This window comes from Streptopelia decaocto, assembly GCF_964273445.1.
Source record: "Streptopelia decaocto genome assembly, chromosome: 9".
NCBI lineage: Eukaryota > Metazoa > Chordata > Aves > Columbiformes > Columbidae > Streptopelia > Streptopelia decaocto.
The window spans coordinates 784,491-853,933 of NC_138664.1; the positions used below are offsets into that span (position 1 = coordinate 784,491).

The window sequence follows — 69,443 nt, forward strand, 5'->3', positions numbered from 1 at the left end:
GTTTGCGGGGCAGAGCACGTCAGCCAGACACGCGGCTCTGGCCCGTGTGATGCCCGCAGGCTCGTCCCCGCTGACGCCACGCGGGCAGCGTCAGCCGCTGTTATACAACACCCGGAGCTGCCGCCAGGTGACACCTGTGGCACCTGTTGCACAGCTGGAGGAGAAGGGGAGTCCACAGTGCAAACAAAACCTGGTGTTTCCTGGTCAGCACCCAAAATCTGCCAAGGTAAACAAGGCAGGTGCAGCCAGGGGTGCGAGGTGAGCGGGGGTCCCTGTCAGCCCCCCGGTGCCCGAGCGGCCGCGGGGCCGGTGCCCGCCTGCTCGGCCCTGCCCTGCGCCGCCCAACGCGCTGCGGCTCCTGCCACAGCGAGTGCCCATCGCCAGGAGGGTATGGCCTTCAGATCGTTAACCGCAGGGAGGTGGATCCAAAGGCTGATAACAAAGCAGGGATGAGTATTTGGTGCTGCAGTACCAGAGCCGTGTGAAGTGTGAGTAAAGCGACTTCACGTGGTTTGTGGCGCGTGCTGGGGTGTGCAGGAGGCACCCGCCACGCGCCGGAGCAGCGTCCTGAGCCACACGGAGCCCCAGCACGGCCTCCTCCTCCCAGATCCACACGCGGCCCTTTTCACAAGCAATGTACTTAAAGAAGCGGGGAGGGGGAGATTGTAAGGCTTGGTGTGGTGCTGCTTTCATGTGCCAAGCAAAAATCTGAAAGAATTAAGTATGCAGAACAAGTGACTTGGTGAAGCGAAGCTGAGGAATGGCTTTGAACGTGCCACGTATCTGTTGCTGGAGCTGGACTGCTGATAGCTGATGACAGTTGGCTACTGGCTCTGGACAGTGGAAAAAGTCATCTCAGTAACAGCAAACGGGGACAAAACCCTCCCTTAAAAGCAGAGCAAGGCAATGGACTCGCAGCGTGAGGAGTTGTGACTCAGGCCCTGTTTCCGAAACGTGATCCATGTGTGCAAATCCCACACAGAGCAGATGCCAAAACTGCAGCACTTCTCTGACATTTCAGTTGAGAAGGAGAACAAATGTGTTCTGTGCTCATCTTTTCTTTTTTTAAGCAAAAACAATTAACTTTGCAACAAGGGCTTTGATTGCTATCTCTGTGACATCAGCTTTACATTGATGTAATTCTATAGGCTGGTGGGATCACTGCTGGTTTGCACTGGTGTAAGCGGGAGAACAATCAGGCTCTGTGTGTTCCAGGCAGGGGAGCTGCTCGTGTTTTGTGCAAAGAAAGAAACTCAGTTAAACAACTTAAAGGGAAAATAAATTAACCAAGAAGTTCAGAAAGAGCCAAAAGCAACATAAGCACAGATACAGCTACAATGTTCTAACTGTATTGCTCCTTTTAAAAAAGTACCTAGCCTAATTAAGTAAAGATTGACTTTGCTATAAATATGTACAGGGATCTTTTTCATTTTCAAGCTCTAATTGACATCCAAAAGTGAGCAATTTGATAACTTACAGCAATGTTGTTTATTTTTTCAGTCTACATCCTGTACCTGACTGCGTTTGTTTGAGATCCCGGAACAAATGTCGACTTCCCTTCCCCTTCAAATAATGTTACACAACATCAGAATAAATCTGATAGGGATTAGAATTATAACTGATCTAGTGCGAAAGCAGCAAAGCAAGCACTCCCCAATAGAGCCCGAGTTGAAATCCCAGCTCCCTCTGTTTGGAGGGGAGTTGACCTTCATGTACGTGCCAAGGATTTGACCATTGATGACATTTGCCAGACATGGTTAGTGGGGTTTCTACACAGCGAAGTATAATCAGGCCTTTCAGCTTTTAATTTTTAATGCTGATTTTTTTTGCTGCAGTTGCTCTTGTGCTCTCACTTTGAGAGGATGTCAGACTCCTGAAAAGAGAAATTGTGTTGGTTTAGGTACAGTAGAGCTTACAAACACTATGCTTGGGGTGCGAGACATGGGCTTGGTCTTTATCAGGAAAGGTTTGGTATATGAAGAGAGTGGAGCCGGGTCCATGGCTGATACAAGCGGCCCTGACACGAGCGAGGTGAGCGGTAGCATTCTTCCCTATGGACTATCCGATTAGAGGACAGCAGCTAATGAATGGAATGTCAGGGAGCACATTTTAGCTAAAGAAGAACAAAAAATGGGAACCAGTGAAACCCACATCTGGGTAATTTTCACATTTCTGTAATGAAGATATCAGTCCTGATTGACTCTGTGCAATCCTTTCTGCTCAGTGCTGTTCCATTTGGTATTCACTGTTAACCTGTAGCTTATGCCACTAAATAGCCCTGAATGTATTAGAAGGTTTCTGGCTAATAACTATGCAACTAAAATATTTAGAATAAGACCAGGGCAGTTTTGCAATAGCTCTGGTGTTTACCTAATAAGCCCCAACTCACTGACTACTTTAGTAAATGATATGTGACTCCTCTTGTAAACCATGCATGTGGTTACATTAAATACTGCCCTTATTTAACAACGTGATACTTTCCTGCCCTACTCTCTTGTAAGTCTAGGAAGAGTTGTGGTATTAATTTAGCCTGGGTGGAATTATAGGCCGGGCTTGCTGCTCCAGCAAGGTTATCACTCCTCTACATAAACGAACTATCCTTTTCATTTATGGTGCCTATGGAAAATTGTCTGTCGTTTCAATACCTGCAGAAGTGTGGCTGTAGTAATTCTTGGATGTATTGCAAGCGTGTTCACTGTGTCAGTTTTCTCCGAGGTGCACCAGCCGTGCTTGCGGGGTGTGATGTACGAGCCCTTTGGAGGGACGCGGGCGCTGCTCCGCCTGTGGCACCGCGCACCTCTGGAACGGGACCAGCGCAGCAGCGGCGAGCGCTGCCCGGCACCGGTGAGCCCAAAGCCCTGCCTGGCAGAGGCTGAATGGTACGGTGTCCTGGTTTGGGCTGGGATGGAGTTAGTTTTCTCCCTGGTAGCTGGTACAGTGCTGTGCTCTGTATTCAGAATGAGAATAATGCTGATAACACACTGATGTTTTAGTTGTTGCTAAGTACTCAAGGACTTTTCAGCCTCTCAGGCTGTGCCGGGTGCACAAGAAGCTGGGAGGCGGCACGGCCAGGAGAGCTGATCCAAAGGGATATTCCATACCATAGGACACCATGCTCAGTATATATTCTGGGGGAAGCCGGCCAGGGGAACTGCTGCTCGGGAACAGGCTGAGCATTGATCCATGGCTAGTGAGCAACTGCATTGCACATCACTTCCTTTATATACCCTATTACTGTTATTACAATTGTTGTTATTATTGATTCCCTTTCTGTGCTATTAAACTGTTTTTATCTTAACCCACCAGGTTTCCCCTTTTTTTTCCTGGTTCTCCCTCCCGTCCCACTGGGGCGGCTGGAGCAGGCGAACGTGTGTGGTGTTTAGACACCCGCCGGGCCAAACCACAGCAGATGGCAGGTCTGCAGCCAGGCAGGCAGAAAGCTCGGCAAAAGGGGGTTGTGGCACAAGCTGCAGCTGCGGAGCCGGTGGCAGTGGAGGCAGGTGAGGGCAAAGGCTGCCAGCGCGGGTTCCGCTGCGGGAGGAGAGCGCGCTGAACCGCGGGACACCCAAAGGACACCGGGCTGGCAGAGCCATCAGAAGCTGAACTTGGTGAACTCCTACCAGGTGGAGTTACACCAGTCATTAATTTGGTGCAATTACTCATGCAGAACTGTGCTGGAAATTATTGCGAGATAGATCAAGGCATTAGCAACAGGAAAGTAGCACTGCCAAACTCCAAACACCTTCTTCCGAGTGTTATGCGCTCACTTTCCATGGAAATAATATAAATGGGGTGCTTGGATTCTTGCCCGATCACTGCGATGAGTAACTGGGCTATAGCTTCTGGATATACCTGCTCAGAAGTAAACCGAGAGTGCTGAGAGGCGAGAGATGACCTAGATTGGAAACAGGTCTCGTGCTGCTTTTTCCCCGAACATGCCACTGTTGGGACATCCTGCTGTTTCTCTTGGCAAACATGTATAGCCAGCTTCTGGTCAGAGAATGTCAGGCCTTGCTTTTGCTACAAACGCTTCAATTTTAATACAGAAACCTATATATTTCTGATTAATGGTTCCATCAAGCTCACTGCTGGGTAAACATTGGGTGGTGTTCGCATTCATCAGTGAACTGGCACCAACCCCCTCACAAAATACTGAAAAAAAACCCTGAACAACCTTTTTACAGTCTAGAATGAATGTTACAGCCACAGAAAAGTTCTTTGTAAAACAGAATAATGTCCCTCTCTTTCAGAAATTAACAATCTGTTCACAAGTAGATGGTTCACTTGTCAGTGCATTACCGCCTGATTAGTCAAGAGCTGTTGCAATAAAACTTAACTGTTGTGATCTTACTCTGTAGGTATCTGCTTAGATTACACCGCCCCACCACCCTTCTGTATGTGTCAGAACAGCGGCCTTACCTGTCTTCATGCTTCTATATTTCCATTACCACCAGCCGCAGCTTCAGCTGAGACAGTATTATTCTCTTTCAGAGCTGGTGTTTTTTTAATGTTTGCCTTGATGCTACTAAAATACTTAAATCCAGCTGTTAAATAAAGACAAATGAGGCTAAAACATAGTCCGAAGTATTGGAGGCAGTGACACAAAGGCAGGCAGACAGAGGAGACAATGTTCTCAGGCTATCCTTGCTATTGTGGTTATAGGTATCTTGAGAAAGAATGACAACGAATTCTCTTCCATTCAACTAGCCCCACTGATCTGTATGTGATGATTAACCAAAAATCAACCCCCAAATGGCCATAACTCCCAAACCTAAACTTTTAGAGCATATTGACATTTTAATTATATTGGTTTATAATTCTCTCCATTTCAGTAACAGCTGGCTCTTCTGTTCTTGTGAACTAATAAATCCCTGCAAGCACATAACTTGTTTCTATTTTAATGCTCTTTCCAAAGTGATTACTACTGGTGACAATTTAATTACAGTTGATTTTTCATAATTTTTTTTAGCACATTTCAAATCTGCTTCATTGCAAACTGTATCTTTTAGTCTGTCTCTGATGTCTCTGTCCTTTGGCTGTAACATTCTCCCAAGTGTGGTGGCTTTATACCACAGAGGTGGCAGCTGTGTCACAAGCAGTTGTGCCACATCACTTAACAGACAGTAATTGCCTCCAGGAATCTCGATCCGCTGCATCAGACATCACTTCTTTGATGATTAAAGCTGAAAAGACTCTTGTGGATATAACCTGAAATACACTCTGTTGCAGGACCATGCCAAAAGCATAGTGCTGAAGTCCTGCAAGAAAACACAGCCATACATTGTCTTGATTTACTTTAAAGGAAACAAAGAAAACAACTTATATTCTAGATGAACAAGTCTTATGTGACAGCGTTGGTTATTTTTAAGTCCGATGGCCAGTTTCAGTCAAAGTGCACGTGGGTAGTGCTCATCAGAGGGGTCTGACACACTCAGAAGAGAAAGAGGTGGAGTGTCCTGTGAAGATTTCTGCTCAGAAAGGGGCTGCCCCGGAAGCTCAGCTCTTCAACACCAGAGACCGCACGTGCAGGAGCCGCTGCGGCGGCGTGGGTGCTGCAGCCTCGGCTCTCACGGGTCTCCACACCAAAGTTAACCAGCCATAAGACACAAACTGGTAAGAAAGCTGGTTTTGTCCCTGCTTGTGCTCCCAGCAGTACATGTTGATCTGGACTTGGCCGTGGGAGGGCAGTTAAAGTTTTGTTCGCATTTCTAAGCTAATCCCACTGATGCTAAATGCAGCCATGCACCTTTCAGACGTTTTAACCTGATGTTCAGCTTCTGAGATCAGAAATGCGTTGTCACTGCAACTGTCATTGTTCTCAAAAGGTTTCTGGGTGTGTGTCAGCGAATTCCCGTGGTCGAAGCCCCTTATGCCATGTTTTCTCTGTGTATTCATGCAGCGCTCATTGGTTGGTGACTGGGAGGAAAGTTATGAGTTCAAGGGCATTTTTAGCCAAATAAGCGCACAAATTTGTTTGGAATGATTATCCTTATTTTGTTTTTAATATTATACATGAAATATCATTGAATTAGATCTATTCATTCTCAATTTTGTGTTCTGCTTTTTTTCATGTCTGTGTTCATGTTCTGCTTTTTTTCATGTCATGTGTTCTGCTTTTTTTATGTCTATCTGGTCAAAAGGGAAACTGTCCTTCTTTGTCTGAAGCGCAGCCAGAAGTGAAACACGTATCTTAGACATACCTGTTGCTCCCTGGGTGCAGATATGGTCTCGAGAGGGGAAGCTGAGCCTGGAATCCCCTGTGCAGTCACAAAGAACAGGGCTCTGCACACCAGGCCTGCCTTACCCTTGTCATATCCCTTAGAATTTTTTTTAAATGATTAGTGGTTTTGGGGCTGGCACCTGCATTTTCCATTAGCTTGAAATCCTGAGAAGAACCATGAAGTAATGGGAAAGGGTGCACTTACTATCTAGCTCATTAATTAAGAAAACACTATGGAGAAGGTGCTTTGTAAGAGCATTTTCTTGGAAGCTGGGCCTATTTGTGTCTGGTGAGCTGTTTAAAAATTGCTGAAGTGAGATTAAGACTCTAAAAACTATTAAAAAATACTATGTGAAGCATAATAGTTAAATAGATACAGTTGTAGTTAAACAGTAGAAAGGCAGATTTTACTTTTGACTGTAAAACCAATATTAGAACAAGCTACAAACCAATTTACAATGTTTTACAGCAACAATTAGTGGCCTAAAAGATGTGACTTCTCATTAGGATGACTATCAGTGGTAGGAGGATCTGACAGGTGGCTGAATCATGCCCAGCGTAGTCATGCTGATCTTCACATGTACATGCATCTACCCCATTTATTGCTCAGTCAAATTCCTCCTTTTATAATTCGGGATTGCCACATTTGCAATTATATTGCATCCGGTGGAGAGCTCTGAGATCTGTAATTACCAAATACATCTACAGCAGTCACACAGCAACAGAAGTGACGCTCCTGTACTCATGAATGTAATATCAAAGCACTGCATGTGATACCCTCCTACTTGCCTGTGTAGCTCATGGCTGAAATGAGAGGTGTTTACTGGACAGCTTATTCTGTGAAGAACCCTCCCATTGTAATGACGCACAACTGATAAATGAGAGGGGGAAACAGACTCAGCTCATATGAGCCAAACAGCATAGAATTGAGTTGTTCTGGAATTTTATGTTCTTTGCAATATCTTCCGTGGCTGCTTGTCTACCTGTATATGCATCTGCTGGGATCCTGGCACGCCAGGAAGCGGGGGGAGTTGACTGACCCATGAGCATTGTTTCTCTATAGAAAGGGCAGAAGATGTTCATATTTATAAATCGCCTTGTTGTCAGGAGTGAGTGCCCCCTATACAGCTCAGTCTGTAAGATGGAAGTGTTAGTAAACAATAATCACAGTGGCAGGGAATTGCCAGTGTAATGACTGTGTATATCCCAACTGCAGGACCACATCAAAGCAAGAGGGGCCTGTATCATGCCCTCTGTCTTTCCTGAGCCCAGCTCAGAGCAGCAGGGCTGTCTGTGGGGCCTCCCCTGGCCATGGCACGGTCTCCAGGGGGGCTCTGGTGCTCCACTGAAGTGGGGAGGCCCATTCCCTCTGCTGTCACGGGGCCACGGTGCCGCAGGCCCTTGGCACAGCTGTGGGTGCGGGGTGGCAGGGGGAGCCCTGCCACGCAGCAGCTGTTCCCGCTCTCCGCGGTGGCGTTGGCAGCGTGTCCGCAGTGGCCGGAGCAGCGTGTCCGCGGTGGCGGAGGCAGCGTGTCCGTGCTGGCCGGAGCAGCCTGTCCGCACTGGCCGGAGCAGCGTGTCTGCGGTGGCGGAGGCAGCGTGTCTGCGCTGGCCGGAGCAGCGTGTCTGCGGTGGCGTTGGCAGTGTGTCCGTGCTGGCCGGAGCAGCGTGTCCGCGCTGGCCGGAGCAGCTTGTCTGCGGCGGTGTCGGCAGCGTATCCGCGGTGGCGTGGGCAGCGTGTCTGCGGCGGTGTCGGCAGCGTATCCGCGGTGGCGTGGGCAGCGTGTCCGCGGTGGCCGGAGCAGCGTGTCCGCAGTGGCCGGAGCAGCGTGTCCGCGGTGGCCGGAGCAGCGTGTCCGCGCTGGCCGGAGCAGCGTGTCCACGGTGGCCGGAGCAGCGTGTCCGCGCTGGCCGGAGCAGCGTGTCCGCGGTGGCGTGGGCAGCGTGTCCGTGGTGGCGTGGGCAGCGTGTCCACGGTGGCCGGAGCAGCGTGTCCGCGCTGGCCGGAGCAGCGTGTCCGCGCTGGCCGGGGCAGCGCCGGGGCAGGCGGCAGCTGCGGGGAGGTTGGCACTGACCGGCCTGCTCTGCCAGGAGCCACACAGGCCTCGAAACGAGGGATGGCGCAGGCCCGGCCCGTTCGGGGAAACTTGAATTTCTGCCGGATTAAGTTGGTTGTGTAAGCACAGCCCAGCTGACTCCACTGTCCGCACCGGTTGCAGTGAGGTGCGCTGCCAGGCAGGGCAGTCGATGGGCCGTGAGGGGACACAAACGAGGCCTTGTCGCCTCTTTCGCGGCTCCTCTGGCGGGGCGGCCTGAGCGGCGGGGGCACCACCGCCCGCGGCCCCGCAGTTCGCGCTTTGAGTCACCGCGCGGCGGGCGCCTATATATATCAGTACACAGCGCCCGGCGGCGATGGGCACTCGCTCGTGTGGAAATACGGGGGTCCGGCGGGAGATCATCCGTGCGGCCGCCCCGGCCGGAGCGGGACAGCCGGCGAGCGGCTGACGGCGGTGCGGGAAGGCCCTTCGCGGGAGCGGGCTGGGGGCTGCGCCAGCCCCCGCAGGAGCCGGGTGAGTGAGGCGCCGCGCTCCTCCACGGAGCGAGACCCCCGTGCTTGCGGGGGGGAAGGCAGGAGGGGAGGAAGCCGCTTGGGTAAGCCGCCGAACGGCAGCGGGGCGCTGTGCCGGGCCGCCCGCCGAACGGCAGCGGGGCGCTGTGCCGGGCCGCCCGCCGCCAGCAGGCCCCGCCGGGCCCGCGGTCTGTTGCCACGACAACCGAGTTGCTCGGCGGGCGGGCAGCCAGGCAGGAAGTGCGGGCAGGGGATTGGCCGCCGTGGGGCACGTGAGGCGGGCGCGGGGCGGGGCGGTTGGGGCCGGCCCGGGGCGGGCTGAGCGGGGCGCTGCGGGGCCGGCAGTCGCTGTCGCGCTCCCCGCTGCCGGCGAGGCGGCCGAGCGTGGCGGGTCCCCGCGGCCGAGCTGCCCCGCCGTGCCCGCCGGGCTGTGATGTGTGTGCCCCGCTCGGCGGGAGGCGGGGAGTGCCCGGCGGAGGGGAGGGGAGTTAGTGAGCGGCGAGGAGGAGGAGGCAGGGCGGGAGGCAGGGCCATGGGGAGCCGCGCTCCGCGGCGGCGGGCGGCGCGGGCTGTGTGACCGGGGCGAAGCGCCAGCGGCACGGCCCGGCAGCCCGGGCGGCAGCGCGGGGCGGGGGATGGAGGTGCCGGGCAGCCCCCCGCCGGCAGCCGCCGGGCGGTGACGGGGCGGGCGCCCGGCGGGCCGCTCGCTGCCCTGCTCGGGCCGGCGGGGGAGGGGACTCGGGCCGGGTGCCGTCGCCCGGGGCCGCGGTGACTCAGAGCCGGCGCGGCCGGGGGTGAGCCGAGGTCTGTTGTTGTGGGATTTTTTTCCCCGGCAGGTTATAAATAGCCCCGCGCGGCGCCGTGTCACGGAAGGACACGCTGGCCGGGCGCGGGAGAGGCCGCGGCGCTGCGCCTGCTGCCGGCGGGCACAGCTGGGCGGCGGGCCGGGACAGCCCCCGGCGCGGCCGGGCCCGGCGCTCGGTGCGGCTCACGGCACATAATTGATCGCGCTTGCGGGAGGCGGCGGCGGCCGGTCCGCGCGGGGGGAGCGGCGGAGCGCCTCGGCTCCTTCAGACCTCTCTGGGGAAACGGACAAAATGAAGCCGGAACGAGGTAAAGGGTTTACCAAAATATTTATTTATTGCTTTGCTTTGTGTCTAGGAGTAGAAATAGCCCCATATTTCGTTTCAGTGTTATCGCTCTATTTCCTTATTCCGCGCCCCCCCCCCCCTCTCATTTTTGGGGGTGGGAGATTCCAGGTGCCCGGGTTCCCCTCGGGAAGTGCTAACGATCCCGGGAAGGCACCTCCGGAGGTGATTAACAGCCCCGTGTCCTGCCTGCCCTTCGGCGCTCCATTGTCTGGGCTGGGTGGAAGGGACACGGGAGCGAGCTGCTGTTGCTCGGGAATGCTGCAGTTCGCGTCGAGCACAGGCGCCTCGTTAGCGCAGAACCGCAGTGCCGGCGAGAGGCGCCCGGAGGCGAATCGGCACCGACAGTGCACAAAAATGTCACAATGTGCCTGAAAAACACCCTGGAAATAACCATTGCTTCCGTCTGTGTTGTATAACCGAGCAATGGTTTTTGTTCCAGTTACAAAGGAGATGTATCGTAACAAGCGTGCCGAAATAGTGGTTTTTCACGGTCATTTGGTTACTGTCTTGTCTGGATTATTGAAATCTGCTTTTACAGAAAAATAAAGTCGTCTGTGTGTGTGTATGTTTATAACCCGTCAGCCCTTTGGCAGTGTAGCAACAGCTGCTGGTGCCCCTAGAGTCCAAAATATGTCATGACTTCTGTTTTGATCCAGACGAGCAGTGGTTGTTGATTCCTCTTAGTTAAGGCAAGATTAGTTTTTTAAACAAATCTCATGATTTGTTTAAAATTATGATTATGATCTTATTATATCTTATGAGTTGTTTACAATTCTGAGCGTTAACTAAAAAAAAATTCCTTGTTTAGATATTTGGGTTTCTTAAACTTTTGATGAGTGTGTTGTTTACTTGGTTGCTTTCAGTTTTAAAAACATTCTGTGTTATAATCACTTTGAGAAACACTTCAGTATATCTTAGATATTCGCGTGTCAAATACTAACACTTACATGACATACACATCTTAATTAGGTTTGTTAATGACATGTTTGCTAATAGTGACATCGCATAAATGACCACTCTTAGGTGGATGTTTTTGTGCGGATGTGCTGTAAGGATTATATGGTGTGACGATTGCTCAGATAGCACAGAAATTATTGTAAACATGCATAAATTAATGGGGTTTAAGTACTTGGGACTTGAAATGGGATTTTCTCTTTGCTTTCTTCCTTGTTTCCTAATCGCTGAAACCTTCACCTGATCCATTGCAGCGAGATGGGTTGGTTTTGAGAATCTCTTTGCGTGTTAATGCCAGACCTCAAAGTTTGAAAACTATGTCCTGTCATGGTGAAAGAAAACTCAAAATAGCCAATGTTTGTAGCTTCAAAATGCTCTGCTGTAGTAGTTCAAAACCTCCATAAGGCCTTTGTCTATTATTTTCTTTAATTTTTAGGCAGAAAAAGTTAGAACATAGGAAACATCTTCAGCTGCTGTATGATAACATAGGAAACATCTTCAGTCGCTGTATGATAAGTGATCAGATGCCTTTTTTAACCAACGTGGTGTAGAGGGAACCAAATTTATAAAGAAAGCAAGTAATTAGGTTGTTGATGTTGTGGTCTAATTATTTTTTTCCTAAGCTGACAGTTAAATACATTTGAGATTATTATCTGTTGTAAAATGTGTATCACAAAGTGGCTGAAACCCTTTAGAAGTAATGTGATGAAATTCTTTTAAGATAACTAACACTGGGGAGTATCTCCAGCCATTTCAGTGAATACCTCTGGCTTAGCTGTGTGCTCATGTAACAGAGCGATACCGTGCACAAAAGGGGCTGTGGAAGTGCTGCCTAAATGCCACATGCAGCCCAGGGCCTCTTAGGACGCAGGAATCATGCGAATGTTTACTGTGCTGCGTTCTGCACAGCAGCTGCAGCGCAGGGTCCGAGCGGCCGAGTGTGCAGGCGCCTGCTGCCCCGCGTCGCAGATCCACGGCAAGGCCGGGAGAACAGACCCCTCAGCGACCAGGCTTCACCCCCAAAATCCCGAGAAGGCTGCAGATCCACACTCCACATGAAACATAAGGACTTAAAAAGGCTTGAAATGTTTTGGGCTTTTTTTCATTATTACAAATAATTATATAGCAATGCATTTGGAGCAGAGGGATACAGTTCTTGTAGTTAGAATTAAGCTTAAAACTGTATCTAATAGGATGGTGATGCCTAGGCATGTTGGGAGACGATACGGGTTAGCCTTTGTCACGTGAGCAATAACATTCTTCTTGTCACCAGCAAAAATGGGTGGTCCAGGAGGAGAAAGGGGAGATCTAAATGTGCAAGCGCTTTTTATCAGTGGGAAATGTTGTAGAATATTTTGATTTAAGGAGGTGAGAGGGATGAGCAGAAATGAAGAAAAAAAAGGGAAATTTGGCCCTAGGTTACTCACCTTTCTTCGTAATAAGGCAAGTTGGAAAATTATGGATATAAACATGCAATATATGAGAGCAGTATGGAGGAGGTGAATGTGGAGTGTAGCTTAGCAAATCCATGGAGCAGGAGAAGAGGGGTTTGAAAGGGCAGGTAGAAATGTGGACGTACTCCTTTGCCATGCGAAGGCACAGAGCACCCGCAGGACACGGCTCGTGTGCATCAGGCGGGTGCCAGTGTGGACAGGCAGTGCTTGCTCTATCTATCTATCTATCTATCTATCTATCTATCTATCTATCTATCTATCTATCTATCTATATTACAGTGTTTTTGGAGTGATGTTTGAGGTTGTTTGTTTCATCTCTCTGCAGTAAGAACATCCCAGCTGACCCAGCTTTGGTCCCTGCCGCCGTCCCGCTCGTCTCTGCAGCACAGCTGCCTGCTCAGCGGCTTCGTGTTGCGTGTTTGGGCCGCTGTCTCCTTTCTCAAGCACAGAGCTTTGCTCTTGCTTCTATTGAACTTCGTTCTGGTGACTTCTGATCGCTTTGCTGGTTTATTGAGTTTGGAAGACAGAGCTAGACTCCGTAGCAGAACCCTTCCAGTTCAGCTGTGTTCATAAACTGTATAAACACACTGTTTCACCATCGCAGTTAATGAAAACATTGCATAATGTCAGGGTGATAGCTTACTGCCAAACTTGGAAGGCTTGTTGTGTCCTCTTAGAGTACACTTGGTGCACAACTGGAACAAATCTTGTGGTTTAGATGAACCTACAGCATACTCATATTTTACTGTGGGAATATTACAAGACTTCAAAAGTCTTACTATAGTCTAAATAGCTCAGAGTTACTGCCCCTTCCTCCTCCCTTGCTGATCAGTTAAAGGAGGAAGACAGGCTTGTTTGTCTCTATGTGCATGCTGGCTGTTTTTATCACTTTATTCTACTCTTTTCTTACTTTTTTATTACCTTGCTTTGTTTATTCCTCCGCTGTGTGTTCTCTGTGTGGAGACTATTCTGTTTTCACTTACAAATTAAACAAAAAGCCTCTTTTTGAAGCATCAGTTCTGTCTTTGAGATTATCCTAATTTAAAGAAATGGCTTTCTGTCTGCAGGAGAGGAGCAATCGGTCTGAAGGCTGCTCTTCTCTTCTCCCTCCTCCTTAGGCTGCTCTTCTCTTCTCCCTCCTCCTTAGGCTGCTCTTCTCTTCTCCCTCCTCCTCTGCAAGTCAAACTCAGATCCGTGCTGCTGGGTCTGTTTGTAGTAACCGGGTTAAGAGACTTTGTTCCACCTTATTTGGTGGTTTGGTATGGAAAGAGCCAACTCGCGGTTCAGCACAGGTCTGTTCGCTGTCTCCTATTGGAAACACACCTGGAGGATTCTGGATGTATCTGAGGAAAGCTGGAGGAGAGATTAATGAAGATGAACAGCTGATTGAGTGCTTTTCTTCTTCAGATTCTTATGAGGAAGGCTGAGGAGGCATGGGGTTGGGGTGAAGGGAGCTCAACCGGTGTGTTTAGGAGTTTTGGAGTTAGTTGTTAAATTGGGAGATCTGGACAAGGCCCTTGTTTTTAAAAACAGTGCTTAGCGTTATGCCCAATATTAACTCAGTGAAAGATTTTCTGGAAAACTTTTTAGCAAAGATGCTGTGCTACAGAGTATGCAGCTCAGGAGGTGAAACATCCTTCTGAAAAAGGATCCACGGTACTTCAGTGTCCTGTATCGCACCGTGATACAGACACACGGGTTTTATAGTGTCTTCTCAGCGCGGTGTCACGCGGCACTTAAACTGCTCTGTGGTGGAGTGATGGACCCGGTAAACAAAGCAATAACCTGGCAATGCGGCGCTTCCTGCCGAGCGGCGCCGTCACCCAGAGGCGCCGGGGCCGTGCTGCGGGCTGGGCCGCGCAGGTAAGCGCAGGTTGGGGACGGTGCGCTGGAGGGGACGCTGCTCCGCGCTGGAGGGGACGCTGCTCCGCGCTGGAGGGGACGCTGCTCCGCGCTGGCACACGCGCCGCGCGGGGCACGTGCCGGGGGCGCGGGGGGCCGGGGGGCAGGAGGGACGGGGGTGCCTCCCTTCCCGTGCGGACGGCTTCCAGAGCACACCCGCTACCACTGCTGGGATAATAAACCAGCCACACTGACAGCTGCTCAGGATATTGTGCTCCAGCTCCGTTTATAAGGCACAAAGCCATCCAGCCCTCATCTTTGGTGAGAGCCAGTTTGTCCTGGAAACACGTAATATAGAGACGCGGTGCATGAGGATGAGTGGACAGGAATATAAGTCTCCTCAGCTTTTTTTAATTGAGGGTAGGGCCTAGGTACTTTCAATACAACTCTGTCCTTGCACCCAAGAAATGGGAATATATGCTCTTTTATTAAATTTGTACTACAAAAAATTAACTTAGAAGAATTCTTAGCTTTAAGGTGGTTTTTTTTGTTTGTTTGGGTTTTTTTTTGTTTGTTTTTTTTTTTTTTTTTTTGTTTTTTTTTGTTTTTTTTTTTTTTTCCTGAAAATAAGGATATTCATTTGTGGAATTGGGAAATTTCAAGTTTTGGTTTGGAATACCTGCTTATGTTAAGGTTTTCCCAGCTGCAGGTAGTGCTGGCAGCAGGGCAAGTCCTCCCGCTGCAGAAGCAGCTCCTGAGCAGGGAGGGTGTTGGCATTACCGTTCAACAGCCCGAGTTCTTCACTGCGTGCCTGTTCCTGGAACAAACCACACTAGTGACAGCTTGGCCATTTTCTGCTGTTCGGTTGGGGTTGTCCACACCAGCTGCCTTCAGAGGGGCTCTTGTTGAAACCGATGCTGCTGGAGTGGCCTTTAGGGGGATATTTTGGGGCTTGTGGCTACGGCAATCCGTAGGCACGGGCTATATGACCCTGCCGATGGTGGTGTTCGCTTGCTGAAGCGAGCAGCTTTGGCGTGCCGCTCCGATCCCCGGGCTGATGTTAGGTTGGGCTTAGTTGTTAAGGGCAGTGTTGAAGCTATTATTGGATCTGCGGCCTGCCAGTTTCTAAATGTTTTTAAAAATAAGCTAGCATTTATAAATACAGATTCTCATGAGAGATACGAGTTTGTTGCCAAATGAAATTCTGCTTATTAAAATTAGAAATCTTCTGTGAAAACAGAGTCACTGATGGGAACAAGCTAGCTATATGACATTTGTTAAAAGAATTTGCTCTAATTCACTCTTTATAAAATGCTTTTGTTATGTGGACAAAGGTCCACTAATAGCAACTGTTAAATGGTGCTGAAATAGCCATAGCAAGTTTAGGGTAACGGGCTGGCAGTTATTAGCTGTTCTTTCAGTCAATAAGGTCCTGCTGTTTCATTGCAATTACGGCTCTGATATAACTCTTTTCTCCATTCTGATGCGATGCTCGGTAAACTATGGTTTTTAGATTTTTGGAAGGTGTCTCACATCACTGTTTTTCAAAGTGGTGGTAAATTGTTCAGTCTTCAGGTCACTTGTATGGAATGTTTAGGCAGAAGGCAGTTTTCCAGTGTGAGTTATTTCAGAAGGGCAGGTACAGCTGCATCGTTCCCTTCCCGTCCCAGAGCAGCGGGGGGGGGGCAGGTGCGCTCGGGCGGCTGGACTTTGGAACACCCCATTGCTCCCTCTGCTTGTCCCGCGCGGGGTGGGGTGAATACAGCTCTGAGCACCCCGCCGAACCATGGCAAGCTGTTCTGCATCTGCACGCATAACTGTACGAAGATTGGAGGAGGCATTTTTATAAAGGCTGCTTGGAAACGGTTGTAAGAGGCATGAAAATTCTCTAGCTGTTCTTAACAATTCAGTGCTGTTATTCTGACCAAATAAAGTGTTTACTTAACTTGCTTGTATTAGTATATTTCCTCCTTGTTAAATGGGTGTGACTGGTTCTTTTCGCTAGTGATTGTTGCATTGCCTTTTAATGTTAGGTTTGGCACCAAAACTATTTGAAGGTGCTATCTGGTATATTATTACATTATGTTGTCTCAAAATGCAAAGGTGTCATGGGATAGTCTGAGGATGTTCTCGGGGATGATGTGGAGAAGAGCTGTGTGTGAATCAGTGGAGGCAGATGAACTCCATGTGGAACGCTTCCGCGGGTGTTCCGAATGGACAAACCTTTATTAAGAGTAAAGGTGAACAAAATAGTCTTACTGAGGCGTCTTGTGAACAGTTTTTCTTTCGGAGCAGTAAGAGGAGCTCTGCAGCTCCTCCCATACACGTTTCTTTTGCTTTGACTTTATCCAGTCTGTCCGGTAACCAGGCACTTACGCTCTTCTCTTAGCAGTGATCGATGCGTTTCCCAAAGCTGTGCTAAGTGTGACTTCTTGGATTCTAGGGGAAACAGGTTGGGTTTTCATCTGAGGTATAATGAAAAGAGAATGTATCTGAAATGAGGAGTCTCTGGTTGCACATACGCCATGTCATCTGTTCCACGTTGTGTATCCTGTGAAGTTAGGGATTTTTTTCCTGTTAAGACCCCTGGGAACAGGTTGGTAAGTCAGTCCATTAGTGAGACTGCAGGCAGGTGGGCGCTATGCTGGTTGAACCTCTCGACGGCGCTGTGCATGCGGGGGTTACTTTTGGCCCCCGATGGGCCTTCAGGATTTCTAGGGCAGGTTTCACACTTCTCTGCACTGCAATAAAGCTGCTTTCTCAGGGTGCTGTGCAAGTATCATCTTGTCGTTGGGTATAATGGGAGGGAAGGGCAGAGTTGGATGGCGAGGCTCGGCCCGTGTCCTCGGCACAGGCCGCACCGCGGGGGGTGCCCATGGTTCCTGAGGGGGGCAGGGAGGGTGCTGTGCCCAGCACAGGCTCCGGAGCGCTGGGCCGCCCTGTCCCCGGCAGGATTGTTCTCCTGGGTTCCCCAACAGCATCCGTGGAGCAAAGCGCGGCGCCCTCAGCTTGGTGTGCAGGCTGAGGGGCAGCGGGGCGGCTGCAGTAACACCTGAGCAGATGCCTGATGAGCGGTTGCTGAAGAGTTAACTTCCATGTTTGCCAATTCATGATACGTTGTGGTGATGCCTTGTGCGTTTTTTTGTGAAGTCACAAATATCAGTGCGTTTTCTTTGCGTGGTAGCTCTGAATATTTACAACACAGCCCCAGTAAGACATCCTAGTTACTTGTTCTTGTTTGCTATAGCTTTTTCCATCAGGCTTTTAATTGTAATGAAGTAGTTGGATTGGGGGCAGGGAGGAAGAGAACAGATGCATCAGGAAGAGAAGAGCTTTTGTAAATACTCCAGTGACGTGGAGTAAAGCAGTAGGAGTTTCCTACCGGTAGGAACTGAACAGGGACAAAATCGCCAAGATGAGTATGGACCGGGACATGGGTTAATGGAAACACTCAGGCTGCTGAAAGGTAAAGCATTTTTTTCTCTGCTGTATATCTCCTTAAATGTGACTCTTTAAGCATATTTCCTATGCAAGGTTTCCCACTTCAGGTGCCTTTCAGGCTTTGGTTTGCTTTATTTTAAAGGGGAAGTAGCTTCTTCCTTTTGAAGCACGTGCTATTTGGCCAAAGAAATTTTGTTTACCATGGAGAAACCATGAGAAACAACATATCTGGAGGACTAGAACTGGAGGAGCGGGCTGGGTGACGATTGCTGTGGTGACCACACTAGCGGCAGTGCTGCTGGGCAGGAGCGTCAGTGTCACCGCTGACACGCGCCAGTGCAGGCGGGTCTGAGAGCCCGTTCAGAGGTGTGCGCGCTGTTCAACGGCGAATGGGGAGAACAGGAGCGTCAGTGTCACCGCTGACACGCGCCAGTGCAGGCGGGTCTGAGAGCCCGTTCAGAGCTGCGCACGCTGTTCAACGGCGAATGGGGAGAACCAGGGAGCTGGGTTCTGGAGCTGGAGCAGGAGGAATAGTTGATAATAATGGGAAAAACTGAAGGTAAAGGTCAGGAGATCAGTGTAAATCTGCTAGAATACACATCTGCCTCATCTTACATCGAGCAATTAAGTTCACTAAAATTGGTGTAACTGGCTCTAATTGTATTGTGTGTGGATGTTTCCTGCTGATGGTGTCACTAATTTAACAGGTTTCTGTGAGAAAGTATTTTTGGATCTGCTAGAGAGAAAAGGCTAAGTGATGCTGCTTAGTATGTATTTGCATGTTCTTTCATCCCATCTTCATTTGGGGAATATGTAATAGCCTTCAGTTTCATAAATGTTTTAAGACACTTTACAAGGTGGTTGTTTTCATTCTGGGTTAAGCTTCTGGTATGAAATGTAAAGCAGCATTATGTTCTGCACCGATTGTGTTTTCAAGTTGTAGTGGAACTATTGGCATCTGATGCTTTCACCTTTTTTAGGTATGGTACAGACTGCACTCGGGTGTTGTGTAATGTGGGGGTGATGCCAATTACTGGCGAGTGTCGCTGAATTGATGTGTAGTTGACTTGATACTGAGATGAACCACGCTTGGCTGGGATTTCCTGCTTTGTGAAACGTGTAGGACCTTGTTCCTCAGGCTTGTGTTGGATAAAATCCATTCTTAGCAAGGCTTCAGTTTTTTAAAAAATGTAATGTGTTATCCTGTTTGTGGCAGAAGGTGCATTAAAATACAGTCTGGTTATCTGGCTTATTATTAGTCATTTTGCGCAGTATTAAAACTGCAAGGGTTTAGTAGTATTTTAAGTGCAGCCACTTTATTATGGTGGAATATGCGTTTTAGGATTAAGTTCTATGTCTATCTCTATCTGCTGCTGTATTATATTCTGTCACACTAGCAATGTCCTGTTATCGTGTATGTTGTGTCTCTGCTGGAATTTGTGGAAGCATACAAGATCAAACTGAGAAATGAAGCGTGCTGCAAGGTGGGTGTCCTTTGGAATTTATCATTTCTAAATGTAGTGTTTTATTAGGCCAAGTGCGTCGATTTCTGGGGTGTTCTCCCCCAAACACGCACAGAGCTCAGCTGTGTATCTATGGGTAAGCTTAAGAGCTGGAGCGTCAACATGCTGTCCTACTTCTCCTGTTTGAAGGATATCAGGTGTGAAAAGGATCTTGGTGCTGCACCCCAGCAGCCCAGTGTGGGACTGTGGGAGTGTTGTGGTGGGTCTGCCCTAAACACCGTCAGTTGGCCTGTAAGGACAACCGGTGCCTCCGGAACACTGTCTGTGCCAGCCCACGGGAACTGACTCGGGGTTGTTGCTTCTCCCTCGTGTTACCAAAACTTTTAAACACACTGTGTTTACCAGTGTGATAAATGCTCCTCTTAGCCCTCCCATTCTGCCCATAGATATTGAAGAGCTGTTTCATAGAAAGTCATCTGCGTACTCTTTCCAAGGCTGGATGGTTCTCGATGAAGAAAACTTGAAACTGCTTTTTCAGACATCTATGTAAACTATGGTGTTTTTGCAGAAGTAAATGTTCCATGAAAGAAAAATACTTGGAAAGCAAACTGAGATAAAATATACAGGAAGCTTGCACGTCAGTGACTGATGAAATGCTGTGTTTTGCGTATAGCTTTCAGTGAGGCGCTGTATCTGCACTCTTTAAACGGGCCAGCTGCTAGAGGTGTCCAGCGTTCCTCGGGTGGCATGTCTGCTCAGAACCTGGTGCAGGCTGTGTCCTCCCGGCCAGGCTGACCGGCGCTGCTGTGCGGGTGAGCGGGGAAGGCGCTTGTTCCGTGCGGTACCGTGTTCTCCACGCTCTGGAATGAGTTACTGAGCGCTACTGCCTTTTCAATGTGGTCGTGAAGTCTGGTTTGATCTGGACTTCTCATAGTTTTGTGGCATCTAATTACAGAACAAGACTTTTATTCTTGTTCTGTGACGTGGTTAGGCAGGGAGCAGGATTATTTTGTGTGTGTGCTGATTATGTTAACATGGCGAATGTCATTTTAGTTCTTGTTGATAGCTAAGGACTGGATGAAGTTGTTTAACGCAGACAACCTGTTGTTTAGACTGCACCTAGAATAATATGTGCAGTTTTGAGACTGCTCTCTGGAAACAGTATCATAAATTAGCCCTCTAGAAAACTGCAGAGCGGGTCAGAAAGAACACCTTGTGCAGCCCAGCGTGTTCCGAGCGGCCGCGGTGCTGCCGGCCTTTTCCGCCCCGCACCCTGCTGCTCGGGGCCGATTCTCCGCACCGCTGCGGGGTGTGGACATTACATGTGCGGTGCCAGCGCGCACACTCGCAGATGTTCTGGAGTTATTTGCTGGTACGGGGAGCGAGATGCCCGTGTGCAGCCGGGTCCTCCTCCGGGCCCCCCCGGGTCCTCCTCCGGGCCCCCCCGGGTCCTCCTCCCGTCCCCCCCGGGTCCTCTTGGCCTCCTGCAGGCTCCGGGGGCCCGGTGCGCGGGGGCCCGGTGCGCGGGGGCCGCTCGGCGTTCGGCCCCGTGTCCCGCGGGGGCCCGGCCGGCGGGAGGTCGCGCTCCCCGCGCTCCCACGCGTGGCAGCAGCTCCGCGGCAGCACGTTCCCGCGCAGGGGCACGCGTGGCACGGCGCTGCTGTCCGGCAGCAGCAGCAGCGGGCTCCGGTGCCGCTGGCAGCGCTTCCTGCGGCGGGTTCCCCCGCCCCCCGCCGCTCACCTGCCCCGGCGGGGCGGGGGAGGCCGGGCGGGGGCCGGCGCTCGCCCGGCGGGGCCAATCGGCGCCCGGCCCTGTTGCTATGCGCGCCCCTACTCTGCCTCCTTTGTGGCCGGTGCCGCGGGCACCCACCCGCGGCGGCGCGGCGGCGGGTTCGCTGCGGGAGCACGGAGAAGGTGTGTACCGGGAACCGGGCCCCGCCGCTCTCGGCCCGGCTGTCCTTCCGTGAGGCGGCGGAGGCTGCGAGGCCACGGCGCTCGGGCAGGGCGGGGGGAGGCTCGGGGCTCGCACCGGGCCGCTCGGGTTGCCGGCCTCCAAACGAGTCGGAGCTGTGTAGCCTAAGAGTGATCTGCAGGATTTGTTGGTGTTTTGCTACGAGAGGTAACCGAAAACCGGTCTGTGCTAGAGTTTGGCTCTCCGCTTGAGCCGAAGAAGTGTGTTGTGCTGAGTCTGTAAATAGTTCCTTTAAAACAAAAAACCCAACCAAAACCCAAACAGTTTCGCCATATGTTCTGAAGTTCTTCCTTTCCTTCTGTACACTGAGCCTATGAACGGCTGGGGTTTGAGGTCTTCCCCCCCCCCTTTCCAACCTCCCTTTAAGGAAAGTAATGTACAGCCTAAAAAATAACGCTGTTAATTGATTACATTGTTAGGGCAAGAGTATTAAATGGCCTGGAGGAGGATGGGGATATTTTTAAACCTTAAAACCGAGACACGTAGTTAAATGTCAAATCTGCTAACAGTTGTAGTTAGTGTAGCCATATGTAACTGCTTCACTCTTCATTGTTATGGAGGAAGAAACACCTCCTCCCTCCCAAAAACACTCTGGAGCTTGACTGGGTTTGGACGTGCCTTGTTATGTAGGTCAAGTTTCTCTTCTGTTTTGTTCCTCCTCACCATCAGGAGGAAGCAATTACAGTATTTTGATTTCTGCTGGAAACAATGCGTGCAAGCGTTATCAGCCCTTCGCCACTAGTTGTTTGTCTTGGGGCAAATAAGCTGATGCAGATATGGCAACTTTGGGGGCAACTACAAGTATTTCTTTTCCATTAGCAGTTTGCTAGTTGCTTTCACTCTGAGCCTCCAGCTTGTGTGTGTTCTGAGGGCACCGCAGCTCTGCCAGCACTGGGTGTTGCCTCCTGCTGCAGGGGAACAGTCCCACCAGTGTACCCCGTGCCGTGCGTGGGAACGGTGGGTTTGAATCGCTGCAGCGCTGCCTGATAACGTAGTAAGGAATTCTGAGAGGACAAAGTGGAATCTCATAATCGCATCCATTAAATTTTAGATGTGTTAATGTCTGCCGTTCTGCTATGCCGAAAATTACCATATGTGAGGAGAGAGGGAGGCAAACTAGATTCTTGGCTGAAATTCTGTTAAGCCTTTAAATTTTGACCCAATGTAACATTTTATTCTTTTCAGTACCAGAGTGCTATTAAAGCTTTACATGACTTAAAATGTGGAAACTTGTAAATAGCCGGATTGTGCTGTGCGACACAGTTCAATTCTAAAACTATCAAAAACGCTCTTTTGTTTTATGCGCTCACAATTCTGTAGTAGGCTCTGGTGTCCGTTGTAGCATGAGCCATGTTTCACGCAGCGTGAGAGTCGTAATGTCCTCATTTATCCTCCCAAATAAAGTTTAAAAACAGTTTTATGGGCTTGGCCATTCTCCCAGAAATGTTTTAAATGAGAAGCATATATTGTCTCTTTTGTAACTTTTTTACTTTTGCAGGTTACTGTTTAACCGCTTAAGGGCAGGCCTGGTAGGTGAAGGTTAATAGCAGTGGGAAGTTACCGGCGGAGCTTCACGCTGCCTCCCCACCGTGAGTGTGAGCTCAGTTGTCAGAGCTGCTGGCTCTTCTGATGGGAAGCGCAGTCCCTGCCCTGCTCCGCCAGCCCGTTCCTTCCCCTCGCCCACCCAAACAACACGACACAGATCTGCTGGCGCTGGAGGGGGCCTCGCTAGCTGGGAGGAGGATCTGGGGTGGTCAAACGTGTTCTGACAAAGTTCCTCACGATAAATTACCCTCCGCTTAAACGGCAGTGGACAGGTTGTAACATCAAAGTTTTGGGAGATGAAGTTGGAGAACTCAGAAGATGAAAACAGAAGCTGCGGTAGAAGAGGTCAGATGTAATGAAAATAGCTTGCTCTGGGCTTTTTGTTTAGTCTTTTTCTTCATTTCAGATGAAACAATGGGATTCTTACTCTACATTCCTCACCCGAGGGCACTTCCTCACGAGTCCTGTGTGTTTTCCGTGTGTTTCAGCCCCTGCTCGTTCTGGTTCAGCAGCAGCTTGTGGGTGTCGTTTCTAACTGACGTGATGTTGGAATAAAGTTATAAGCCTATCAGCTCTTACTTAACCTGCGTACAATATACCTAATCTTTAATGTGTTATCCATTCAAATAAAACCCTTGAATTCTTGACTGTTTCTATCTCTTCTCCTTGTGAATAATCTTTACAAGCTTTATTACTAACAGTGCATTTGCACTCTTTGGTTTGTTTCTCATTTTCTTGTTTTTTTCAGTTATCCTGGGCAATTTTTAAAGGCAGCTCAGTGGCTTGAGTAGGGGCCTCGTGTGTAGGTAGAAAATGTGCTTCACAGTTCTTCCCCAGAGTGACTGTATTTATCTTGGGCTGGAGCGTGCCCTCGGTGCGGGTTGGCGGAGCGTGCCCTCGGTGCTGGCGGAGCGTGCCCTCGGTGCGGGTGGAGCGTGCCCTCGGTGCGGGTTGGTGGAGCGTGCCCTCGGTGCTGGTGGAGCGTGCCCTCGGTGTTGGCGGAGCGTGCCCTCGGTGCGGGTTGGCGGAGCGTGCCCTCGGTGCTGGCGGAGCGTGCCCTCGGTGCGGGTTGGCGGAGCGTGCCCTCGGTGCGGGTTGGCGGAGCGTGCCCTCGGTGTGGGTTGGCGGAGCGTGCCCTCGGTGCTGGTGGAGCGTGCCCTCGGTGCGGGTTGGCGGAGCGTGCCCTCGGTGCGGGTTGGCGGAGCGTGCCCTCGGTGCGGGTTGGCGGAGCGTGCCCTCGGTGCGGGTTGGCGGAGCGTGCCCTCGGTGCGGGTTGGCGGAGCGTGCCCTCGGTGCGGGTTGGCGGAGCGTGCCCTCGGTGCGGGTTGGTGGAGCGTGCCCTCGGTGTGGGTTGGCGGAGCGTGCCCTCGGTGCTGGCGGAGCGTGCCCTTGGTGCGGGTTGGTGGAGCGTGCCCTCGGTGCTGGTGGAGCGTGCCCTCGGTGCGGGTTGGCGGAGCGTGCCCTGGGTGCGGGTTGGCGGAGCGTGCCCTCGGTGCGGGTTGGCGGAGCGTGCCCTTGGTGTTCTGTAGCATCCTGGAGCTGATCCGGGTCTCTGGATGTGGTTTGATAGTCAGACAGCTGCCCTGGGCCTCATTCACCGAGTGTTCACATGTGAGGTTGAGTATCTGTCATGGAGGCTTTTCCTGAATGTGCTGAAAGACACTTCTAGACTGTTTAATTGCATCATCCTCATTGGAACCGTGTGGGTTCTTATTTTGATACAGTATCGGGTGGATCTCTAAACCATTGTATGATATGAGACCTATCGTATGAAGAAGCGTTTTAGCCAGCGCTGTCTCTGCACAGGGTCTTGCTGCAGGGATCTCCAGTGCCTGTAACTGCTGCTGCCCTGCGGGTCATCGGCGTGAAACACCGTCCTGGAAAAGCCTCTCTTGTTATTAGGATGAGTGAACTAGCCTTCTGATGCTCTGCAACTCTTTTTCCATATTCTCACATAAATACTTTTCAAATTTTTCTGCCATTTGTAAGTTTGGGGCAATCTGCGCTTCACTGTCCATGCCTGAGGACAGAATGCTCTGAGCGTGTGTGATGCAGTGTGTGTTACATGACTGAAACAAGCACTTGCTAAAGGCCTCTTAGTTGCTCCTAATAGTACTGATTTTTCCTTTCTTGGTGAAGTGGTTGTAGGAACAGTAGCAGAGTCATGTTGTTCCTTTTGCCATTGTATAGCCTCCCGCTTTCTTGTGAGAGCCTGCCCAGTGAGGAGCAGCAAGACTGGGCTGCCCTCCTGGGCTGGCTTTGGGAAGATCCAGGGTTCTGCTTTAGGTCGGAGAGATTTGAGTTAAGATAGTGGAGTCAAGATAAGGTAAAATAACTCAAATTTGAATGTATTTCAGATCCCCTTAGAGGATAAAAGGCAGCGTTTCCTTGCTAGTAACGCATAGTTGAGTGTATGGTAGTCACACTCTGAAATGTGTTTTGCAGCATTGAGAAGATGGGGTGTAGAATCTGGAGGGATGCTGTGGGACTTGGGAACGTAACGTGGAGGGTGTAGCCTGTCTTGCAGCTCAGCCACGTAACCTACTGTCTGAAGTTCTTCTCAGATCTATGTCTCTAGCAATGAAGGGGCTGCTTCCAGATGACGGTGTCTGTTATCTTTGGGAAAGGAGAATAACGACCAAGTTTGAGTTATGGTGGTCGTCCTACCTGAAAGATAACTGAGCCCTCAGGTGAATTTCCACGTTGATCAGGAGCTTTACAACAGGGGCGAAGGTGGGGAGTTGGATTCTGCAAACTGAGCACCAGCGCTAACAAGCAAGACTGTTGTTAAATAGTTAATAACAGATGGCTGAACTTCTGATGCAAATGATCAGACAGAACAAGAGAAGTTCTCTGCATCCTGACCCAGAGCCTCCTCGCTGCTGCCATGGCAACCAACCCTTTTTCTCTCCAGTTTTAGCAAAGTTTATGGAACTGAAGATGACTTGTTGGTTTTACAACTTTAAAATACATTTTATAAGGCAAAGCGGACCAGCTGGAGAAGGAAAAAAGTAAACTAAGAGAATGTGGATATGAATTCCTAGAGGCCTTGAGTGGTTTAGTTCCTATAAGATCTCTCCAAAAGATGTCTGAAGGATTGCATACTTTAAGATGTCTGGCAGCTAAAGCGTTGGTTTAAATAAGTTCATGATCAGAGCAGATCTATCAGCCCTGCTTTGTCTGTGCTCTTTTGCTGCAGTGCTTGCTTTGGCTGCTGTGAGCAGGGGGCTCGAAGTGCTACCTTTTGTATTTTTATAGCAAAGTTACTCTGCAGCACCTGTACCTACCATAGTTAAATTCAAAATAGGAGGTTCATTACCTCTTCTAGGGCAGGACACCTGAAGGAGTGTTGGTGTAGACACCAAAACTGCTGGAGGGCAGTAGTTCTGAGGCAGGTTTTAGTCCGTTCCCCTGGGAAAGCTGTGGACAAGACCTCTGTTTATTGCACCTCACTCTCAAGGCATGAACAACCCGCTGTAAATGTTTTATCAACGCTGTTAAGAACATGTAGTTTCTTCATCTCTTGCTGGTTTTATGACGTGCATCTATGCCTGTGGGTCTTGCAATACAACAGTGGCTTTGCAGGATGTCCTTTCGGTAGGTGTGTACAAAGCTACAAACTGTATTTCCAGAGTGTATCGTATTGCTGGGTTTGATTGTCTAGGTGGATCAAGGAATTCTTCAGCCGCCAGGTGTATAACTCAGTCGTTATATTGCTTTTAAAGAGAAGGGAAGCAAATTCCTAGAGTTCTTAGCTGAAGATTATTATTCTTTACCTGCAATGCTAATTAAGAGGCGCCTTCAGGTATCAGGTTTTGCTGGGTATTATGCAAGCATGGAACAAGAGACCATCCTCGCCTCGGCCCTTGTGCGAGCGTCGAACGCAGAAGCGATGACTTGTACCCAACAGCGGCTGTAGGGAACCGGGCCCTGCCGAGCACACAGAACAGCTGCTGGGGGACAGGCTGACAGCCCGTGTCACAGGAACAGCTGCTGGGGGACAGGCTGACAGCCCGTGTCACAGGAACAGCTGCTGGGGGACAGGCTGACAGCCCGTGTCACAGGAACAGCTGCTGGGGTACAGGCTGACAGCCCGTGTCACAGGAACAGCTGCTGGGGTACAGGCTGACAGCCCGTGTCACAGGAACAGCTGCTGGGGGACAGGCTGACAGCCCGTGTCACAGGAACAGCTGCTGGGGGACAGGCTGACAGCCCGTGTCACAGGAACAGCTGCTGGGGGACAGGCTGACAGCCCGTGTCACAGGAACAGCTGCTGGGGGACAGGCTGACAGCCCGTGTCACAGGAACAGCTGCTGGGGGACAGGCTGACAGCCCGTGTCACAGGAACAGCTGCTGCGGTACAGGCTGACAGCCCGTGTCACAGGAACAGCTGCTGGGGTACAGGCTGACAGCCCGTGTCACAGGAACAGCTGCTGGGGTACAGGCTGACAGCCTGTGTCACAGGAACAGCTGCTGGGGTACAGGCTGACAGCCCGTGTCACAGGAACAGCTGCTGGGGGACAGGCTGACAGCCCGTGTCACAGGAACAGCTGCTGGGGTACAGGCTGACAGCCCGTGTCACAGGAACAGCTGCTGGGGGACAGGCTGACAGCCCGTGTCACAGGAACAGCTGCTGGGGTACAGGCTGACAGCCCGTGTCACAGGAACAGCTGCTGGGGGACAGGCTGACAGCCCGTGTCACAGGAACAGCTGCTGGGGTACAGGCTGACAGCCCGTGTCACAGGAACAGCTGCTGGGGGACAGGCTGACAGCCCGTGTCACAGGAACAGCTGCTGGGGGACAGGCTGACAGCCCGTGTCACAGGAACAGCTGCTGGGGGACAGGCTGACAGCCCGTGTCACAGGAACAGCTGCTGGGGGACAGGCTGACAGCCCGTGTCACAGGAACAGCTGCTGCGGTACAGGCTGACAGCCCGTGTCACAGGAACAGCTGCTGGGGGACAGGCTGACAGCCCGTGTCACAGGAACAGCTGCTGGGGGACAGGCTGACAGCCCGTGTCACAGGAACAGCTGCTGGGGTACAGGCTGACAGCCCGTGTCACAGGAACAGCTGCTGGGGGACAGGCTGACAGCCCGTGTCACAGGAACAGCTGCTGGGGGACAGGCTGACAGCCCGTGTCACAGGAACAGCTGCTGGGGGACAGGCTGACAGCCCGTGTCACAGGAACAGCTGCTGGGGTACAGGCTGACAGCCCGTGTCACAGGAACAGCTGCTGGGGTACAGGCTGACAGCCCGTGTCACAGGAACAGCTGCTGGGGGACAGGCTGACAGCCCGTGTCACAGGAACAGCTGCTGGGGTACAGGCTGACAGCCTGTGTCACAGGAACAGCTGCTGGGGGACAGGCTGACAGCCCGTGTCACAGGAACAGCTGCTGGGGGACAGGCTGACAGCCCGTGTCACAGGAACAGCTGCTGCGGTACAGGCTGACAGCCCGTGTCACAGGAACAGCTGCTGGGGGACAGGCTGACAGCCCGTGTCACAGGAACAGCTGCTGGGGGACAGGCTGACAGCCCGTGTCACCCCGCAGAGGAGCTGGGCAGCAGAGTCATTTGAGTCAAGTGTGTTCTTCCCACCCATAGGACAACACCGGGGGAGGAAGTACAGGTGATTAATCAGAGGCTAACTGGACGTTTACTGCAATAGTGAGTGGAAGACAACAGGAATGGCGGTAAGCCATGAAGATCTTGAAAGTTTTGTTTGTTTTTTTAAAGTTATTTGTTTGTTATGAAAGGTGATGTTTTGAGAGGCAGAAAAGACAACAGGAAGATATGGTTTCCTGTCAGCCACTGACCAGCCAGGCCTTCCCAGGAGACTGGATGCTCCTGAGATGGTCTGTGTCATCGTCATGATCATTTTCAGTGATGAGTTCCGTGAGGAATCCTGTGGGCACTGCTGGCACGTGCCTGAGCAGGTGAATGGGGCTGTGCCGGTTTGGGGCACCGTGGGGCTGTGCCAGTTTGGGCACAATGGGGCGGTGCCAGCGGGGTCCCCCGTGGGGCTGTGCCAGTTTGGGGCTCCGTGGGGCTGTGCCAGTTTGGGGCACCGTGGGGCTGTGCCAGTTTGGGGCACCGTGGGGCTGTGCCGGGGGGGCTCCGTGGGGCTGTGCCAGTTTGGGGCTCCGTGGGGCTGTGCCGGGGGGGCTCCGTGGGGCTGTGCCAGTTTGGGGCTCCGTGGGGCTGTGCCGGGGGGGCTCCGTGGGGCTGTGCCAGTTTGGGGCTCCGTGGGGCTGTGCCCGGCACAGGGTCCCCGCTGGCGCCACCTGTTCCCAGTGTCATCACGGCTCCGTCTGGGGAGGATTCACCCCTGAGGGGAATCTCGGGGTTTCAGACAGTGTTTGACATAAAGCAGCTGGTGCTGAAAGCAATCCTCTCAATGCTGTTTCCTGGGGATCCCACCCAGCAACAGCCGTGTTGGGAACCCAATTGGTGTGTTTTCCGGGGAGGAGGGAGGGCAGGTTGCTCTTTGTCTGGATCACCGTGCCAGATCCTGGTCCTCTCAAGATCAGCCATTAATTCAGATGGTAAGAATAAAATGTTCTGTGCTAAAAATCTCTTGGATGTGTTTATTATTGGTTCCTGGAGATAAGTGTTGCACAACCCAGCTGTTTATAGTCATAGCCAATGCAGTCATGTATTGCTAAATGTAAACCTAAAATATCTTTGGCTATAGTCTTCTACACTCAAGTTTTTGTTCTCTTAAGAAAAGATCCCCTTCCTCCAACAAAATTATGCATTGTTGTCACTTGATAGTAATGAGACATGTTTTCTTACTGATTTCTAACAGAAAATCTCTGTATAATCTTTTGGGAACTGAGAGGGCTGACAAAACAAGTGCCTGTCAGGCACTTCTGTTTTTCTTTGTGTTTTGATGCTCAGCTTGAGCATTCACAATAATCTGTTGAATCCATTGAAGTCGACAAGTGGGCGAATCCTTATTTCCCTGAGCTGTGCTGGTAGCTGATGGTTGTGACTTTTTGGCATGTCTGAGCTGAAGGCAGCTTGGACCGATTTGCCCTAAAAGAAAGTGATTTTGGCATCTTCTGACTTAAGTTGCATTGAATATTTACTTTGGGTATTAATATCTTTTCTGCTGGTCTCAGATCCAACATGTCGTGGGTTGGTCTTTTTTCCCCGCTGTGTACTTTTGATTAGATATGTTTGGTATATTTGGAGGTTATCAGGGAGGAGCTGAGGCGGGTTTGTTAGTTATCGGCCTTTGCTGGTGTGGGTTGTTTCTGCACAGCCTGCAGCAGGGGCTGTGCAGGCCCTTGAGCTTTGGCTGGCTGTAAACTGCTCTCGGTACACTGCTCACGTACACTATTTTTAGTGGTTTGTTTTTCCTAATAATTTATTGCTCTGTCTCTTGACTCACAGGTCACCTGATGTCAGAGCAGAGCGCGCAGGCAGAGGCCGGATCCTCCGCTGTTCTGTGACCTGCTGGGGTGTCTCGAGGAGCAGCTGCTGTTGCTTTGGAGTGGTCGCGGAGGGACGAGCCCCGTCCCTTGGGTTCTCTGGAAAGCCTGTTCTAAGAACAGGCAGTGGGGTGTTGGAACCAGCAGTGGGGTGTTGGAACCAGCAGTGGGGTGTTGGAACCAGCAGTGGGGTGTTGGAACCAGCAGTGGGGTGTCACACCACACGTGCAGCCGTGGGCCTGGCGCGGGTGGTGCCGCGCAGGGTGTCCGCGGGCCGGCCCTGCCCGCGGCTCCTGCAGCACCGCGCAGCCAGCGCGAGATCGCTTTGTTTATGAATCCACCACTGTTATTCTTGCTCTAGTAGTGTTCATTGTGGCATTGGGACGAGTGGCTGGCATCTAGGATTGCCATAAGCTTGTATTGTTGCCCGAGGTGCCCAGCGCTGGTGTTCTGGTGGCCTTCGAAGCTGCGCTGCAAGCCTGGCAGGGCGGTTCAGCGGAGGGCAGAGGGAAAGCAGACACGTTTGTAAGCAAACAAGTATGTCATTTGAAATTTCAGTGTTCAAGTGGGCCCCGTTTTTAAGAAGGGACTTTCCAAGGTGTGTGTATGTGTGGAGGGAAAAGCTAACAAGGTCTGAGTGCTCTGGAGTTTCATTAGTTTGATTGGTTTTTAAAAATCTCGAAGTAAATCTGAACTGTAACAAGATAAATGTCACTCAGCCAGATCCTGGCGATTCTTCAAATCGCCTAAAAACAAAGACGAACAAAACCAGCATCCATCAAGCTGTTAGTTCCTCGCACAGATGAAATAGGTCTAGACATGTCAAATGACTATTCTGATGGTTTGGATTGAACTAGGAGTTCATTACTTCCCAGGCGGTTGCAGACTCCTAATTCCTGGCCCATGAGGTCTTTCCAGCCTCGTGCAAAACTGCACAGACTGTCATCTTCTCTAGAATTTAAAAATGAAGCACATTAACTTTCACCTGTCTAATGAACTGCAATGGGTATCGGCAGCGCTGGCATCCCCGGGGGGTTTAGTTCATACCGTTATAGTTTTTATAGTTTCCCCTACAGCAGAACATGTGAACGGGAGCGCTGCGCCCCTCAGGAGGGCTGTTGGAGCGGCGCGGGCTCGTTGCTGTGCTGCTGTGTTGCTGGTGGCTCCTTTGGCAGCCTTGCCCGGTTTGTAACGCTGGTTTTCACACGGCGTGGAAGGCCAGGAGCTTTGGTACTCCCAGAGCCTCCCTGGCTGTGACAGCAGCGTTGTGTTGCAGGCTGAGCGCTCAGCGAAGGGTGCCCATCCTGTGCCATCCATAGCTCAACGTGGAGCTTTTGTTCGGGGGTTTCTCTGCCTCCGGTGGCTGATTCCACCCAAAAATGAGCCAGTGCTTTCACATGGCATTTTTCAAATCCACTCTGGCTTGTTTTCAAGGGGTCTGAAGCAAATGGCACGTGATGTAAGTGTTTTTCTTGGGGAAGAAGAGCACCGGTTTGGGCCTGGTGAGGACAGCCCAAGCGGGCGCTGCGCCCGCAGCCGGGATCCCGCAGCTCCCCCGTGCTCCCCGCAGCTCCCCCGCAGCTCCCCCGTGCTCCCCGTGCTCCCCCGCAGCTCCCCCGTGCTCCCCCGCAGCTCCCCCGTGCTCCCCGTGCTCCCCGCAGCTCCCCCGTGCTCCCCCGCAGCTCCCCCGTGCTCCCCCGCAGCTCCCCCGCAGCTCCCCCGTGCTCCCCCGCAGCTCCCCCGTGCTCCCCCGCAGCTCCCCCGTGCTCCCCGCAGCTCCCCCGTGCTCCCCCGCAGCTCCCCCGTGCTCCCCGCAGCTCCCCGCAGCTCCCCCGTGCTCCCCGCAGCTCCCTCGTGCTCCCTGCAGCTCCCCCGTGCTCCCCCGTGCTCCCCGCAGCTCCCCCGTGCTCCCCCGCAGCTCCCCCGTGCTCCCCGCAGCTCCCCCGTGCTCCCCGCAGCTCCCCCGTGCTCCCCGCAGCTCCCCCGTGCTCCCCGCAGCTCCCCCGTGCTCCCCGCAGCTCCCTCGTGCTCCCCGCAGCTCCCCCGTGCTCCCCCGCAGCTCCCCGTGCTCCCCGCAGCTCCCCCGTGCTCCCCGCAGCTCCCCCGCAGCTCCCCCGCAGCTCCCCCGTGCTCCCCGCAGCTCCCCCGTGCTCCCCGCAGCTCCCCCGTGCTCCCCCGTGCTCCCCGCAGCTCCCCGTGCTCCCCGCAGCTCCCCCGTGCTCCCCGCAGCTCCCCCGCAGCTCCCCCGCAGCTCCCCCGTGCTCCCCGCAGCTCCCCCGTGCTCCCCGCAGCTCCCCCGTGCTCCCCCGTGCTCCCCCGTGCTCCCCCGCAGCTCCCCCGTGCTCCCCCGTGCTCCCCCGTGCTCCCCCGTGCTCCCCTGCAGACCCCTGTGCTCCCCCTTAGATCTTCACATCACTCACTCAAAGTCTTTCTGAGAACTGAAGGCTGCTTTGCATTCCTCCTCACAAAAGAAGCGTTACTTTATCGCTATTAACTGGAAAATAAGGACAGGAACACTTGAAAATATGTTGTCATAATAAATATTTAAGGTGATGAGAAAAATAATGAAATACCCGAAAGATTAATTTTCTAGTGTTGGTGAAAACCCTTGTTTTTTGGCAGGTGTAACCCTATATGACTGTGAATGCTGTTCCCAAACGTGCCTGTGTATGTTGTGGAGGCACCAGCGGAGGGACAGCAGAGCAGCGCAGGCCCCGACCGTGCTGCATTGGGGGCAGAGGGGGCTCTGCCAGCTCCCACGAGCACTCACATACCTACTGCAGGATTCTTAAACAGGCCAGTGGTGTTTTCCAGCAACATCTCAGAGGGATTTATTATAAATATTGTTGCTTTCTGCCTTTAAACCAGTCTCGGTATAAAATATTGCAGAAGTCTGCGAATAGTTGAATCTCTGTCAAGCTGGATTGTTAAACAAATTGAAGAGGAAGCTTTTCTCTGTCGTCCTGAGTTGTCTTGTGTTCAAGGCCTCAACATTTCTGGCGTGCGTTTTTATTTATGTATGATGAAATGCTATTGCAGCTGGAATTTAATGCAGAGCTGCTGTCAACCTGTTTAATGGGAGGGAGGGATGTCTCCGCTTCCAGCTGGAGCTCCAGCGGTCCCTGGCTGCAGTGCCATGGACGATGTGCGTTCAGAAGGATACCAGGCTTAGCCAAGTACTCGTGCTTTTGCATTGTTCATTTATGTTGGGCTCCCTTTGAAAAGGGAGAACAGCAATGGTGTGGTGTGGTGTGGTGTTTACAGCTGGCATACAGTGCACTAAGTAGATTAAAGCCTTCAGCCCCTGTTCCCAGCTGTGTGGTTGCTGCTGAGCAGGGTCTGGAATTAGTGAGGAAAACAGTGGCGCTGGTCATCGGCAGCTCCATGTCAGCGCAGTTCTTGGCTGGGGAGGCCTTGGGGGAGGATCAGTCATCAGCACCAGGGAAGGGAGCGTGGAAAGGAGATGGGATATACATCTAGAAATCTTGCGTTGGAAAACCTGTGGTTTGATATCTAATTGTTTTTTCTAGAAAACACCTCAGGAAGAAATTTTCACGCATTCCGTGAGCTGAAGTGCCTCTGTTCTCTGTCCCAGGGTGACGCGCGGCTCCATCAGCCCCCAGACGAGCACGCTGGACGCGGCTCCACGCTGCGCTGGCGCTGAGCGGGAAGCCGGCCTAGGTCTGCTCGCCTTGCCCTCGCGTCCTCCGAGCGGGGTGGGGTTGAAAATAGGACCATTTCAATGCTTTATTGTCAATATAATTCTGCAACACTTATATCAGCATATTTACAAGGGTGGTAAATTACAGTATTGATGGTGAGAATGAAGGCCACATATAAACCCTTTATCCCCTTCTGATTACAGCGGAGTGCCTGTTCTTAGTGCCACATGCTTATTCTAAAAGACATGTTTTTTCCTGATCGTTTTGTTTTATGAACTAACACAAATACCTGAAAAAATAGTTTTTATTGCAGAATTAGAAATCCTGTTGCTATTGTTTAAGGTTCTTTTTGTTCAGGTAGGTTGGCAGAGTCGTGCAGTTTGGTCTAACATAATCTATGTAGGCAGAGCATCAGCTAGTTAAGGGAAAAATGTAAGAGCTCACATCATTTTTTATTAAATATTCCCTTTCTTTGTCCAGTTAACAGAAAATAAAACCGGCCTCCCTGATCCAAATGTGAATGTTGGATCTAGAATTTGGCTTAATGCTGAAAAATCAAACCGAGCAGGTTAAACCGCTGTTGCTGAGGTAAAAATAGAAAGCTGCAGTTGGAAGAGCAGTGACTCAGGGAGCAGGACGGTGATGGCAAAGTAGGACGTCGGCCAAAGGCAGGAAGCAAATGGGAACACCCAGGTCGGCTGAGCAGTCTGCGTTTCACACTCTCAAAGAGCAGTTGCTGAGATTACTGCAGGAAATTTAGGCTTCACGTGATGTTTTCTGGATTTTTTTCTCTACTCATTAAGCTGTTTGAACCTAAATAAGGTTTAGTAAAATGCAAACTGTATATTTTTGTCAGCTTGATTTTCAGACGGGTCTCTGGTCACTTCATGGGCGGTACAGCTGTGATTCCCACGTACCGGAGTTCCTGGCACTGACTGGGACACGTTGGTTTTCATTGCCTTGGAGCTCTCCAGTAACCTATCAGCCTCCATGGAGCTGCTTTGAAATCTCCCCTTACTTACAAGGTGTTGTGCTTTGTTTTGCTTTTCTAATTATAAACTAGCATTTATAACTAGAAAAACAGCACAAAAGCAAATTAATTTATTCCTATTCTCCTACACAGAACTAAGTAGATCCAGCATTTTTTTATAGCTTATACTCTATTTTTTTTGAATAGCAGGAATGCATCAATCCTAATGTAGAGTTCCTGTGCTGCCTTTGACAACCAGGGAGCGGGTCAGGGTGGTGCCCTGGAGAAGTGAGGGAATAACGAGTCAGATGCTGCACTGTGCCGCTGTCCTCGTGTTCACAAGAGCTGTCCCCACGGATCTCGAGCCCTGACGGTCCAAGACAAGAGGCAATGTGGAAGGAAGCAATCTGTAGAGAAGTATTCCGAAGATAAGGCAAGCAACCAGTTCATTGCGTTTGCTGGAATTCAAGACAACTACTAACTCGTTTCTTAAAATAAAGCAAGTACACTAGCTCACGATTTTAACTCCTGAGAGCTTAAATTTTACTGAAACTCTTAATATTGCAAGGCTTTTGAAGCGCGTGACTTCAGGTATTATTACAGGTTTGTGATGTGCAGACACACCACGATGGCTCATTCGGAGAAGCATGAATTCGGGGGTTTCAAGGGCAACTTGCTTTGAAGTGAAGCACAAGTGGAATTAGTTCACTGAGGCATCCGTAGGTGTTTGGAGTTCCAGAGGAGAAGCTGTTAGTCAAATGTTTACCCTGTGTTTCATTTCCTTTGCAGTAGTTGCTTGAATCCCTGCCTTACTCTTAAAATATGTAACTACCTCCAACCTGCTTCGTGGAAAAGCGAGACAATAGGACCTATTGGGAGTTGAATGTTTGGGGAAGGGCCAGGGAGCTTTCGCTGTCATTTCTACGTGCAGAGTGATGCCGTTGAGGGGGCGATGGGTCTGAAAACAACAGTGCAGATGCTTTTTCTCCAGTGTACCCGACTCTCCTGCCACGGGCCCGAAGCGTCTCCTTATGGACGGGCTGTACTGCAAGCACAAAGTGTAAGATCCGAGCACTTGAGCAATATTTCTAGCCTTGCAGAGAAACGGCAGCCTGTGAAGGAGCGGCGGGCAGCGTGGATTTGCTTACTGTGTTCCAGCTTTCTAAGAAGTGAAATAGAAATCTGATTACTTCAAATTAATGGCCTTCAAATTCCATTGTGGGTGTCTCAAGGTTTGCCAGGGGAGGTCTGGACTGTTCTAGAGCATGTTTAAAGACAGTTATTAGTTGGTTCATGGACTCTGTAAGAATGGAACCCTCCAAATAAATCCGTGGAGATCAGGACTAATGGACACTTGGAGTTGAACCAATTAGTCTGTCTTTGACGCGATGAGCTCTCCTCCCGAGGAGGACGAGCTTGGGAGATAGGTGTGGTGCCCAGCGCGGTGTGAAGGGTGCTGGGACAGTCAGGTACGCGTGGACTCAGGGACTCAGGGGTGGCAGCGCCTCGCGGGGCGTCTTGTGGCGGCCCTGGAGCACAACGGGTTACGTGATATCAGCATCTGCTTCCCGGCTGAGCCCAGAACACAGGGTACATGCTCTTCTAATACTCGTATTTCAGGAAAACATTTTCTGTAGTTAATGCAGAAAATGCCGTGATAGGAAAGGGAAGGGAGTTGGTCACACAACTGTGGCCTGGCAGGGAAAAGAATCAGCCGGGCACGACTGGATAACTGCAGTTTTGGGAGAGTCCCGGGTTGCAGTGGATTCGTGACTCACTAGTGCCGTGTGCCCAGCGTCCAGAGATGTTTTGGCCTGTGGGCCAGTTGAACATTTGGGAGGGTTTGAGTTCCTTTTCCTCTAGCGCTGCACTGACTGTGCGTGTGTGTGGTGTGCACGGGGAGGACAAGGGTTGCAAGACTCTTCATGACGTCTGTGGTTAAATGGGGTTTTCTGTTTGTCCAGAAGACGTAGAAAATGGGTCTTTGTGGAGGTTGGTATGTGTAGGAGAAAATGGAGACAACAAAAGGATTTGTGTCCGGATTCCAGTTCCCCGGTATCGTGTGTTTCGGTTCACGTGTAGCAGCTTCAGTCTGAAGTTCAGTTTTGGCTCCTAGAGCAGCCTGACGTTGCTGCTCTCTTGTCAATGAGCTGTAGTTTCCATGTGTTGATTAAAGGGCTGTAGCGCCGTGTCACTTTAATTCCTATGTACTTGTGTCAACTAACTGGATTTTTTTCTGTTTTCAGGAGAATAAAGCCTCGGCACTGCTGGGGTGCATGTTGTGTGCTATGTACTGACACGTTCCGTTGCTAGAGATGAAGCGGGATAATAATAATATTTTTATGGTCAGATTATAGGATTGAGGTTATTCCGTGCACAACACATGTGTCTGAAACTGGGCTGATTCGTACACACAAGCACTTACAGGACACACATAGTAAGACTTTTTAACTAAACACTGAGTTTGCTGTTTCTCTAAGTGTCTTTCCACCCTTGTCTCGATTACATCAGCCCGTATTGTCTGTGTCTGTTCTACAGGAACAATCACCAGCCTTTGTTTATAGGGATTTTTCCTTTATGAAAACTCTCAGAAGCTGCTAAATGATATAGAAATGGAGCTAAACAACTTCAGTATGCCACATGAACCTTGTAGGAAAACCTAATTCTCAAGGTCCGTTGCTCCATCAAATATCTGGTTGGTTACATTGCTGATATAACAATAATGCTATGAAAACAGTAGCGTTTCCTAGTTCAGTACTTGCTGTTTATCATCCTTTAGTGAGATACAGTTTTTGTTTTGAAACAACATGGTGTTTTTGTAACTGCAGCCCATACAAATATGTCTGTATAGCTGGTTGGGTCTCCTCTTCCATCCTTGGCCAAGAAACCTGTGTCTGATATAAGAGTTGTGATACAGTAACAGAGGCAGTGTTTGCAAATTGAACTTAAAAGTAAGTTTTGCCTGTTTAGATAAAATAATATCATGTATATATTCTGAATCTTGAGTACTGATTATTTCAGCCTGATTTGCCGTGCTTTGGTCGGTAGATCTCGCTCATTTACCAGACTCACTGGACCTTGCGCTCGGACGTGCTTAAACGGTCCATGGCTTGTGCCAGTTTGTGATACATACACATGAGGACACTGAGCGGTTTGAATACACAACATCAACTTTGCTATCAGATCTTTTTGTTTTAATGCAAAATGGGGTGAGCTTTTTACCTGAATCCACGGCAGCAGAAGCATTCGGGCCATAGGATTTATCATTGATTTGTGTCAAGTCCAGAAGCTATTCACCAAATCTGGCTTCTTTCTAAAAAACAGAGCCAAATAATAGAAGGTCTGCTGCTTCACATGGTAAGCAGTTAATTAAAGGGCATGTCTGTTTTTATGCTACTTGCCATTTAAAATTTGCTGGTGTAAAATGTTCAGGTATTACTGTGCATGGTGTGTTTCGGTCGGAGGCGCTGGGCGCAGGTTCGGTCTGCGTGAGCGTGGGCACATTTGAGCAAGCTCACACACTTTTTTCTTTAAAACCATAGGGTTTTTACATAGTTTAGCTGTGCAGAATTCCTGACACATCTGTTCTGCCTGCTGAGCGTGTGGTAATTCTTGTTTAAATTACTATCACTCCTGCCGAGTACTCCAGTGCGGCCCTTGCTGCTTGGACTTCGCAGCGTTCCCACGGCCCTGGGCGTACGGAGATGAGTGTGCTGCTTGTCGTAGCAGCCAGATAACGCTGCCATTATTTTCGGTCAGCTGTGATACCCACATCCTTTTCAGGGTCTTTCCAAACCCCATTTCCCTCTCCCTAATATGACTTGCCAGTTGTTCACCAGACCTTCAGCTAGGGGAAAAATAGGCAGGTGCCCCATTTTGCAGGTGACTCACGTCACTGCCTAAGTGTCTTGTACTCTCTGTTATTTACCATTCCTTTCATCTTTCAGGCAGCCTTTGTTAGTCATTTTCTGCCACCGTCAGACGACTGGCAGTTTGAGCTGGTGCTGGGTGTTTAACGGATGGTCTGTGCCGCACGGGGGCTCCCGGGGAGCCCTCTGTCCCGGCTCTTGCCCTGGCCCTGGTGCTGCCCTGGTCCCCTCCCTGGCTCGGCCTGCAGGCGGCTCCTCCTCCTCACCTGGCGCAGGCTCTTCCAGAGAGGCCGCAGGCCCCGGGTCGCTGGTACACGCCTGGGCTGGGCACACGTGTGCGTGCAAAAGCTGCTTTTACACACTGCACAACTTGCATATGCAGGTAACTGCACATTCAATTGGAGCTTTTGTTTCGAGCATCCTGTCTTGTAAGATCTCAAGTCTGTCTTGCCACGTTTGCCAAGCGCTCTGCTGCTAGGGGATGAAGGAATGAAGACAAAAAAGACTTCTGAATTACTATTTTTTTTTCCCCAAGTGGAAAAGTATTTTATATATGATAACCAAACCATGAATAGAAATTCTGCTGTCCCTGTGGCAGTTTTGTTTTGGTGGATGACATGGGACATTTCAGCTAAAACTGTGAAGTTGTCATATGCCTTTGTTCCCCTAGAACATAAAGGTAAAGAACTGCTGACAACTTTGCCTCCACCTGCTTTTCTTTGCTGCTCTTAAAATAGACTTTGAAGTGAGCGTATTTTAGCTTTCTCAGATAAGAGATTTTTTTTTCTGTAACTCCTTCAGTCCATTGTTTTCATAATTGTTCCAAGCAGAGAGGGGAACGGCATGATCTTGAATGTGTGTGGCACCCTCGTGGTGAGGAGGAGGAGGAGGGCGCTGTGCTGAGCGCGCGGGGTCGGGGCCGTCGTGAGGAGCTGGGCGGCTGCTGCTTTGGCTCTGCACACCTCTTGAGTTTTAATTCTCTGCACAAGTTTGGACTGACCGTGGTACAAAGCAATGGGTGCTCCGCATGCTCCTCGGGAGCCTTTCCTGTGTGCTAATGGTGACTAAAAATGGACCTCTCAAGTAAGCCTAGCTCTCAGCAGGAAAGACTCGCAATGAAGAACATTGTGTCCCACTTTTTCTAATAGAAGTAAATCTTTCTATTTTTTCTTATTCAATTTTTAATGTGTTCTATGATGTATTGCGGCTTCTCTTTCCATGGTGCCAAGTCATCGTGCCATCAGTCTTCTCCCCCCAGAGCCCGGGAAGTGTTTTCTGGAGAAGCGGTGACCCAGCTGTGGTTCAGCACACAACCGCTGTTCCTCAGCACCGCTGAGATCTGGTGCATTGACCGGTCGCTATGGGAAGATCTCTGCAGAGTATTCCTAATCTCGTCTGCTTGTAGTGACAACATTAGAGATAAGAAAGACGTTTCCTGGTGGTTGGGCCTATGGGGAGTGCAGCCAGCCTGATACAAAGATCCATTTCCCATAGTGTAAATCGAAACAAACTGCAGGGTCAGCCAGCAGCTGAAAGCTCGTTACGCAGAAGGTGTCAATATCTTTTCTCTTTCTGGAATGGCAGATACCTTGGATGAATACTTCGAGTATGAAGCGGAGGAGTTCCTGGTGTCCCTGGCTCTGCTGATCACCGAGGGCCGGACGCCCGAGCGCTCGGTCAAGGGCCGGAGCGAGGGCCTGCACTGCCCGCCGGCGCAGTCGGCGCAGCCGCCCGCCGCCAAGCATGAGTGCAGCGACGGACTGGCCCAGGTACCGCGGCGCCTTCTCGCTTTGAGTGCCTGGTGTGATTAAAGTCGGCAGAGAACACCGCAGTGTGTTCACGGTTAAGCACGAATAACCACTGCTTTCTGTCAGCCCCACGTTTAAATGAGTATGTAATTCAGTATTGTGCTAATAATAGATCTGTCCTTAAAATGAGAGATCATTAAGCCTTTTATCCTTGAACGTGAAACTCTGCATGACTACCTGCATGCAGTACCTATTTGAGTCTTTTATTATGCAGATGACAAGTGCTATACTTAGCAGTTTTGGTCTGTTTTGAGAAAATACAGGCTGACTTGCCTAACTTTTTTGCTTTTCCAGGTTTTCAAGGAAAGTTAGTGATCTAAAACACATGAGCACATCCAATCTGGCTTAGTCTGTTTGGAGTAAGGTTGGAGCATCCCATCTCTCAAGTCAAAGTGTCTAAGTACTGTGTGAATGTAAGTTATTCATGCAGAGGTTAACCTGCTCCAAGGCACAGAGCTGATACAGATACTGCTTGAGTGTGCCTAGCCAAGAGGATGACTTGTGCAGAGAAGTTCAAGGTAGCCAAGTATAGTGCTTGGGGAAATGTATTTTTATGAGCTCTTTCTTTTTCTACAGAAGTTGCTCGAATGGCAACCATAAATGATCTGTTAATGATTTTTCATTTAATAGCTCTGGAAACTTATCTCTGATTTGGTGATACCTAATTAACAGAATTGGACCCCTACCCTTTTCTGGTACTTTGGAACAAGCTTTAAAAGCAGATTTAAATCTGGTTAGTATTTTATGATTTGCAAATGTTAACATTTGTTCCTCCCCTCAGTGCCGCCAAGCCAGGAGAACCCGATCTGAGGTTGTGCTGCTGTGGAAGAACAATATTCCAATCATGGTCGAAGTGATGCTACTGCCAGACTGTTGCTATAGTGATGAAGGGCCCACCACTGAGGGGAATGATTTAAATGATCCTGCAATCAAACAAGATGCATTGCTGTTAGAAAGGTGGATTTTGGAGCCAGTTCCTCGACAGTAAGTTGGATATTGGGATTAGCTGAGGATCTGGTCACACTGTGGTGGTTTAACCCTGGCCAGCCGCTCGCTGCCCCGGTGGGGTGGGGGAAGAACCGGAAGAGTGAAAGTGGGAAAACTGGTGGGTTGGGGTAAAGACAGTTTAATAGGTGAAGCAAAACCCGTGCACACGAGCAAAGCAAAACAAGGGTTCACCCTTCCCATGGGCAGGTGTTCGGCCACCTCCAGGACAGCCGGGCTCCGTCACGTGTCGTGGTTGCTTGGGAGGTCAAGCACCATCACCCCGAGTGTCCCCCACTCCCCTTTCCCACAAAACACCCCCTGAGCGGGATGTCATATGGTATGGAACAGCCCCTTGGCCACTTGGGTCAGCTGTCCTGGCTCTGCCCCCTCCCCTGTTCTTGTGCATTATCGACATTCTTCTCATATTCAATGCAAAACACGGCACTGTATCAGCTGCCAGGAAGAAAATGAACTCTATCCCAGCTGAAACAAGTCCTTAAAGTAATGGGTTAGTGGTTTTGAACTGGCCCTTTGCCCTGCAGGCTGATCTAAGAAAACCACTGTTTACCAGTGAAATCGAAGCATCTTCTAGTCTTAGTCTTCCTGTACTCGTGTTTTCTACAGTGAATGTTGTGCAATGCAGAGTATGAAATGCTCCTAACTGGAAATGGTCATTTTTATGCATTGTTTATGTTAAATTGTATAAATCATTATGTAGATAAGAACAAATCAGGCTCTGTATTCTTCAAAACGTTTGAGGAGTTTCATTGTTCTGCTTGACTCAGCTGTGGTTTATTTTCAGAACAAAGATCTGCAACTGTCCTAGTTGTAGTTCGCATAGTTCTCTGTGTGTATTCTTACCAGCATCCTTGTGTTTCTCTCGATGTACCTCAGGAGCGGAGATCGATTTATTGAAGAGAAGACCCTTCTACTGGCTGTTCGCTCTTTTGTTTTCTTCTCCCAGCTGAGCGCGTGGCTGAGCGTTTCACATGGTGCTGTTCCCCGGAACATTCTGTACAGGTACGTCTGGCGGGCAAAAAACTCCTTTGCTGTGTGCAGGTTGTTGCAACTTGTCTGAAGTCCATTCTTCCCTCCCCTTTGGTGCTTCCAGAAGGTGCCACGTTGTTGCCCAGTACTTTGTTGGTTGGGCAGCATTCATATATTTCGCAAAGTACAGCAGTTGCTGGTTTCTCTAGTGCTTTTTCTTAGACATTCATCTATGAAGTAGATAATTAAAGCCTCTTCATTTAGGTATTTCTGTAAATGCCCTTCTGTGTTGTTCAGGGTGAGCGCTGCAGACGTGGGCTTGCAATGGACGTTCTCCCAGACGCCAACCGAGCACGTCTTTCCTGTTCCCAACGTTTCGCACAACGTGGCCTTGAGAGTCAGCGTTCAGTCCTTGCCCAGACAATCGAACTACCCGGTTCTGACCTGCAGTATTCACACCAACCTTGGCTTTTATGAAAAGCGGGTGCAAGACCATAAGGTACATCAGCACAGCGATTCCAGCGCAGCTCAGCAGTGCAGCAGCTCCAGCCCGCAGCGCTTCTGGGGGAAACAGACGTGGCCAGTGACACCTGAGGGCCTGCTTAATGGAAAAAAGACACCGGAGTTTACTTCGTCTATCAGAAATGTAAAACTTTACCCATCAGCCGGTCTTGGATCTGACTTTGGGGCCTCGCAGTCTAAAGTTCAGTGCTATAATGCTACTGCAGACAGTAAGACACAATCTCATGAAAGACCTGTCAGAACTTTTAAATCCTTTTCTCTAGTCGATTCCCGTGTTTCGAACGGTCATTGCTCTCATCAGCCTACGGGAGAAACCAATCCTTTGATAGGCTCTTTGCTTCAGGAGCGACAAGAAGTCATCGCAAGGATTGCTCAGCACTTGATTCACTGCGATCCAGCCACGTCCCCAGTCGTCGCTGGGCGGCCGTTCAACATGCATGAGAACAGCTCATCTGCACCCAAAGGTTTCCGGAGTACTTACGAAGACAAAAGCTTGCCAAGGAAAGGCAAGGAAACCTCCTCTCTTTCTATTGCCAACTCAAACAATGCAATACAAGAAGATGGTGGTGAAGGCAAAACCAGAGCGATTCCAGAGGTGCCGCTGCTCGAAGGCCGAGCTCCAGCGAGCCACTGTGGCCATCAGCCCACGGGGGAGAGCAACCCCCTCATCGATTCGCTGCTCCAGGAGCGGCAGGAGGTGATAGCGAGGATCGCCCAACACTTGATTCATTGTGATCCAGCCACGTCCCATGTTACGGGACATCCATTCAAAGTGCAGGAGACGAGCCCAGTTGCTTCAAAAATTTTCCGAAGTACATATGAGGATGAAAATTTGCTGAAGAAAAACAAGGAACTGTCTTCTGTTTCTTTTGCTAAATCTGATTTTTCTGTGGTAGAAGAAAGCAGTAAATCAAGGACGCAGACACCTGATACCCCTGTCAGTCCCTCCAGGTGTGATGGAGAGTCGAAGGCTGCTCTGAAACTCCAGGCAAGAAGAAGATTGGTTTTAGCAAAACCCAGTGACGCTGTCCGCCATGCATTTCATCAGACCGCAAACAAAGCATTCGCTAACGCGCACACATCGTCATCCTGCAGTAAAGAAAATAAATCCGAACTGCCAGATAAATTGGAAACGATACATTCTGGTTATGCACAGAAGGACCAGGTAACCAATAGAATTAAACAGTGTTCAAATTTCGGCAGCATTGATGAACAGATTTGCACAAATAAACTTAAAGAAAGAATAATCGTGAACGGGAATAATGGCACGGACAGTTTTAACAATTTACAGATGGATAAATGCAAAATACTTGAAGGTACAAAAAAAGCAACAGTTATGCAGGTATCTGACTCTTTGCACAAACATGAGCTCAAGTGTTTATCTAAAGACTCAAAACCCCCAAATATTTATGAGCAAAACACTCAGCTCATTAGTATTGAAAACTATTTAAATAAAGGCCATGACAGTTACAAAAACAAAGCCAAGCAAGATAAAACAAAAGCTGCACATGATGAGAACGAAGACCCAATAGGCCTCGATTTCCAAAGCACTTGTCAGAAGAAACCTGCAGAAGATGGAGGGAAGTGCGAGCGGCTGCGGAACCCAGACGTGCAGGTAAATACGGGGGGAAGACTCATTGCGGTCGCTGCTCTGAGTCCGGTAGCTCGTACCCTGTGCCCGGTAAGGACCCATCTGAAGAGGGTTTAAGTCTGACTTTGTAGGAAGCAGCACGTTACTATTGTCGTTTTGGTCTGAAGCAACACTTGGCCAGACCTTCTTCATTTTAATGTTGAGAAGAACGTTGTCTTGTTTCGCTCATGGCAATTCCATTGAGAGACACTGTTTCTAGAGGCAAGTAGGCATCCTGTCTGTTTGTAGATACACCAGTGTCTGAATACGGTCTGAGATCTTGGAGCAGTTGTGCTGGTCGGCTGAGTGGAGGGGAGTTTACACGCATTATTTCACAATGTGCCATGTGGTGCAGATCCACGTGGTTCACAAGCTGTCTGCTCCAGCAAGCGCAGTATTAGCAGGGCAGGCCATTGAGTTATCCCACTGATATCTTCAGTACATTTGTTTTGCTGGCAGAAAGCACCATCTCTAAAACACACCAGTACATGGCGGAAACATAATTGTCGATCCTTGGATGGAACTTCAACCAAGGCTTTTCATCCCAGAACTGGATTGCCTCTCCTTTCGAGCCCTGTAAGTTATTGTTAAAATGACAACTTAAACTTGCTCTTTTAATATCTGTGTATGGTAGAAAGCTTGACAAACGGAACTAGGTGAAGTGTGGGGGGGAGTTAACACTCAAATGATTGAACAATAATTCCGGAAAAGAAAACATTAAAGAGGTAGTTGTTGAGATCCTATTGAGATTAACAGAAGGTGACATCAGGAAATTCTAGAGCAAAAAATGCTTTGGTGCTATTTTAGAGCAGAAGAGAAAGCCTTTTGAAGACTAGTGTTTAAACTATAAGCTAATACATTTTGTCACTGAAGAGTTGTTGTGTGAGTTATTAGTCTGCCAAAGCTTTTGTTTCTGTGAACAGTTTGTACTACAGAAGTGTCACCGAATGATTGCGTGTGACACAAAGCTGCTGTGGTGGGACAGACACTGGGGACATGGTACAGTGCTGGGTAGGTTGTTGGGAGTTCAAAGAAGAAGGCAGTTCCAGTTAGGACTACTGAGATATTGTGTGGTGATTACAGAACATCACTGTTTTAGTCTTCAGTGCTTGTGAAGGCTGTCACGTTTTCGGGGAACTTGGATGGACATCGTTATAGTCTATTTGTCAATATATGACTATGTTCTGTACCATTCGAGAGAGATGTCAGCCTTTTGAATGAGGCTTTTAAAGTACTTCCTGTTAATAAGAATTTATAGTCTTATCATTAATCATTTTAGAATAGATGGGAATTACTCCATTCTGCTCTGTTTTCGTAGTTTTGTAATGTCATGAAAATTCTTGGCAAACTTGTGCGTACTTGGCAAAATTGTCTTGGCTAGAGGTACGGTTTGCAAATGAGCATCTTCATTCCCTGTTGAGGTTCCTCAAAGGAGAGCGCAGTCCGGGTGCTTTGATCTGGATTCGTCACTGCTGCAGCTGAAATGTCTGTCTGCGAGAAGGTATGTCTGTCTTACCAAAACCATCACGAATTTTGGGGGAGACAAAGTGAATGCATTCCTGTGTGCAACAACAAAGCGCGTTAGCAAAGACAAATACGGGTGTTATTTGGGAAGGCTCCATGCTGGCGCGGCTGGATGTGCTGCAGCAGGCGCTTGGGTTGTCAAACAGAAAGATCCTCATTGTTGATTCTTCAAATCAGTGTTATTGACAAGCGCCTGAACTTGTTCGCGGAACTTGACTTCTAAAAGGGACTGACCGTGACTTCTATACATCAATACATGTCACATAAACAGCTTTTAGTGTGGTGGTTTGATTCTGGAAACTTCGGGACATGAGACAGAAATATCTGCTTAGAAATAAATAACTGATCTGATACTTTGCTTCCTGCTCAGAGTTAATGAACAACCCAAAGTTGTATTGTCTTTATCCCTTGTAATGTGGAACTTGTGAAAGTGTTTTTTCCAGTTAACTAGAAAATGTTTTGCTAAAGTATTAACAGGCAATGTTCAACTGTTACTTCTTTAGGACAACATTTTGTAAGACAGTAAGTAAGTGATTCTTTCTAGAGCTGTTTATACCCAGAAGACAAAAGCAAATGTGATTATCCTTTGTATTTATTCTGTCTTTTAATAGCCCACAACGATGTATAAACAGAGACAGTGATCCGGAGAGCCATGGGAAACCATTGCTGAGTTGCAGCGCCCCACCAGTGACCAGTCTGAGCCTTCTGGGAAACTTCGAGGTATTGCAGATTCTCTGGAATTCTTGTGGTATTTTCAGTCTTCTGTAGTGCTTTTGAAAGTGCATTTCTGTGAATAATCCCAGCCTATTACAATGTAAAAGGTCATAATTAAATTGAAGAAAATGTGTTTGAATTTCCAGCTGTAAAGGCACATATTTCGCACCTCAGACATCTTCTATCTCAGAGATTCAGACACAATGAGTTGCTTACAACTTTAGTTTCCCACTATGGGCAAGTTAGGAGGTGTTCTGTTGGCTCAGATGAGAGTTAACACCCGCCACTGTCCATGTTCATAGCGTATATACCTAGAAAAAAGGATTTACACTTTCACTCCTAAAGTCTACTTAATATGTCACAAAAGCTGTGTTAAATCAGTGCAGGAAACAGAACGGGTGTTAAGTGTGGCCTCCAGCTTTTCGCTTCATATAGTAAGTCAAGTATCAACAACCAGTATCTAGTGTGTTAACAGGTTGTCGTACTCCACATGTGTGAGATATGCAGTGAATACGTGGAGGAAAGGTACCGATTCTAGATTATTTTTTTCAGATAGTATATGTCAAGGAAAACAGTGTATAGATCCTGCTGCAGTAACATTCTCTGAGCTGCCGCCCCAGTCTCAGTGGGATGATGGAGACTGGGTTTGGATGTCGCTTTCTCTTAAGCCACCAGCATCTTGCTGAATGTTCCGCTGTTCATCATTTTTGCCGCAGTGTTGATTTTTGGCAGGTCACCTTGCAAAATCCTTATAGAAACTTGTTTCCTTGTCTGCCGCGTAGTTGTGCTGTATTTTCCGAGGTGTTCCCGCCGTGAGCCGCACGTGCTGTGTTTTCCAGGAGTCTGTCCTGAATTTCCGCCTGGACCCGCTGGGCGTTGTGGAGGGTTTCACCGCCGAAGTGGGAGCCAGCGGAGTGTTTTGTCCCACGCACATGACTCTGCCGGTGGAAGTGTCGTTCTACAGCGTTTCGGATGACAACGCACCCTCTCCTTACATGGTAAGCGTGTGCTTGGATTTATTGTGAATAAATTCCGATAGGTGGAGGTGAAGAACAAGAGCTGGGTGAGCAGAGGGTTCAGCAAGGTGTGGGGATTTGCAGGGACCTGGATTAATGTCAAGTGCTTATGATGGAGTTCTCCTGCCCCTTCTCCAGTGGGGCTTTTCCTCCCGCTCTGCCCCACCATCCAGCTGCTCCCATCTTGGGGTACTGAACAGATTTGTCTCCCTCCACACTGCACTCACCAACTCCCACTATCTCTTTATAGCCATCCACCTTAAAATAGGCCGTGAGGCAATAGCTGGACTTAATGGGATCCGATTTGTTGTCTCAACAAGCAGCTGCCCCGGGCAACTCGCCGCTGTGCTGGCAAGTGCCGGGGTGCAGGCCAGGGTGTGATCGCTGGTGCTGCCCTTGGGCTCAGCACTCACTGAGCCCTTTGTTCTAGCGCGGGCGCTGAGCAGGCGTGACACGCGGCGCTCGCGGCCTGCTGGGCGCTGCTGTTCTCGGTATCTGTCTGCTCACCTTGTTCTGCATTTCTATGATGGTTTTAGAGTCTAAAAGTGCTTCCCTGTATAAAGCAAAAGCTGTCCTGTATGCTAGCATTGAATCAGATGGCTACATTTGTTCTGAATGCCTCCTAAGGAGCCTCAGTCTCTTTAGGAACCTCTCAACCTTGACAGATCTAATTTTTAGAGGTTTTCATATGTGTATATCTATCTAAAATATGGCAAATAGTCTGTTTAAACATGTAAGTAAAGCATCGAATGTCTGATTATTCCAGTATTTAGATTTTAAATTCATAGCACTTACCGTATTTCTGACCTTCTTTAATAGGATTCAGAAAATGAAATGGCTTTGAGTAACTCGAACTTTGAGTAATGGACTTCAAATTTGTATATGTTTCTCTGAACCTCTGCAAAGAAGTATCTGTTGTTTCGCCTTCATCTTTCCAGATCGTTTCATGTGGTTTCCGGGAGGCGCAGGGGTGCTGATGCTCCTCAGCTGGTTAAAGTAGCGTTGCTCGTTTTCCTAGCTGGGTTTCGTTGTTTCAGACTTTTCCACGTGTTCTGAACACGCTGTTATGGCCGAGTCTCCCAGGATGAACACAACATTTGGATAGCGCCTCCATCACCAGAACCATTGTTTGTGTTTGCAGAGCTGGTTTCTGCGCCACGGGCTCTTTGTGTGTGTCGGTTGGGTTGGGTCTGCGCGGGGTGCGGAGCCGTGCCCTGCGCGTCACCGCGCCCGCTGCTCCTCCAGCGCGCTGGGACACCGCACACGTCACCGGCGCTGAGCTGCTGGGCAGCATCTGCTGCCTTTGACAAGCAGAAATCAGGTCTGTGAGACCTGGAGCAGTGTTGGTGTGATTGTAGGTGATATAACAATGGAAAGGAGGAGACAATCCTTCCATTTTAACTGACAAGCCATTTTGAAAGGGAAGTTCTGTTTCACCGTGGCTTCCTGATGGCTGGTTCAAAGATGTGGAAACTTGGCGAACGTGCCCCTTATTGCACAGCTTTTAATCATCTGCCAAAGTATCTAAGGCACTTACTGTTCATTTTTGAACTGCATCTTAAATGCATGTATTGCCTTTTCTATTTAATTCTTATACATTACTGATTGTCAAATAAATACAATTACACAAATAGAACATTTTTATCTGTTTATATCCCTCCATGTGAACTAAATGTATCTTTTCTTTGTAGGGTGTGATTACTTTAGAGTCCCTTGGTAAAAGGGGTTATCGGGTACCGCCTTCAGGAACAATCCAAGTGGTACGTACCAGCAGATACGGGTGCTCTGGCACCACTGACAGCAGGGAAGTCACGGGGAGGGATGAGTTCTTGGGGTGGAGCACAAATCCAGCAGTGGGAATGTGAATCTCTGTGGGTACTGCAGGTTCAAAGTAGAGATCTCTGTCATTCCTGGGACAGAAGAGACTCCGACCTTCAAACCTTCAAACCCACCGGTGCTGTGAAGAGACCTCAGATCAGTTACTGGAGATTCAGAACGCTTGGGGACACCGTGGCTTCAAATAAGTAATGGAGAAGTAATTAGGCCACAGCCCAAATTCTGAAATCCTTTAAAAGGGATTTAGATTAAATACTCAGTTGTATCTAAATCTCGTAACACTTTAACACCACCTATGTTTTGTAGTGAAATCAGAAGGTAGATCACAGTCATTGCTTAGGAACAACGATCTGCATGTTTCTTTGAAGACCCCGCTCCAGGGTACGGCTGGTGATGTCGGGATGAAGAGCGGAGCCCAGCACTGCGCGTCCTGGGGCGTTTTGTTTAGAAACCAGCGCAGACAAAAAGCCGGCTGGGAACAAACAGAAATGGGGGTGCAGCTCAGCAAAGCAATAGTACTCACACACTACTGCTCGTTCCGAATAGATTATGTGTAGTATTAGAAGTGTTGACAAACAGCAAACTGCACAAGGCTGTCACACAGACGTTCTGTATGGCACTGTTTTGGGAGGTGGAGCTGGGGGGGGGTGCTCTTTGTTTTGTGTTGTGATTTTTTGGTTTTGTTTCGTTCTTGTTAAATTTGTCATCTCTAAAGGGTATCGTGTTACACTGTTTGTCTTTTCAGACCTTATTTAACCCTAACAAAACTGTGGTGAAGATGTTCGTGGTGATCTACGACTTGAGAGAAATGCCAGCGAATCATCAAACATTCCTCCGGCAAAGGACTTTCTCTGTTCCCGTGAGACGAGAAATCAAGAGAACTCTCAATAAAGAGAACAGTCATCAGACTGAAGAAAGGCTGCTACGCTACCTCATACATCTGAGGTGAGTCCTCGCCCTTTCAGAAAGAAAGGAAACACGCAGAACCACCCAGCCAGCCTTTTTGTGTACACACTTAGTTAAAAAAAGCAGCTTTTAAATTTGTTGTTAACCTGGACAATAGAGGAAGAACAGCTAATAAATAATTTAGATGGGAGAAACCAAGTTAAAATATAAAGCTCTTTCTTGGCATTGAAGTATTTTGTATAGCCTGGTAAAGCTAGAATCCATTTCTACAACCTGCCTGCCCCAGATGATTAAACCGTGATGGATCTTCTGTCGTTGTCTTTCTCCTGCCTCTCAGAATTTCAGTCTGATTATGGCTAGGTCTGTTCTACAGATATTACTTTTGCTTCAGTGGGGTCAATGAGTGAACGCTTATTAAAAATCTGTGCAAGCTGTAATACACGTGATAATGCAGCGTGCACTGCGCTCCGGGCGTTTGTAATGGCATCATTTTGTCATTACAACAGCGATAGCATTGCTGTTTCTATTACGGTAGCAATAGCTTTTCTCCCTTACCGTGGCGTAGTAATAATGACATGAAGTTCTGTTGCCATAAGAAATGTTCCTAAGGATCTCCTGCCATTCCTGGTTGAGGGAAGGAAGTTCTGCCAGATGGAGACTATAGAACACAGTTCTCTGAAATGCAGATCTAGGCTCGCTATCTATAGTTGTTACATCTCAGGGAAAGTGGAGCTGGCACATTCCTGGCAGCTCTGGGGGACCTGGACCCCAGCATAAAAGAGCAATGGGCCCGGGAACTGGCCGCTGGTTGGTGCCTGGGCCAGTAAACCACAGTCTCTGTAAAATAGCTCCGTGTTCTGGGCGAAAAGCTGTTGTCTGTGTGTGTGAGACCCCGGTACCGCTGGCTGGGGCTGGAGCGGCACTGAAACCGGGCCTGTGGTACCGAGGAGCAGGAAAGAAACTTCTTGCCGGTGCATTCATAAAGGAATGCAATCTGCCTGCATGCCTGTGCTGAAATAGATACGATATGTGTATGTGCTGTTGTTGATGTTTGAACGTTCCCGTCTGTGTGTGTTCAGGGCACCCGCGGGGCGTTTTCAGGAGCGCTCACTGAAGAGCACGTTTTCCTTTCTAGGTTGCTGAGAACTTTAATGTTCAGTGCACAGAACTGCAGGTGAACTTCCAGCGTTCCGTGCAGTTCCAGAGCTGTGCACTACGCTGGTGATGGAACAAAGGAAGCTGGAAATGTTAGGGTATTCTTTCACTTTAACTGACAAATTCCTTATGTTCAAATGCTTTCTAGCATTAACCTCTTAAAGGAACACACTTAATTCAATAATATGTAAAGATGAGTTTTTTGTTTGTTTCTTCTCAGGTTCCAGAGTTCTAAATCTGGAAAGATCTACCTCCACAGAGATGTACGGCTCCTGTTCTCTCGGAAATCCATGGAAGTTGATAGCGGCGCTGCGTACGAACTCAAATCTTACACTGAATCTCCAACAAACCCCCAGTTTTCCCCGAGATGCTAGCGAACAGCAGCGAACCGCGCAGGCCGAGCGCCCCTTCTCCCGCCGAGCGCTCCTTACAGCCAGGTGAGGAGCTGGCAGGACGAGGTTAATCCGTAAAGGAACGAAGGTGGCGCTCCAGAAACGGTTCTTGTGCGATCCTGGACCAGCTTTCAGCAACTGGACTGAGCTTTGTGTATTCCAAGTAGACTGGAAACATACTTATCTTTTTGTACCGTTTAAAACCACTTCATTGGATGTGTTGCAATAGCAAATTCCCAAGTTAGTTTAGTGTTTACACTTTTTATTTTATTTTTCAGTTATTTAATATTTAATGTTTCATTTAATACTCAAGTGATATTTGTCTTTAGTGTTCTAATGTAGCATAAATCCTATGTAAAATCATACTATGTATTTTTGGCATTAATATTGAAATCTGAAATATATACAGATATCTTTAATCTGTGCGATGTTTTAAGTGATATTCATTTAAGTTGTTGAAAATGGGGACAGCAGGTGAATTTCCATAACATTTCATACTATGCAAGCATTGAGCTTTTTTCCTTGTTTTCTCTTTAATGGTACCCTTTTTGCTTTTCTTTCCTCACGTACAGATTTAATAACCTTTGCGACCATAGTGCAGATTTATTTCAGCTCACTGGTTCGATTCACAGTTTGCTGCCTCAGTTTCTTTCCTTGAGAGTCACTTTAATTTTGTGTTCTGTCCTTAGTTCTTCTCACAAAGTTCCCATCCTCCCCATTTGATTTTCCAGATTGTGTTAAAGGATGTACTGTGCAAAGAAATCAGTATTTATATCTTAAATATATGCAAAAGCGATGAAACTTGTACTTTTTGTTTTATTTTTAGATAAGGAGGATCTTCATGTAATCCGAAGTATTTTAATAGGTCAGTTCCATTTAGGCCACTAGGTGGCCATGGGAAGTTTTACTAGAAATGCTACATTGGGCACGTAACTATTTTCCAACACGTGTATTCCTAAAACAACACAGCCGGATGAACAGTTTACGCGAAGTGTTGAACTGTGTAACTGAGATGAATAAAGTCAGAAGCATTTGATTACATTTGAGGTATATATTTAATGATGAAAATGAAGCTTTGCAATGGGAGTTTCTCAGCTACCTGGCCTTGGTGTCATGTTGTTCTTTGCATGGCTGTAGGTTTTGCGGGTGTCAGTGACAGGAAGGGTGACCCTCGTTGGAGTACAACACGCTTATCTGCTGGAGACTGGAGAAAGGATGGACGTGCGTCTTGTACCTTGAGCGCTGCCCTGAGGTGAGAAGTCAGGGTAAGGAAGGGAGACCAGACGTGCCCAGTGATACCGATCACCTCCTGTAATTCAAACGTCTGCTGCTCCGGAGGGCAAAGCTCAGACATAACCGACCCTGCACAGGACTGTACAGGAAGAGATTGTTTGCAGTTTCGAGTGTGCTCTGTAAAACTGAGAAGAGGATTCTTTTGGTAGCTGCAGTTGCACCCTGTACAGGACTGGAGCTGGACCAGCACCACGAGGATGTGGTCTGGTTTCTTTGTAGCTGCTATTGAGCTATGAGCAGCACGGATCCTCTGAGAGCTTGTTTGTGTCATGGTGCACATCTGCTCGCGTACTTGATGGAAAAAAGGGTAAGAAAAGGATGCACTTTTAATGAAAAGTGACAATTCACCTGCGGTAGATGAACCCTTTATTTTGCACTGATAATATGCAATGTTCTATATCTTTAAATGACTTATTCAAGCCATCCTTTTCTCTCTTCAGAGTAATATTAATTTGTTTTGAACACTGAAGTAGTATGGGTTTTGAATATGTGGTCCCTACAAGTCTAGGAAATAAATGTGTGTTGACTTAAATAGCCAAACTACACTCAGTCCCTGTATGGATTAAAAATGGAAGTCACCTTAGGTTACCCCTGCACAAGTCATTCTGCATTCACAATTTGGTCTGAGTTAACACTTTCTATTAGAGACACGCCTGGAGAAATGCTGAATGTTCGTAAAATATGACCTGAATTCCACAGAGCCTGTGGATTCACCCTGTGGTTACAGAAGAGGTTGGACTTGTTTCCGAGAGGCCATTTGCTGCTTCTCTGTACTCAGTAGGCTCAACCATATCGAATTATTTTTGAGAAATGCTTGAGGGCCTCCAGTGATGGAGGCTCCAAGTAATCTCTTCCAGTGGTAATCTATCCCAAAAAAAAGCTATTTATAATGTCCAACTAAATCTAATAGTCAAATACTATTTGACCTTTTCACTGTAAGCAAACCAACCAATTTAGTTCCTGTATCTCCTTTCTGTCTTGTTTTCCGTATCTCAGACAACCCCAGGCTGTTCGTCACACTCGCCTCACAGATTTCATTTTCCGCACCTCATGGTCCTGGCTCTTTGCTCTTTGCTTTCCTCTTTTGAGCTGAATCTGTCTCGGCGCCTCAAGCTGGACACGGCATCTGAAGCAGCGCCTTTCTGGGCCTAGAGACTGGCAGGGCTGGTTGATAAACCTTACAGATTAAACTCTTAATCCCCTTTTAATACCTGATTTTTATACTTTGATTGTTAATACTTGATTTGACATCAGGAGATGTCAATTTGCATTCATCTTATCCAATGTATCAGAGGTGTCCCACCCGCTCGTTCCCTATGTGTGGCTTTCCTGCGTGCATCATCATCAACTTCATTCTCTCACTACCCAAGATTCTGTATCTGATTGTCTGTTTGAATCTGAATTGCAATTACTTTCTAATGTTCTTGTAGCTTCTCTTCCCCAATGCAATCTGCTAATATTAATAAAGTTCAGAGTACATGATCTGGGTCCCCAGTGAACCCCACTAACCGCAGCCTTGCTGCTCCCACAGCTGGTGCCCATTTGCAGTCACCACGTTAAGGTTTCATCTCGCCAGGTTCTCCTGCCTTGCACGGGGAAGCGTCAGAGGCCTCGTTAACGCCAGAAGGTGTGGAGCTGCAGCCACCTGCGCCGCCTTCTCCACGTGCTTGTTTCCTTCCTGTTAAAGCAAATAGGGCTGTGTGAAACCCTTGTGCTGAATTCATGTCTATCTACTCCATTTCTTTTGGGTGCTTATTTTAGATGGTTTCTCAGGTAATTATTGGTTGGACAGCTTAGTTATAGCTTGTATTCTGTCCTCCCCTTACTCCTATTTAACCAGCCTCCTGCAAACACATTCGTTTTCTACAGGTTCCTATATAGATGACCATTAATTAATCGGACACTGCTGCAGCCAGTTCTCTAAATCCTCAAGGATAGTTTCTTATCCAAGTTGAAAATATTTACCAGATAAGGAAAACAATAACTGATGCAAGTGTCTTATAAACAGATCTTTTCCGATTGCAGCTTGAGGCCACACTCGGTTGCGAGTTCGTTACGCCGGCTGTCTTGATCACACCAGACTGAACAAAAGAATCATTAAATCCTTTGGTCTTTATATAGTTTGGTGAGGATTCTGTGTACCTCATCTTCCTGATCTGCTTTTGATGCACATCCTTAAAAAAATGACCTAGTTTCTATATGCTGCTTTCACGTATTTGAGGCCATTAAAGAACTACTTCCCATCCTTCCTCTGCACTGCAGAGTTTACACTTGTTGCCTTAAAGAAATAATTGCATTAGGGAACCGCTGAATCCTCAAAACTGTCTTCGCTTGCGTTGATTTCCTGAGAGATTTGAAAGAAATTCCTGAGGTTTGCATTCTGTTGTCGCTGCTTTGTTGTTCCGCTTCCCTTCAAAATCTGGGAACTTCATCCTTTTTTTGATAGCTCTTCTATGTGTCGTTCTGTTATTTTTTGGTGTTTTTTTTTACATTTTTCCAGGTTTTTGCTGGAAGCAAACGTGGCACACCCCCCGTTGTATTTTCTGTCGCTAGGGAAAAAAAACACTAATGCCTTCTATGATTTTCGTGTACAACCTGCCCTGCTGCCTCCCTTCTGGATGGAGGGGCACACACGTGCCACCACACAACCCCGACCTCTGGATGAATCTTAGCTGCTCAGAAGAACACTTTCAACTCCTGTTTTGAGGGGCTCTTAGTAAAATTAATCTGTGGCAAAATCATTGACTTTACAGCTTCTGTTTCGATGGACGTTTCTGACCTGGCTCAGTGTCTTCAGGCCCTTGAACCCGCAGAGCCCGTCGTGGCCCTTCCCTCCTTGCTCCTTCTGCTCTTGTGCAGGCAAAATCATGGGAAAGCGGCGTAAGGTAACAGACATTTTGTATGGGAAAAGTGGGAGTGTATGTGCACTTCAGCATTATAAAATCTATGCCTTACTGTTCACATAATCTCCATATTCAGGGACCCCTAAAGGTGAGCTACTAATCGTGAGCTGTTTGACCCCTCCTTTATGTTCTCAAAGGAGCCCGAGGGAGGTTCCTTCTGCCGAGAACCAGCCGTGGAGGGCACCTGAGGGGGAGGGAAACACACGTAACCGATACCACACCGCTGACAGGTTCAAAGGGGGGCTGGGAGATCTCTCTGCTGCTGCCCGGGAATCCAATGAGATCCTCAAGCAGAGCCGGTGAGGACTCGGATCCTCCTTTTGATGGGTACAAGTAGCCAAAATAACCCATTTTAGCCCGGCGGCAACGGGTTTTTTGTCCTTTCCCTGCTGAGGGGCGGCAGCAGCAGCACACGGCGGGCTGTGCTGGGGCGGCGGGCCGGGCTGTGCCGTGCCGGCCTGGGGGGCCGGGCCGGGCTGTGCCGGGGGGCCGGGCTGTGCCGGGCTGGGCTGGGCTGTGCTGGGGGGCCGGGTGGTGCCGGGCTGTGCCGGGCCGGGCTGTGCTGGAGGGCCGGGCCGGGCTGGGCTGTGCCGGGGGGCCGGGCTGGGCTGTGCCGGGGGTCCGGGCGGTGCCGGGCTGTGCCGGGCCGTACGCGCCTCCCGCCGGCGCTGCGGGCCGCGTTCTGTGACCGCCGCGGCGAGGCGCTCCCACAGCGGACGTGACGTCAGGGGGCGGAGGCGGAAGCGGGGAGCGCGGCCGTGTGGCGGCGGAAGTGCGGTCCCGCCGGAAGTGTGGTCCCGGCGGCGGCCCGTCCTGCCCGCGGCCGCCATCTTGTGCGGGAGGCGGTGGCCTCGCTGCGCGGAGGAGCCGCGGCCGCGCCCCCCGTCCCGCCTCCCGCCGTCCCGCCTCCCGCCGTCCCGCCTCCCGCCGTCCCGCGTCCCGCCTCCCGCCGTCCTGCTGCCGTGGCGCCATGTCTGCCGAGAGCCCCGAGCCCGCCTCGGCCGAGGAGCAGAAGGTGGGTGGCCGGCGGCCGCGCCGAGGAGCAGCAGGAGACCCGCGGGGCTTCTCCCGCCCCCATCTGCGGCCGAGGCGCCGCGGGGCCGTGCGGCCCGCAGCGGGGGGAGCCCCGCGGCCCTCGGGGCAGCGCCTCGGGCCTGGCCGCCCTCCGGCCCGCGCCGGCAGCCTCCTCGAGCGGCCGCCCTGGCCGGGGAGCCCCGGCCCTTCCGCCGCCGCGCTGGGGGCGCCGGGCGGCTCTGCCGGCGGGGGCGGAGCGGGGCCCGGGGCGGAACGGGGAACGGGCCCGGGGCGGAACGGGGAACGGGCCCGGGGCGGAACGGGGAACGGGCCCGGGGCGGAACGGGGCCGGGGCGGAGCGGGGAGCGGCCGGGAGGGCGCCGCGGGTCTGGCGGGCGCGGTGGCGCCGTGTCGCTGCCCGCTCGGGGCCGTTCGCCGGTACCCGCGGCCGCGCTCCGGCCTGCGCGGCTGGCGGCGCCTCCGCTGCCCGGGCGGCCCCGGCCCGGTCCCGCCGGTTCTCGGCTCCGGCCGCAGCGGCTGCAGAGCGGCGGGAATCCGGGGGCTGAACTTATGTCTTATTTTTAGAACATTCTCAGCTTTTAACGTGACCTGCTTAGGAGGAGAAATACCCAAAACACAATGGCCCTGGCCTGTTCTGCTTGAGCATGTTAGAAAGAATGATTGTCTGGGTTATCTGCTGATGGAACTATTATGTCATCGAATAATTCTGTAGTTTCGGGAGTGGGTTTTGGCTTCAGAGATGACCGTGTGCTGCCAGCAGTGACCCTCTGTGGGCTGTGACTTTAAGAATCCGTTTTGGTTTTTAGTGCTGTCATTGCTGTGTAGACTCAGTTGCGATCTCCACAGCTATTTCTGATCGGGAGCGGTTATGAAACGCAGGCACCGCTCTGAAGGACGCCAGAAGAAAAAGCTTCATCTGCCTCAGCTGCCAGGTTTTTGTTTAATAATTTACAGTTTGTAATATGAGTTAGTCATGCAAGTAGGGCTTTGGGGGTTAATATGGAATGATACCTCCTCAATAGGTGCGGTAAATAGAACCAGCTTCCATGGCAGGTCTGCAATCTACTCTTAACTGCATGTGTTCTGCAGCTCGACTTTACATTCGTGTTCGGCAGACCGCTGAGCAGACACCGCTCCTGTGCAAAGCCTGGAAAAGAAATTCCTGGCCTGTGTAGCACTCCTAGAATAGCTCTGTAATAAGAGCATAGGGAAACATGTGGTAGCGAGTTTATTGTGATGCCTTCTAGTGTGTTCTAGTGAGGTCAGGTGGCTGGGGCTGATTTGCCGAGTTTTAGACCGAAATCTTGAAATGCAGCGCTTATGCACTGCTTGGAAAAGTCACCCTTTATTTGAGAGACAGCAGTCCCTTACTGATCTGTTAATTTAGTTTTAATCTGATGAAGCGTTTGAGACAAATCCACAGCATCAATAAAATTAAACTTTGTTTTCTGTGAGTTTGTGCTCAGATACTGTGATATCGGTGCTCTTATGGCTTTGCAGTATCAACCTTCACTAAAACTGTTTGGGTAGACAAAATTGAACATTGGCTCGGTGCTTAGCTCTGAGATACTTATACAAACAACTCATTTTGCAGTGCTTATTCATATGTATGCTTAACAAAATGCAGCCCCCAAGTGAACTTGGAGGCAGCGTTTTCATGTTCAGAGCTGGTTTTGGAACTTTTCTACCATGCTGTAAGAAGCTTGTGCGTGTGATAGGCGAGAAAGGTGTTAAACAAGAGAGTGATGTAAATGGAAAACTTCCCAAAGACCAGTGTTTCCTGACTGTGAACACTCAGGATAGTGGCAGGGGGAAGTTGGGCAACAAAGAAACCGTAGACATTGGAGTACAGGCTTTGTTGACTGACTTTTTGCTGTAAAAGCCTGTATTTTTCAGGAAGCTGCTGGAGGTGGTGCGTTCTGTTTCTGGACTGGCTTTTGCCACATTGATTTGCTGTAGAGTTGTGTTGTCGTGTTTTCCCCATTTTCTGCTTTACATTTTCTCTGCTGTCTTTTGCTGAAGAGGATGATTTCTTCATACCAGAGTTTTAAGAGGCTGATGGCTCTTTCTTTAGCCATGCACTTCAGTTGTTGAGCAAACACGGAGCTTTACACTGCTAGTACCTCTGTAAAGATTAAAAGCAAAAGCTATCTTTAAATGAGTTAGGTAACTGCTGCCTTCCTGGTAGATAATTTTAAAGAAGTAAGCAGACTTCATTAGCTATGTCACATTCCTGCAGAGAACTAAAATTGTAACTTTTGTGTGGTTGTCACTAGGAAGAAGAGCGTGGTATATCTTGATTTCTGCCCCCTCAGTCATTTGTGAGTCACTTGGTGGTTGCTTCTGTAACTCAAGAGAGAATGTTTTAAATATACGAATGGCCTTGCTGGCTTGGGTTAAAGCTTTTGTGGCACAACAACACATCTCCAGGGTGTTCGATATCATCTGGCCCACAGAAGAATGTAAGATCAGGACATGCATGCGGTGATCTTCCCCAGAAAACTATCCCAGGTCTCAACAATCTGTGATTTAAAACCCTCCTGAGCAGCAAGTGAACACGCCGAGTTGCTTTCTGAATCCAGCTAGATTCTTGCTCCCCCTGGGTCCTTTGGCAAGGAGTTCTGCATCTCAGCTATTTTAGATGAGCAACTGTTATCTTATTTTCAGCTGCTTTTGTTTGACACCCCAAGTCTTTGTATTGCAATTCTTTAACTTGTTTTATGTAGTTTTTTGAGTCTTAGTCGTCAGACGACTCTTGGTTGTCAAGACTAAGTGCCCATAGTCTGTATCCTTTTCAGCTGCACTGATGCGTAAACCAGTATTTTTTGTTTCGGTTGGCTGCTGTACAGTAATGTCAGCTCTGTGAGTTTGCATAAACGTCTCTTTTGAGGCACCATAAATACATATTTATGTAAGCTATTTATTGTTGGCCCACTGTTCTTAAAAACTATTTTATCTTCGTTAGTATTGGCAAATCATGCCCCCTCAAATGCTTTGTCCGTTGGCTCAACAATGAGTACCCAGTGATTCAGCATTAGACGTTGAAAATATTTAGCTGAAAGGATTGCTTTTGAGAAAATCCACTCGGTGTCAGCATGATAATGAAGCACAATAGGAGGACCGGCAGCTGAAGAAGGATCTTTGTGACACATTAAAACTGTGTTCTTGGCTAGTATGGTGTTATATAGTGAGAAATAGTGTAGATGTATCTTCAGTAGCGCAGGGAAACTTTGCCCTTTGTATTTATTTGTATTTTGCATTGTATTGCCTAACTGTATTTTTGTCATTTGTTCCTGTCTTCATAGAAGTTCCTCTGAAACTGTTATGTGAATTTTTGGCTTTCCTTGGTAGAGCGTTAATTCAAGCTCCCGCTGCATTGTGCAAAGGTGTCTTTGAGATGTTTTGGCCCAGTGGAGCAACTAGACAGTGTTATATACTAAATCTGTTATAACCTTTGCTTCTGTTTTTTTTTTTTTTTTTACCAGAAAGATGAAGAATATTATAGAACTTCAAGCTTTTATAAGATGAATAGGAAGGCACAGGGTCAGGCTAGTGCGGGGCTCTGGTTCTTTGGCAGGTCTGGTTGAGGAGCTCCCTGCTGCTGTGCTGACAGACCCGGGTGTGCAGCTGCCTCGTGCTCCAGCCTGGCCACACGAAACACGGCCCAAGAGGGAAGAGGAAAAAAAAGGTTATTTTTCGGTCAGATTAATTTCTGTAAGCGATTTATGTGGAGTACATGCAGTCATGCTGACTGATGAAATGCAAAGCATGATGGCACGGATGGAATAGAGTGCAGAAGGGCTGAGTAGCTCCAAGTGGCTATGAAACCTTAGTCACAGGTGAATATGAGATCTCCCTGGTTTCAACTCTTCTCTCCCACCTAAAAGTCTTTCCGTGACTTGAGATGATAATAACAATTCAAGAACTACAGCAGTCATTGCAAATCAGTGTGTATTTTCCTTGAACTAGCAATGGTTTGTATGCAAAAAACCACAAACAGTGTTGGCCAAGTACTGGAAAGTAGCAAAACAAGAATTTTGAATGGAAAGTACTTCAGAAGTTATGTGATAGAAGAACTTGTACTTCATACGTCATATGGCTACACGGAGCAGAACAGAGGAGTGTGAGGTAGCGGGCAGGGTTGAAATACTGCATGTAGAAATTGCAGTTTTTGCTGAAAGAGTATCTGCAAATGATTACTTTGAACACGCACATTTTAGAGTATGCTCTTAAAATAGACATTTTATATGAAAGCACTATCAACTGCCTTCATCGTCATAATTTTACGAAAATTCTAGACGTATAGAGAAATGCAGTATTGTTGCTATTAATATGATAGCAGCCATGTTTTGGAGGCTGAGCTGCTTTCACACCATCTCGCAATGAGTATCAACACGTTGCTGTCAGAGCAGTCATGCGAACCAGATTGTGGCAACGCAAGTGCTGGTCTGTCTGCACCTCCCCGATCAAACGGGAAAAACGTCCTGTGGCTCTTGCCCGGCTTTCAATGTGTATTTGGTGGTGGTGGAGCCCTTGTTTGGACAAAAAATGGGTTTTCTTTGGGGGATTTTGTTTTTTTTCGAAATGGAATAATTTAATTTTAGTATAGACTACTGTGAAGGAGAAATGCATCAATTAGATTCAGTCACATCTCCAGGAAAGGTATCTAAGATGGGAGGCTGAACTCCTACAGTTGCTGTCAATATCCAAGAGAGAGCGTACCAAAGTCTATTCAAATAACTGTATGTTCATTTGGTAGCAGCAATTGGCATGTTGGTGAGCTACCTGCAAAGTTATTCTGCGTAAATAGTTCATTAGTTTATAGTTCATTTACAGTGTTGCTGATTGTCTTTCAGGAAATGGAAGATAAGGTGATCAGCCCAGAAAAAGCCGAAGAAGCAAAATTGAAAGCAAGATACCCTCACCTGGGCCAGAAGCCGGGAGGCTCAGACTTCTTGAGGAAGAGGCTTCAAAAGGGGGTGAGTTCTTTATTGTCCACAGGGTATGGACAAGAAATTCCAAAATTCCTATATCTATGATTTTTTTTTTATTACTTTTTATTATTATTATTCCACTCCACAGGCCTGTGCATGAGTAGAAGAGTGCTAAGAAATTTAAACTTTGTGAAAGCACAAGAAAGAGAAGTTTGTTTCCACAGAACACACACCAAATTGGCAGGATGGCTGTTTACAGCATCAATGGCTCCACTGAACTTTTAAAAAAGAATTAAACTTAGAAACCGTCTCAGTGCTGCTGTGATAGACTTCACAAAAAACATGGTAGTAGACACAGAGGGTCAGAACCTCATCCCCGATTTGTACTGATCCTGTCTTGCCCATTCTTAGGTTCCCAAAGTGTATGTCTACTTTTATTACCCATGTTTTTAGCACATGAAAGCTTAGTGTCTGCTCTGTTACACCAGGCACCTTCTGATATCAGTGCCTTGGGAGTGCTGTGATAGAAGAATGAAGAGGGAGTTCGTATTTCAGTATAGTTCCACATGTAACCGGTGTCTCTTATTTTCTTAGTTATTCAACTGCGGGTTTTTTTGGTTTAATTATTCATAAAGTGATTATGTAATGCCTTTCAGGCATGCTGGAACTCAGTTGTTGGAATAGTCCTGGTATATCACTGCTTCTCATGGTGCTTTCCTTGCTGTCACACTTTTTTGTCTAGGCCCTTTGAGCGCATGCAGTGACTCCAAGTATAAATCCTGCGCAAACCAGCTGCTGGAGTTCAGTGCTGATCTGATTCTGTGCTATCTGGTAACATCTCCTGGGAATTGTTGCTGTTGGCAGGTTTTTTATGAGCTTTCTCTGGTGACTCGCAGCATACACAGCACAGGTAGTGGCTGCTGGGAATGGGCAGCTGGTAGATTAGGTGATTCCTTTTGTGAGTTATGCTGCTTGATGTTCCCGAATACAAAACTGAATGCAACCTAAATGAGGCTTCAGGGGGTTCACTGTGTGGACACAGAAGGGAGAAGGTGAGCGTGTTGGATGATAATTCAGGAAAACAGACAAGCATCTGCTCCCTAAGGATTGGTGCCTGTCAAGGAGTTACGACAGCTTGCACTCCGTGCAAACGTGAGGAGAAATCACAACCAACAAAACCATCTGCACAATGGCTTCATCTTGATTATAGCACTATTGAATGCAAAAGTTGTTGCAGCCTATATTTTCAAAATTGAGCAGAGGGAGACCAGTGGCGATCCTAATTGACTGAGTTTGGGATTTTGCTACTTTGACGAAAGAGGGCGTAAAGTTGCGGATTCCAATTCATAATCTGTCTTCGTTGGTTCTCCACTCCTGATGTGGTGGTAATAACTTTGTTCCGTTCTATTTTTCTTATTTTCATTTGGTGTGCTCAGTGTCCTAAATGAGGAAGCATCGTTAAGTGATGCAGATGCCTGGCGTACTTCAGGCTGCCCGGATTGCTGAAGTTTTAAATAGAGTGAGGATAGTGAGTATGTGTTCCGATTGTGTTTGTGACACGAAGGCACCTGGACAGACACAGTCAGTCTGAAGGGGATGATGGAATACAGGCCATCTGTGGGAAGCTAGAGGAAAGCAGAGGAAAACACAGGAATAAGTCAAAGGGGAAATGAGCTGATATTCTAATGTACAAAAGATGGTAGGTTTTCTCAGATATTGTTCTGAATGCATGTAGTCTTTGGTCTGGCAGCTAGGACGTGCTCTGCGCATTGAGATCTGCCCTCCAGCCATGTTCCACGTTGGGTACCCTCACCATTGCTGGCACTTTCTCCAGAGTGACAGTAGCTGAGAACCATGCTACACCACACTCCTGGAGGGGGGTTCCGTTTGGAGAAATAGGAAATAGCTATTTCCTGTATATATAGGTATTTCCTATATATTTGGAGAAACAGACATAGGTATCTGTTAACAGCAGTAGCACATTGAAAGATTGAGCCATTCTGTTATTATCTAGATGCTGTTTAAAAGTTTCTTTCGGTTGCTTCAGTCTTGAAAGGCAAATTATAAAAGCCTTTTCCAAATCAGATTGTTCTAACTTGAGCTCTGCTCTGCAGGTGCATCGGTAGCACACTGTGCTGTAAACAGGGATTACACCGTCGAAAGGATTGAATTGGGAGGTTTATGAATAAAGTGTGTGTTTCAGATACACTACTGGCTGCATGGGAAAACCAGGCTGGGTGACTTTAAGGCTCTAGCAGGAAACATTTCAAGCCTCGTTCGGGAGGCCCTGGGTAAACAACCTTCCCCACCCGTTAGGGAAAGGCCTGTTAAGTCAGATGTGCAGATTACTTCTCTCTATCAACTGCTGCCAATGAACATTTTGCAGCTGGTTAGTACTAATGCAAAGTAAAGAGTATGGTAGAATGTATTGCCTGGAAGCACTTAAACGTAGCATGTAGTGGTGACTGTTGTTCAGCTGCCTGAGGAATAAGGCTCTATAAACCTAACTACGGACTGCTCTCTTCAGAGATGATTGGTGTTGAGCAGCAGCTGCTAGTGTAAATCTTTGTCCTGAATCTAGAAGTTTTTTGGCCTCATGAGACAATCTGTTCAGAACAGTGGGTTACAAGTACCTTACTGGCAGACAGACCCCTTAGAAAGATGCAAACAAGATACAACTTTTCCTGCAAAATGTGCCAGTGAGCAGTTGAAGACTTGACGCAGACCTTGGATGAAATCCCATGCCTCATCTTACCATGATGCAGATAAATCATAAGTCGTTTGGCTTTACCATCCATAGATAACTTAATATTTTGAGAAACCTGACAACAAATAAAGCACTGTTAAAAGTAATACTATTAAAAATTTGGTGAAATATTAAGGAACACTGTTTTAGAAATGGAAACTTAATGTATTCGCTTTTGTATTCAGAAGAAAGCTGGGCTGTGGAGTAAGAATTTCCTTCACACGGTGCTTTTCAGAAGGACCGCACAGTAGATTTGACTTTGCTAAATAATTGCTTTGGGAACTACAGGGGTAGAGGTTTCCCTGTTTTGATGTATGCAGACGAGGTTTTCTTGCTAGTGCACAGGGCCGTGCTGCTTTGATCTCCTGGTGTGACAGAGCAGGCTCTGCTCTCCAGCTGTAGCTCATGCACTGGTTGGTTGTTCTGTGCAGTGGAACTTGTTCACTGCAACAACATTTACAAACGCTGAGGTTTCACTTGTGGGAGACCAGAGCTCTTGGGAAAAACAGGGCAACAATGATGCTCATGTATGACGTGAGTTTAATGGTATATGTAGAATCCTTAATGTGTATTTACCTAATGCTATGAGTGGATCTGTGCTTCATAGTCTTGAGAAGGTTTTTTTCTTGAGTCGACATAGAGCTGCTTTGCCAAATCAGGAAGATTCTATAGCTGTTTTTAAAATTCAAAGAAACTATTTAACGGTGTAATTCAGTGTATGCATCTGGTAAAACTCGAGGCTTTTAAATATATGTGTCTTTTGTCTTCTAGCAAAAATACTTTGATTCCGGAGATTACAACATGGCTAAAGCAAAGATGAAGAACAAGCAACTGCCCGCTGCAGCTCCTGACAAGACAGAAGTCACTGGTGACCATATTCCTACTCCACAGGATCTTCCCCAGCGGAAACCGTCTCTAGTTGCTAGCAAGCTGGCTGGCTGACGAGAGCAGCCGAACTGCATGATTATTCTCATTCCTGTTATTTCTCCTTAATAGTTATTTCTCACCCTCACATCCCCCATTTTTCCTTTCTTACACTAAGTCATGAGACTGACAGCTTTGCAGGTAGCGGTAGCATGTGCTGCTATTGTAAGGGAGTACTGTTAAGAGTAAAACGTAGTATTTGGACTAGCTGAGAACAATGCACTGATTAAAAAGGCTAAGTTTGGTTAGAGCTCTGTAATCTACTTGAAAATGTACATATTGCCCATTTCCTAGTGTAGGACTGGTTCCAGCAAGTGACATCGCAAGTTTTACAACTTACAATGTTTCTGCTTTTGTTATTCATCTTAATTACAGCATATTTGTATTTAATATAACCTCCAGTTGTGTTTGGTTTTTCTTCTGTGTTTGGGTTTGTTGTCCAAAATAGAGATTTAAACCACAAGTTGCTAGATGGTAAAGCATGTATAAAACCAAGACAGGTCTCTGATTGAATTTTGTTTCTGCTTTTGAACTTGAACGGCCTTAAACCTGTTTCAGCTTTAACAATAGAGTTTTTACTTGGGCAATATTTGCCCATTCTGGTGTAACTCTTGTGAACCTAGTGCTTATTGACAACTGCCTGTTGAAGCTGGTATTCTTTTCAGTTCCGTAGCTTAGGACAGACTTTTGTTGAAGATGTGAATGAAGTGTGCATGTGCATAGACTGTTGAATTCACTCTTGTGCCATTTTTGTAAATACAATGGTTTTGCACAACCTTTTGCAAATGTCTTAGTTTTACATTTTAAAAAGCAGATAATGTGCCAATCAAAGCACAAGTGATTCTGTATCTTTCAAAGTCTTGTCCTGAAACTGAGAGCCCAGGATCTTGCTACTGAAAGTAAAAACTGAATACCTGAAATCTGTGAAACACTGAAATTTACACTTGACTCAGCCTTATGCTTTTGTGGTTGTGTATTTTGTTTTACAACAATGTCCATCATTCAGATGAAATCTGGAATTTGCACCCTGTTTGGAGGCCAGTGCCCTTTCTGCTCAGCAGCTCTTTAAGCTTTTAAAGGTGAAATGCTCTGATGACGTGGGAGATGGCTAAGTGTACCGTTCTACAGAGTCTTGTGTGTGGCAAACTCCAGATCTGGGCTTGCGAAGGTTGATATGTAATTGGCTTTGGGCTGTTTTAACTTGTGGAAGCGGAAGAGTATAATTTTCTTTAATTTCTGAAGTGGTGGTAAACTAACTCATGTTCTCTTATGCAGCAGCCCCTCACTGGCCTTGGGGAAACAAAGAACTGGCAGTGGTGTTTATGTCATGACCTATTGAGAAATAGGTCACTTTTCCTATCAGAAAAAAGGAATGAACATCAGTTCATCTTTCTGGTGCAGGTCTTAAGTACTAGATGGCTAAAATACACGCTTGATATTGGACAGGTAACTTCCCGCCTTTAAAAGCATGTTTGTTCAGTGAAATCAGAATATTAAAAGTGCAATATGATCCATAACATGACTCATTTTTATAGGGAGCCACAGCCTTGGTATTCTTCGGGAACAGAAGAAACTCTTTAAAAATACCAGTTTACTGGATACTTTTTAAAGTTCTGAAACAGCCTATTAAAGCACCACTGTGGGTATTAGGGGAGAAAATAGTCTTAAAGGTGCATGTTTTTAGAAGGATGCGTTTTGTGTTGACATATTCAGCAAGGCCTTACAAGATAAAGCACTGCCCGTCAGAAAGAGCCCTGGCTCGTGTGTTCGCAGTGCTCCCTTCTGAGGGCAAACACAAGAAAACCATCCAGAGAAAATGGGAAATCTTCATTTGGTCCTGACTTGATCCAAATGTGAGCAAAGCATAGCGGTGTCTGTGGAACATCCTCATAGTGCTCATTCCAGAGAGCTGTGAAATTGTTAACCTGATTCTTTCCAAGCCTGTGTGGCCCTTTTCTAGTAATGAAATGGGCTGTGTCAGGGCTGTACTTATTCCTTATCTTCCACTAGTACTATAAAGAATAAGTGATTTTTGCAGAACAGGTTGAAGAAATGGACTTACTCGCCTTCTTTAAGTAAGAAATGAGGCTGGAAGGAAACTGGATATATTGAAGCAAACTGCTTTTTATAGATGTTTGTCCTAATGTGAAAATCCCTGTTTATTTTTGTATGTGTAAATGAAACTTAATGATAGGACTGGGCCTGAAGCAGATTTTGGACAATTGAAGGTGACTTGCATTGTCTGGTGCCACTGTTCCGGTGAGCTGTCCTGATGTTCGGGAAGGTTTAAAAAATAGCCGCCTAAATGTAGACATTCCACTCACTTAACTGCAACTCGGCTTGTGCTGCTGCTTGGACAGCACAAGCTCTTCCCGTGGTCACCCGGTGACTTGCAGTTGTTAAGATGATTACAGATTCAGCTGTGAATATATTATCCACGTGTCTGTGTGAAGTGCTGTAATACTAACGAGGTCAGCGAGTGATTACGAGCCTGCACGTCTGACAGACCTCAGCAGCGGGCACGGCTGTTTTGATCCTGTACGCTGTATAAAACTTAAGCCCAATAATCACTTCACAGTAAATCAAACGTGACTGCAAATCGATGCTTACTTTCAGCTTATTCCAGCAAGATAACTCAGCTATCCAAACTTATGTACATAATGTATTATATGAGTTTTACCATTTGATAATTACCTTTTTCAAAGAAAACCTGTCCACACTGTAGACTGGCAGTCCCTTTCATATCTTACCTTTATAAAGATAGCGTTTAGTTATTAGAGTAGTACTCACGTAGGCTTCTAAGAGCAGATAGCACCAACATTTTATTCGAGATAGTTAAGTGAACTAATGACAACTTCACTGCTATGTCCCCAAATCCGTAGCACCAAAGGCTTCCCTCTCATTGTTCTCGATGTGGTAGGACAGTGTTTGTGTAAAAGCCACACAAGTACATTTTGTTGAACGTATTTCCGCCCAGTCAAGATGTTGGGGTGATAAAAATGTCAATTGTTCCCTACAAACTTACACATTGTATAGTATACAGAATAAATTGATCTACTTAGTTTTTATTGCAATGTGTAGATTTGTCTCGTCTTTACTGTGGTTTCCTAAAAGATTCTGCACACTTCGGTATTCTCCATGGAAAACTTCTAACCCCTAAATCTTGCTACTCTGTATGATTAAAAACACAACTGGGCTTTGGTTTCTAGTATGTTAGACTACAGAATTACTTTAATGTAATCACATTTATATATATTTCAGTGCTTATTTTTCTAATAAGGCAATTAAAGCTTATTGTTTGAAAACTCCGTAACAGGTGATTGTTTTGGTCCCTTGCACTGAGTGAATTAGCTTGGCGTACAGGAGTTTGCATTGCTATAGACTGCTGGCCCCAACATGGCACCGTTTTCAAGAACTCCAGATGCTGGAAGAAGCCCAACTCGTTTCCCATTCAGACTGTGAGGTGGGTGATGACCTTCGCGCAGCTTCAACATCCATTTGATGTATTTGCACAGCTCCGTCGGCGAGGTCGCAGTAACACCCTCTGTACCCTGCGCCTCAAACGCAGGCGGGACCAATGTGTGTT

At 48.4% G+C, this 69,443-nt stretch overlaps 2 protein-coding genes and 1 long non-coding RNA gene across 7 annotated transcripts; all 3 read left to right on the forward strand.

The window, feature by feature from the left end:
- Positions 1-9,162: 9,162 nt before the first annotated feature.
- On the forward strand, positions 9,163-53,063 carry ATOSA (atos homolog A). Of its 4 annotated transcripts, XM_082061312.1 has the most exons (13): positions 9,163-9,224; positions 9,626-9,902; positions 40,130-40,314; positions 41,135-41,337; positions 42,235-42,360; positions 42,625-44,464; positions 44,939-45,055; positions 45,901-45,980; positions 46,615-46,723; positions 47,557-47,715; positions 49,425-49,493; positions 50,315-50,514; positions 51,851-53,063. In XM_082061312.1, the coding sequence occupies exons 2-13, from the start codon at positions 9,887-9,889 to the stop codon at positions 52,002-52,004; spliced, it is 3,258 nt and encodes a 1,085-aa protein (XP_081917438.1). In that variant the 5' UTR covers positions 9,163-9,224; positions 9,626-9,886; the 3' UTR covers positions 52,005-53,063. The 4 variants fall into 4 exon arrangements, with proteins under 4 accessions (XP_081917438.1, XP_081917439.1, XP_081917440.1 ...); XM_082061313.1 differs by lacking the exons at positions 9,163-9,224; positions 50,315-50,514; positions 51,851-53,063 and adding exons at positions 49,618-49,757; positions 49,876-50,281 and having other exon boundaries at positions 9,315-9,902; XM_082061314.1 differs by lacking the exons at positions 9,163-9,224; positions 50,315-50,514; positions 51,851-53,063 and adding exons at positions 49,618-49,768; positions 49,876-49,897 and having other exon boundaries at positions 9,315-9,902.
- LOC309443625 lies at positions 32,860-35,171 on the forward strand. The gene is made up of 3 exons (XR_014184832.1): positions 32,860-33,725; positions 34,563-34,731; positions 34,887-35,171. It is a non-coding gene; the product is annotated as an uncharacterized lncRNA (long non-coding RNA).
- Positions 53,064-57,107: 4,044 nt separating the features above from the next.
- Positions 57,108-69,165, forward strand: ARPP19 (cAMP regulated phosphoprotein 19). Of its 2 annotated transcripts, none has more exons than XM_082060621.1 (3): positions 57,108-57,233; positions 62,110-62,232; positions 65,705-69,165. In XM_082060621.1, the coding sequence occupies exons 1-3, from the start codon at positions 57,189-57,191 to the stop codon at positions 65,873-65,875; spliced, it is 339 nt and encodes a 112-aa protein (XP_081916747.1). In that variant the 5' UTR covers positions 57,108-57,188; the 3' UTR covers positions 65,876-69,165. The 2 variants fall into 2 exon arrangements, with proteins under 2 accessions (XP_081916747.1, XP_081916748.1); XM_082060622.1 differs by lacking the exon at positions 57,108-57,233 and adding an exon at positions 57,970-58,185.
- Positions 69,166-69,443: the final 278 nt, after the last annotated feature.

Excerpts from the sequence above, each read along its gene's own strand:
- ATOSA (XM_082061312.1), top strand. Across the intron at positions 44,465-44,938 it reads TGCGGAACCCAGACGTGCAG|AAAGCACCATCTCTAAAACA; the intron begins GTAAATACGGGG and ends TTTTGCTGGCAG. Across the intron at positions 50,515-51,850 it reads CGCTACCTCATACATCTGAG|GTTCCAGAGTTCTAAATCTG; the intron begins GTGAGTCCTCGC and ends GTTTCTTCTCAG.
- ARPP19 (XM_082060621.1), top strand. The coding sequence starts at position 57,189 with ATGTCTGCCGAGAGCCCCGAGCCCGCCTCGGCCGAGGAGCAGAAG. Across the intron at positions 57,234-62,109 it reads CCTCGGCCGAGGAGCAGAAG|GAAATGGAAGATAAGGTGAT; the intron begins GTGGGTGGCCGG and ends ATTGTCTTTCAG. Across the intron at positions 62,233-65,704 it reads GGAAGAGGCTTCAAAAGGGG|CAAAAATACTTTGATTCCGG; the intron begins GTGAGTTCTTTA and ends TTTGTCTTCTAG.